The sequence below is a fragment of the Notolepis coatsorum genome, assembly GCF_963971535.1.
Source record: "Notolepis coatsorum genome assembly, chromosome: 12".
NCBI lineage: Eukaryota > Metazoa > Chordata > Actinopteri > Aulopiformes > Paralepididae > Notolepis > Notolepis coatsorum.
Genome location: NC_140176.1, coordinates 47,503,361 through 47,575,449, shown reverse-complemented (window position 1 = coordinate 47,575,449; position 72,089 = coordinate 47,503,361).

Here is a 72,089-nt window from a genome sequence, read left to right as displayed (position 1 = left end):
TCCATTATTATTATTACCTGCCTGTGACTCTCAGAGCCCCTCGCTGCTCTGCACCTGACGTGACGTCAGCATTAAGATGACACACGCACGCTATGAAACATGCAATTAAAATATGCATGTGCGTGGAGCTTGTGGTTTGGTCAACAAAATGTTTGATAAAAACGCTAAAACTAGGTCAATTTCGATAATTTTTTTCCCCTCTTCATGAAAGTCAGCGTTGGCCTACACAGTAAATTTCGCAGAGTAAATTTTACTCAAACTGAGTACAATTTTACTCAGTTTGAGTAAAATTTACTCTGCGAAATTTACTGTGTAGTCACATTGTTTATTGAACAAAAATACAACCTGCAAGTTGGCCTTTAAGTCATTTCTTAGTCTGTTTCTTTGCAGTTTGAGTTCAGTCATGTGGACTTGGAGTTCACTGCTCAAGCTTTTGGTAAGCTTTGACAGACTTTTACGAAACTCAGATAATTTTTGTCTCAGGTTTTCATAGTGGTCAATATTTCGGCAATTTTTTTTACCCTGGTGGTTCTTAGGGGGGCCATGTCGTTTAGTATTGTTGAGAATTTGGTTTTGAAACCAAGCCATGTTTCTTCAACAAGCGTACTGAGCTCTTCTGACCAGTCCAGGCTCTCCAGTTCTAGGTTAAAGGCCTCGCTAGAGTAGGTTTTGAGGTCTCTAGATGTGACTGTTTTGTGACAGCCGGCCTTTTGTTTTAGCTTTTTGCGGGTACAGAATATCATATAATGATCACTTAACCTGCATGCTATAACCTCTTTATTGGAGATCTTGGACTTGTCAGAGGTCAGAATGAGGTCAATGGTAGTCTGTGTTGATTCACATACACGTGTGGGTTGGGTGATTTGCTGGCTGATGCCGTGCAGATCACAAAACCTACTGAAGGAGTTGAAGACGGGTGCATCTTTTCGTTGCATATCCGCGTTCCAGTCTCGAATAAGAATTTTGTCTACATCCTCAACTCCAGCTAAACACCAGTCAAGTGTATCATAAAAGCAACTATGATCTGGCGGTCTGTAGATTGAGCCAACTAGTACGGATTTCGCCCTTTCGAACAGGATTTCAACCCATACAGTTTCAATTGATTCATGATTCAAGTCAGTTCTGTTAATGAATTTGGTATCTTATGTATATACATGCAGACACCACCTCCATGCTTGTTCCTATCATTCCTGATTATTGAGTAGTTCTCAAATTCTATCTCTGGATCCTTTACAGAATCATCTGTAGCACTTTATAATAACACCCTGTTATAATACATTTTTATTTTTAATTTTTTTTATCTTTTCCCCCCTCCATTTTCCTCCGATTTTCTCCCATCCCAATGTCGTATGCCAATTCCCAATCCCTTCCTGGTCGCTGCGCACTCCAACAGTCAGATCATCTGGGAGAGTGGAGGCTATCACGTGCTTCCTCCGACACACGTCCAGCCAATCAACCGCTTCTTTTCACCTGGCAGCGCGGATCCTCCCTGAGAGGGCGTAGCGTGTGGAAGGATCACACTATCCCACTCAGGTCCTATCTGCACTTAGCAGGCGCCCCGACCGAACTGTAGGAGTCGCTGTTTGCAACGACCCGGACCCACCCCGCCAGCTTCTCCCACCCTCTAATACAGCCAATTGTATTAGTGTGAACGGCCAGCCAAGCTGGTGACAACCCCGGAGCTGTGAGCTGGATTCGAACAGGCGAATCCAGCTCACAGCTTCGGGGTTGGTGACGAACGCAATCTCCGCTACGCCACCTAACCGCCCGGTTATAATACATTTATAAGGTATTTGTAGATAATGAACTAATCATGAACAAATCATTTATATACATTCGTAAATTATTATTCAATCATTTATAACTATATTTGTATAACATTTACAAATTAGTTCTACATTATTTATAACTCATTATCAACATTGTTTGTACTTGATTTGTTCATCATTAAATAATGTTGTTTAATGTGTAGTAACACATTTGTAGACGCTTTGAAAAATGGATATGAAAAAACGACTATACTGTACCTCCATTTATTTGTTCATGTTCAACAAATGATTTGTTAAGACATTCATAAAACATCTATAAATCATTTGCAGATGCTATTGTGTGCCCTAATCTGAAGTGAAGTGTGCCTATTCATCATTAACAAATGTCTAATACAGTTAATTATTTGTTTACTTTTTCATCACCTGTTACAAATGTTGTAGACAGCTTTCGGATACACCCTTCTTTGTGACATCAAACAGTGACAGAATTAGGACTATAGATAAATGCAATTTTATTAACATATAAAATACATGTGCATGACATATAGTGTAACATGGGGGGGCACTAGGACCCAGGAGTACCCTGGCCAGGTAGAGTATCTAGAGAAGTATCACGCGAGTGAGACTTGACTTCACGTGTGTTGCCGTCTGTTTGAATGGAAGCACGATACATGCAGAACCAAGTTATCCGTGCTGCTCCTGCCCCATGCTTTTAATAAGGTATGAGCAGGTTAAACAAATTTTTTGTTGGTAAATCTATTCCATCATTTCCGACCTACAAACAACTCTTATATGTTGTGTAGACGTACTTGATGTGGTGGGCGCTAACGTTACATTTGTTCCTAATGTGTGCTCAGTGCTCAGTATATTGCGGTATGTGATGATGACACGACACACAAGAGTAATAATTATTTGTATTTTCAGGCTGTATCGGCGCCTATACAGTCTGAAAATTTAAATAATTATTACCATCGTGTTCATCACATACCGCAATATAAATGGAGATACAGTATAGTCGTTTTTTCATATCCATTTTTCAAAGCATCTACAAATGTGTTACTACACATTAAACAACATTAATGATGAACAAATCAAGTACAAACAATGTTGATAATGAGTTATAAATAATGTAGAACTAATCTGTAAATGTTATACAAATATAGTTATTAAATCATTTATGAATGTATATAAATGGTTTGTTCATCAAATGTATATGTATATATTTTCTTTTAGAATCTCTGTCTCTTAAACAGTACTGTATATTTGTATATCTTGTATGTCATAAATGTCTGGATGTAACAGTACTGTATATCTGTATGTCATAAATGTCATGATGAATTGAAAATGGGGGACCCTGATGTAAACAAGACGAAAGTCTTTCTCTGGTCTGCATCCCCTTAACAATTATGTGTATTGAGCCGTACTGTATTGTAAGCCATTCTGCAATCTGTTAATAAAATGTTCAATCAATCAATCAATCAGTCTCTTGACCTCTCACCTCAGAAATATCTGAAAGAAATTGGGCCCAGCAGTCTCACCTTTAAAAACATATCAGATGTATGTTAGTCCAATGCAGTTACGGTCATAAATGTAACGTTGCAAGCTGATGTGGACAGCACAGAGCTATGATTGGCCGCTGCCCTGGGCTTGATGTACTTGATGTAATATTTACCATTTATCATCTCGGGAGCTTGGTCAGAGCATTCCATTATCGATCGTGATTAACTACATTACAAGCATGGACCAAATCAAAGAAAGACTGGCCGATGAAGTACGAAAATATAGACGACATTGAAGCATATCTCCGCCTTTAACCTCACTATATAAAATGGATCATTGCAGCCTCTTTGGGTCCCCAAGAGTCTCATTGTTACAGATATAGCGAAGTTATGCAACTTAAAGACTCTCCAGGGACAGAAATATGCAGAAATATGCAAAAAAATAAATCGTGAAAATCACTTTGTACACAACTGCCGGGTTTTGACCCTAAACTGCATAACATAAATCACGAGACACATGATTATAAAATAAGACATGTTTATAAAAGTGATACTTCTGATAAGCCCACTGGGTCCTGCCCTTAGAGTCTGGGAAAAACAGCCTCATTGGGTCAAATCCTCTACATCTGGTATTGGGATGAATGGAGCCTGTGCTCCATTCATGGGTGTCACGATCCAGCGTCTCCTGTGTCTCCCCTACCTGTCTGTCCCTGTCTGTGTTAGCTGAGGGGACCAGCTTCCTGCAGACCATATATGGGCAGCTTCCTGGCAATCGGCTCATTCCTCTCATCTGCTCAGCAACCACACCTGTCAGCCATCTTCTCATCAGCCCTGCAGTACATCTACCCCGGTTCTTCAGTCACTCTTTGTCAGATTGTTAACTCAGCTACTTGGTAGTGACGTGTCAGGCCTCGCTTTAGAAATAGTACTCTATAGACTTTTGTCAGTTTTCCTGTGTTTCAGTCATTTTTGTGTTTCTTCTGTCTCAGGATCACCACTACCTGCCTGCCTTCTTGGATACAAACTCACCACCTCCAACCTTCCACTGTTTAATTTTTTTTTTTTTTTAAATACATCTTCTATATTACTACAGTGTCTGCCTGCATCTTGGGTCCCCAGTCTTGACAAAAGGCTCCTAAGGTCTCATAAGCCTACCAATGCTGTGCCTTGTGTAACTCACGTGATGCATTGCAGGAAGGAAGAATGACTTGGTGTCATGACTGTGTCATTCAAGGGTTGTTTATACTGCTAGCATGCGTAACAAATATGAAGATATAGAGCAGGCTATGCTAGTTATTTGTACCTGTGTCACTAACACGGTCGGAAAACCCATGTTGAAAACATCAAGCCACTGATTAAGTGTTTTGACTCTGCGGAACGACCAGACGTGGCTGGAGGATGTAATTTTTGCACACAGAGTGCACCACAACTGTCTGCTCTTCTGCCCGGTGTATTTTGTTGGACATACTACTCTGTGTTGGTTGGGCTTTATACCCCAGGGCAGTAGTAGTCAGCAGTTATATTTATATTTCTTCTTATTTCTTTATATTTCCATTTATACTTATTTTTGTTCATTCCCCCCCTTCCCATTCCCTAGGCTGTCTCCCCACATTCGTCCATTTCCCAGTTCCCCCATCCACTGTATGTTCTTTAGCATAGGTAAGTTTGCGGCAGATAGTATATTTTAGTTCCTCGTGTGTTTTCCCTTGTCTTCCCCCCTCGTCTGCTTGCTCCACACACAGTGGTCCATCAGGGTGGCGGGGACAGCTCTCGTGGTCGTAGCAGCAGTACCGTGCTCCCCACTTATTACCAGTCACTAGGCAGACCTTTGTGTTGCATGCCATAGTGTAATCACAGGCATTTGATGGAGTGCATGTTTAGCCCTGTGACTGAGAGTGTCAAACCTCTGTGGCTCATATTCAAGAGCATGAGTAAGTATAAGTGTAGGATCCACTTTTGCAGATGGTGTTTTAACCCCTGACCATTTATCTGTGACGCCATTTGGGCTCTTGGGTGTGTACATTTTGACCATTGTGGGAATTGACTACTGTTGTGTGTGTGTCGCCATTTTGGCACCTCTATTACACTCAGTGCTGGTTTCATTTCCACCATTGTCCATTGAAATCAATATTGAGGATAACTGTTACACCCTTTGAACAGGGACGATATTAGACAAATTACTACTATCTGCCTCAATTGCGGGAGCTCTGCCAGACTTTGTGTACGGCCTGAGAGGGGAAGGCTGAAAGCAGTGTTGCAATAGGGTTAGTCAACAAAGCTTCCACAAGTTCGCTGAGATGCTGCAGGAAAAGGTGGAACTTTTTATTGTATATGTGGGGTTTTGGTGTGATGATGCAATAGGACCCAGGAGCAGACAAGACCAGGCGGGCAGCGAGGTAATGGACTTTTATTTATAGTTAACTTAAACACAAAAACAAAAACCTCTCAGTCAACGCTGTAATAGGGGGACAAAACTACACTACAAGTTTAAGCACGAAGAACACTAAACAAGGAAACACTTGTTTTTATTAAGGATCCCCATTAGCTGGTGCCATGGCTCCCAGCTAGTCTTCCTGGGGTCCACACAACATAATACATAAAACAGTTAATGCATAGATCAATACAAAAAATAAAAACAAGGATTTAGTATATAGCAAATAAGCTACTTTCACAGATGCTATAGATAGAAATAAAAAAAACAAAGCAATTAACTAAAACATACAATAAATATCCATTTTTAAAGATACAAAATGAGAACTTGTGGGCTAATAGGCAAAAACCCATACACAAATGCAATACACATTAAGGCAACAGCTGTAATTGAGATTTGAGTTTAAAAATCGATTTACTAAAAGTGTAGAGGTAACTATAGGTTGTTCCAGAGTGTTATGCACCTATAAATAAAAGACCGCTTTAAAGCATTGGTTCTAGGACGAGGGAGTACAAACGTAAGGTTATGTATATAACCTAGTTATATGAGTACTGGCTAAGCGTCCCGCTCTTAAGCCTATCGAGATATACCTCATCTCATGTACCTATTGTACTCCATCAACGAAAAAAACAAGTACACCTACACCTGCCGGGTCCCGCCCCTATGGAGGCGTAGCCTATAAGACAGTAGGCATGGTCACCAAACACTCTTCCTCGTCAAAAATCCCGTTTCCAGTAAAAGATCCCTCAAAAGGGAACTCAGGGCCGCTTAAGAGCGGGACGCTTAGCCAGTACTCATATAACTAGGTTATATACATAACCTTACGTTATATTATCGTACTTGGCCATCGCGTCCCGCTCTTAAGTCTATCGAGATATGGGTTAGAGCGGACGCAAGGCCCGACAGATGCACCCCCTGAGGACCCGTAAGCCCACATCAAGGGGTTTGGGGAGCCCCGTCACCCCATCCTTCCTAATGAAGGGGGGGGCGCAGTCAACTCCACCTGAGTGCGAGCAAGAGGGAACTAGAACCCCTTGAACACACAGCACAGGCGGAACCACGTGTGACCTAACACACTGTGGCCCATACCCACACACTCCTGCTACCGTACCAAAGGACGGGAAGCAGGAAAGGCCACAGACCCCAGAACCGCCTGGGAGACAGAACCCCCGGTCATGTCCATGAGGTAAAACCTTACAAAGGGGCCCGGGGAGGATCATGAAGCTGCAGCACAGATGTCCTCCACCGAGGCCCCACCCAGCAGAGCGGCAGAGGCAGCCACCCCACGAGTGGAGTGCGCCCTGACGCCCCCAGGGGGATCCGGCCCGGCCAACGTGTAGCAGAGGGCAATGCCCTCGCACAACCAATGGGACAGGCGTTGTTCGATAGTGCCTTACCGGCATGAGAACCACCGTGACAGACAAAAAGCTGATCGGTGACCCCGAGGTCCTGAGTACGGCTGAGGTAATTCCCAAAGCACGGACCGGACATGACAGGTGAAGGCCCGCATCTAACTCACTAGCATGAGGAGGCGGATGAAACGCCTGAATCACAATATCCCTGGAGCGGAAGAACTCCGGATATTTACAGGCACGAAGGCAGGATTAGGCCGCAGAGTGGCACCGCAATCGGAACGAAAGACAGGCACTCTGGTCGTACCGAGAGAGCACAAAGCACACCCACGCGTTCAGCGGAGGTGACGGCCAGCAAGAACGCAGTCTTGAACGAGAGCTGTTCCAACGGCGCTTGCTCAAGAGGCTCAAACGGGGCCAAGGACAACCGACCGAGGACCAATTGAAGATCCTAACTCGGAGCCAAAGAGCGTTGCACCGGCTTAACGCGTCGAGCGCCAAGCAGGAAACGCTTCACAAGAGGGTGGCTGAACAAGACATCCCCCTCAAATCCCTCATGATAGGAGGATATAGCTGCTGCATATACCCTCACCGTCGAAGCCGACAGTCTATCAAGGAGAGACTGGAGGTAACTAAGGACAGCATCCAGGGGGCAGGAGACTGGGTCCCGGCCCCCCGCCTTACACCACTCTTGGAACATACGCCATCTGCCCGCGTAAGTGCGACAGTGGCGTACCCGCCCCAACAACTGCCTAACAGATGTATGGGGGAAAGAATCCCAGGCGGCACGGCATCGGTCCCAGACCTGCCTGGCTATGTCCGGACGTAATCCCCACCCGTCAGGATGAGGACCGCCCCGCGACAGTACACCTGTACCCACATTCACCCTGCCGGGGATGTGGGGAGCCCTCAGGCCGCGCAGATGGATGACGCCCATAGCCAGCCGCCCGCCGCCTGGTGCAGACGGGGGGAGCATACTCCTCCCTGTCTGTCGATATACGACACTGACGTTGTATTGTCCATCCTGATCAACACCGATTGAGGACCAGAAGGACCGCTTTCAATACCAACACATTGAACACCGGGCAGCATGGTTTGCCAGCTGCCCCCTACTGCGTTGGCCCGACGCATTACCAGCGAGGGAGGCGTCGGTGAAAAACGTGACGTGAGACAGCGCCGTAACCGTCCCAGGACGGAACCTCCCGAGCGTGTCGACAACACGCTCTGAGAGGGATGCCCATAGCCCTCCAACCGTTGACTGGGAAGAGGAGTACTCTACTTCCAGTCTACAGCAAACCCCAGGCTGGTAGGGACCTGCCTGGTGCGAGACCCGATGATCCACCTTGACCGCGAAGGACCAGAACGTCGTCAGGGCAGAATACACTTCGTAACCCCTGACGACGCAGAGGCCCCAGTGCGGCCTCCACGCACTTGGTGAAGATGCGGGGAGCCAGAGAAAAAACCGAACGGCAGCCTCTGGTACTCATACGCTAACCCTGCAAAGGAAGCGTAGGTAAGCCCTAGGATGGAAGATCGGAGATGCGAATACGCATCCTACAGGTCTATGGAGTAGAACCAGACCCCCACCTGACAGTGTTCAACAGGTAGGAGACAATCCAAAAAATGCCAGCATGCGTCTGACACCCCCCCCTCCCGATTTCTCAGGCACCAGAGAACACCGGGAGGAGAACGCCACGACGATGGCTTGCTTCGTCCACAGAGATTGGATCTCGTTGACCAGAGCTGTCACTGCTGGTGACCCTGACAATAGGGTCTGTACCAAACCGGAAAACGGGCGGGGTTGTGTAAACACAAGTCCCCGCCTCAGCGTTCTCTCCATCCACCTCGACATATGGTACTGCCGTAGTCATATGTGATGACACTCCCAACTCACCCGCCGCCATGTGGCGCAGGTCCGCCAGGAACTGTAGATAGTCGGCCCGGTCCCACCCGCTGTGCGTAGCCAACCCCCGGACCTTTGCGAGCAGAGCGTTCCGTGGAGTCGGGTCGGAACCCGACACTACCCACGAGGCAATCGCACCCAAGGGGGGACCCCGACAGAAAGGGCCGGTTTGATACGGGGGACGCTGACATCAATCCAGGTGACAAAAGCCCCCCCACTGAACACCCCTCCAGAACATGCTGAGGAGTTGTTCTGCAGCCGGACATGCAAGGCGTGAGGACCCCATGGGCCTACACACCGTAGCCCTGCAGTGATATTACTACCACCTAAATCACGCGCACCTCTTCATTTCAGACCACTGCCGATCTCGCGGGAGTGGGAGGTACCAACATGATACCTGGCCTGGCGAAGGCGAGGCCGGGGAAGCCCGCACTGTGTGCCTTAAAAGGTTTCGAGCCCCCCTGCTGACAACACTTATAGTTTACAGACGTAACACCAGACTCAACCAACACAGCTTACGGTGTGGGAGCCACTTGACAGCACAACATTCTCACGGACAGACCCAGGCTCAGCCATCAACTGGGTGTCAGCCCCTGTCCCCATGAGAAGCGAAAAGTGGGGCCGCCCGCGCTTCAACGAAGGCACGCGGCCCGCAGCCAAAGGAAACAATCAGAGCCCCCTTTTTCCGCTGGTGTTGGGGGAGGGAGTGATCGGAGAGCGGGCTGCTCGCGGCAGGATGGTGACGGCTTGTTGTTCAAGCTGAGCCCATCCAACATGGCCGATCCCTCGGCCGCCAAGGCTGTCGGCCTTGTGGACACCTGTCGATTCAACGCCCAGGATACCTCTGGCGGGGGGAAAACATGGCCGCCTGTCGAGGGCCTCGTCATTGCCACTGACGAGGCCGTGCTCTCTCTTCTTCTGGCTGCGCGGTGTGAGGCGGTGTGGGGCCTAGGACAATACCGCCCGCGCTCCCGCAGAAGACCAAAATCCCCTGCGGAGAGGGGAACCCTGAGCGGTTATAGCTTGCGGCTAGGTCAAAGCTAATAACGTCAACAACATCGCGCGATGTGTCGACGTCGGCTGGCCCTCAAGGCCCCGCCACCAGACACCATTTTTTCGAACACAGTTCTAATCGCTGCCAATTCCATACCGTGGCGGTACAGGCTTTAGCAGCCCACCAGCCACTCGCCAGGCCGACCCACCCATGGCGTCGGCCGGGCGGGGCACTGTTTCAATATGTCAAAAGCAAAGGACTGATGTTAACACGGAGCACCATTGGTGGTTGCAAACAGCAACCTCCACTGTGTGGTGTGCACCATGAAGGGGTTAAATGAATAAAAGAACTAACACCACAAAATACTGTAGAATGAGCAAGCACATATACACAACGTTAAGGGGAGGCGGACCAGAGAGAACCAGTCCCGCATTCATTCAAAATATTCACAACAGCACACCAGCCCCAGCTTAGCCCTCGATAGCCAACCTTGCACGCTGCTCCTGGATCTGCTGTCACCAGACGAGGAAACATCAGAATAGGCCCGACGTGTCGCTGAAACATGCCCCGAAGATTCCAGGGGTAAGCAAACCTCCGGTAACTTTCAACATTACGCAATTTCTCATAATCTTTTCATAATAACTAGTTTACATAAGGTGCACTGCAACCGTTATGATGGAAACGAAAATAGAGGAAGAGTGTTTGGTGACCATGCCTACTGTCTTATAGGCTACGCCTCCATAGGGGCGGGACCCGGCAGGTGTAGGTGTACTTGTTTTTTTCGTTGATGGAGTACAATAGGTACATGAGATGAGGTATATCTTGATAGGCTTAAGAGCGGGACGCGATGGCCAAGTACGATAATATAACTGACCATTTCTGGCCCCTCTTGTATTATGGTCTTGTATAGAGCTTCTGTAAACAAGTTGCTCAAACACAAAATATGGAGTCTTACTCATGCGTTAACTCATTCAGAGCCAGTCACGAGTAAAATGGGGTTAACTCGCCAACCGTTCAGCGCCAATCACGAGTATAGTCGGGTTTTAATCGTTATTTCTTTTATTAGCTATATCCATTAATTTTTCATCCATCCAGCTTGATGTTATCATTGGGAATGGGTCTGAGCTTGCAAAAGGGCAAATACCGCCGCCTACGCCTTCCAGCCGGTATTGCACTCTATTAGAAACATCTGCGATGCTGCCCCCCACCCCTTCATATGCAATGCCGGGCAATGTGGGACGGACCTCCACAAGCAGTATTTGGAATGGCGATCAGATAATTGGATTATTTCTTTTGCATTACATCAGAGACTGTTGGGGAGTTGCCTGGGAACTTGGCTGCTGGAGAAACCTATTTCCAGTGACTGACGCTGACGAACGATGCGGGTGTTCCCTAAGCCTAATGCATGCACAGAGAAGACAAAGGTATGTATCTTCTTGTCTAACTCCAGGGTAGATGGCAAAGAAGCTAATTTCCCAAAATGTTGGAGTTTTCCTTTAAGCTTAGCATTGTATTGTATTTTATTCTTATAACTTTTTATCATGACTATTTTATTATCTATTCTATTTTATTATCTGTATTTTTGCACAATCAAGGCGGGCATGGCCACCTTCATTTCACTACATGTCTTGTGTATGTATGTGACAAATAAATCTCTTGAATCTTGAATCTTTATGTAGCAGGGTGGATTATCCCTGCTTTATGGGAGTGGTTGTACACGGCCACCTGGTAGCGGGATGCAGTAGATTCTAATCTATCTGAACCCCCGTCTTTGGGCCCGGAACGTCGAACTGGAGGGCGGGCAGCAGGAGCGGATAAGGCCCAGGATTTACTAACCTGGGGGGTGGTACTCTGGTCCTCCTCGCCTTCCAGGGTGGTCAGCAGTAGCTCCCCACACACTCTCACTTCCCCCAGTACCTCCGTTAGCCCTCCCACACCTGGTGACTGTTAGTTGACTAAAGATATTGCGCTCCCCCAAAGCAGTACCCTTCCTTGACAACCTGTAGAGACCTTTAACCATGTGATACGAATAGGGGGGGAAGGGTTAAATAGTAATGCTGATATATATTTACCCGGTCAACAAAGGTTAGAACAAGGCTCAGTAATAGACACACACACCGTGCTCCCATCTACGTCTCCTTTATATAAGGCCGGGTCAAGTAGCAATTACAGATTATAACTTCAGTCGGCCGTGTCGCGGCTGAGCGTGCTATGTGGTTCGCCACTGGGGCGCCCGAGGGGCAGTGTTTTAAGAAGATTTCACTCTGTCCCCAAACGCCGCTTGCCGCTCTACTTATGATGGTGAGTAGCCTGTGGAGGAATTTTGTTTGCTTTTTTATGCACCTTATTTTTGTCAGTTCAGTTCAGTTTGTCAGTGAATTCAGAAGTGTTGAATAAATGGAGACTTTTCAAAGATATAGAATAGAATAGAATAGAAATGTATTATCCTGAGGGAAATTTGTCACTGCAAATCACTCAACATTAAACATTTAGACAGACAGAAGTCACAAATAAGAATAACAAAACAAATGGCCTAAGAATAGAATAAAATTAAATAGAATACAAATTGAATAAAAGATACAGTAAATAAATACAGTAAAAATATACTGAAGTCTACAGTAGGTGTAATAATGCACAGTGCTGTTTAAAAAGTAAGAGTCCAGGAAGATGGTAATTGTCACTCTGTGCTCAGTGATGCAGTGAGGCACAGTGATGCATTGTATAGTCTGATGGCTGTCGGAATGAAGGGCTTCCTGTGCCGTTCAGTGCTGCATTTAGGTAGTGTGAGCCTATAACATGCTCCTCCTGTCAGCCAAGTCTGTGTATAGTGGGTGGGAGGGGTTTTCCCTGATGGCCTGGAGCTTAGCAAGGTTCCTCCTCTCCGCCACCCTCGCTAGAGTCCAGCTCCACCCCAACCACGCTACTGGCCTTCTTGACCATCTTATCCAGCCTGTTTGTGTCCCCTGCTCTCAGTCCGCTGCTAGGGTGACCAGATGCAAAAAGTCCAAAAGTGGGACAACAGTAAGATTTTGGTGGGACAAAGTGGGACAACAGTATGATTTTGGTGGGACAAAGTGGGACAGATAGATAATGTAAAATGTTTTATTAGAATAACTGCCATGGTCTTCACTGAATAGATTTAAATCAAAGGTTAAAGGTTAAATCAAAATAAATACAAATTAAATACCACCTAACATCTGTTTGAAATATTCAAACGTCATCACTTGACAGGAATGTCTTGTGTTTGATATTCCCTGTTAACACAGAACTAGGGAAAACAGTGTAGTATAATACAAAAATAATAATACAAATAAATTGTGTTTCTATATTAGAATAACTGCCATGGTCTTCACAGAATAGATTTAAATCAAAGGTTAAAGGTTACCACAGTCGGCTGACCTGTATGAATGGGAGTGTTGTACTGTGTGATAGACACTTGTTATCTCAGCTGCAGTGACCTTGTCCGTCTGGCTATCATTGTTTGGTTTAAAAAGAAACGTATCCATAGATCTGGATGTTTCTTTTTGGTGAGCCACTTTCAAGTGAGACTCACGTCCACTGTGGCGCTTCAAGTTGTATTCTCCTCCATGCGCAATTGAAAACGAACTATGACACAAAACACAGAAAGCCTGCTGCGGATTGCCTGCCATCTGCCTCACCCAGTCATGTGTCGTTTGCCAGTCTTGGTTGTAACTGCAGGTCCGTTTCTTTTTACTGCTTTCCATCTTGAACTAGTTCGCTTGTAATGTTGTTGTGTTTTTTTTGACCAATCAGATTTGCGATATGAGGTAGCGTCACCACTCAGTCTCAGTCACGTCACAAGCAGGCAAGCAGCACGCTAAAGTACTATAACCAATCAGAGCAATGTGTGTGGACAAGAGGCGGGTTGCTACGTTTACTGTCTGTAGGGAGGGGCTTTTAGACGCATGTTTTTTTTGGCTTCGAAAAGAGGGACATCCTCTCAATATGAGGGACGCGGGACATTTGGTCAAATGGTGGGACAGTACAACCAAAAGGGGGACACCTGGTCACCCTATCCGCTGCCCAAGCAGGTCTGTTATATATATCCGTTCAGTCTGTTTTTGTATAAGTGAAAGTTCTTAAGATAGAGAGAAATTAGATTTTTCAATTGCCTCTCTGCTGTTTAGTTCAGCACCGTGGGCAGCGCCAAGCAAGCCACAGTGCCGCTGTCCCAGCTGAAACGTATAAAAGGGAACCTGTGTTGAAAAACCATTGTGCCCCCCCGAGAACATTTTATGCCCCCCCACTAATTTGTTTCTGCAGCCTGGTCTGGGGCGGGGGTAGGCAGCAGGGGCAGTGGCTGAACTGGAGGAGCGTGCTGTGTTGTGGCGACCTCTGCTGGAAGAAGAGGTGTCCTCGGCTGCGTCGACGAGACGTCCACTGCGGGGCTGCTGACTGAGCTGGCGCGCTCTAAACTGTTTGCTACAGCTAAACTGTGGGTCTTGGTGGACCCTCCTGCTGTCGCCTATACAGCTAACGCAACGTGCTATAGGCACCACCTGTCTTCAGCGACGCTCGCCTTGTGGTGTACTCAGAGTCACTATAGGCGTTAGCAGCAAGCTAATATACCGCTTCAACTTCTAGGATAACACGTTATTTACTGAAGTTGGTTCTTCTTTCCGTTTCGCTTATTCACACACTTCTCTATCGCTTGTACTTCTAGGATAACCCGTTTCACTTCTTCACACACTTCTCTATCGCTTGTACTTCTAGGATAACCCGTGTTATAGCAAAGTACTTGTTATCTCCCATATCATTCACTGTTGTTGCTGCACTACAGTTCATTTGAGCTCAGTGGTGGGGTACTGATATGCCTGATGTTACCCAGATGGGGGAGAGCTGCACTGGCAGACCTTGCCCATTCACGCGTGGGTGTAGGCATCTTTCTAGTTTAATCTTTTTTAGTGACTTACGCTTACCTCTGTAGGCCTGTGCAATGAACGTGTGTGTGTGTAATAAATAGAATTTAATCTAATGTAATCGAATGATGTTATAATGTGTTTTACCGTGGTTACCACATGCTTTGGCATCCAGGGTCAAGTTTCAGAGCCCCTCCTACACAGCGTCGGCACGCCGGCCGAGGGGGCAGTTCCTAATGAGGTTCCGTCCTGGGAGTTGTGTAAATATTTTCTCCCTCTCCCTGTCTCTCAGACTGATCCCACTTTACTCTCCTAATTAATAATGAAGGAGTGGAAAAAGAGAGAGACGAGAGAGATATACTTATCCCTACTCGCACATAAACACACACACACACATGCACACGTGCGCGCACACATGCAGAGAAGCTTAGAATAAGCTTAGAATAAAAGATTAATTATCACTTTGGTTTACACCAGAATTAGCAGTCCTATTTAAAGAAAGGAACAGAGTCTGGTCACTCGCCAGACACTCCTGAGACGGAAACAAATGCACGTCTGCGGTGAAGAATGGCAAACGGATTATTATTTAGACCTGGTCACCGGCTATCATTCAGATGCGTCAACGTTTTTTTTGGATACACTCTAATAAAAGTCATGTTTCTACCTCCTTAGCCACACATGTTCAATTGAATGATTGCTTAATTACTGGAGAGAGGGAGATCCACCAGGCCTTTAACCCTTTCACTACCACACTACAGAATGTTAACAAGCAGGTTGCTAGTGCAGGGCTCTTATTGGAAAACATGCAGGGCCTTCTCCTGGTGAATGTGATGATCCAGGCTCGCTGGCAGCCACATGAAGGTTGTTTCCAGCCCTGATGGTGATTCTAGTCGTGTTGGTATTCACATGTTTGTGTCACTAAAGTGTGCATAGTAGTATAGACATATTAGCATAGTAGGTACTGTATAATATAGGCAAGGTAGATTCCTTAGTAGCAAAGTGCATAATAGTAAAAGACAGTACGAAAGTTAGTCGATTATAATTTTATATTTTTAAAGATCTTCCTTTTTATTTGTATTTAATTGTATTTCTTTACATATGCATAGGTTAATGGGTTTACATAGGTTTACATATGTTTACACCATTTCTCATTGGTTTAGACACCCCTCAACTGTTTTATTTGATTGGTTTTCTCTGAAAGAGATAATGGTGTACTAATGAGAAATTCCATTTCTTATTGCCAGGCAGAAGAGGTGTCAGTTAAAGGTCAACCTCCACGTTGTATTTTTGTTCAATAAACAATGTGGACTAGGCCAACAGTGACTTTCATGAAGAATTGGAAAAAAAAGTATTGAAATTGACCCAGTTTTAGCGTTTTTATCAAAACATTTTGTCTGCCCAACACAATCACCACGCACGTGCATATTTTAATCAATGGTTCATAACGTGCGCGTGTAATGTCGTCACAACAGGTGTTGGTCACCAGGGGGCTCTGTGAGTCACAGGCAGTAGCAAGGAGGCGGAGCATTATTTCCGGCGTTGGGTGCATGATGCGCATGCGCTGTGATCACACCAGGCAGCCAACGCCGGAAATAATGCCGTTTTGAGCAGTTTATAAAAATGATTTAAAATGTTTATTAGCAACGCAGAGCTTTCAAACCATCCCGTATCTCTGTCCGAAACCCTCGTGCAACTGTGAGTACATTTGAAATGTCTCTGTGATACTTGTATAACGAACGGTTCGGCCAGAACCAGTCCTTCATGGTAAATCTAGGTTGGTTTCCTATTAAGGAGCAAGTGACTGTGGATTCACTCTGTGCATCAGTCACGAAAGGGGCTATGATGAGCTTGGCAAGCCAGAGTAAAACACAGTTTTCATTCAATCAATAACAACATTAACCAGACTCTCGTTGTGTCTATTATGCTAACGCTAACTGTTACAAAGGGTCAGATTAAACCGAATATATATATTTATTGCTTGAGATCCCTTGTATAATATTTGTATATCGTTTGATATCCCTTGTATATTATTTGTATATATACACGGAATATCCCTTTACCTGGGTACAAACCAGAGTAATATTCGCTCTCCTATTGGACAGCGACCCCTAGGCGCCAACGACCAAGCCCCCAACGGCAAGTTCAAAGGCAACTCCGGGCATGTCTCAACATGTCCAGAGTCTGCGCAGTAATACGAGACAGAACTGAGGTTGGCACTAGATAATTCACCTTACGTATAAATACGGCGCAGGTGGAAACGGCAGCACTTAGTTCTTAGTTCAGTTCAAACCTTGATGCCTTCACCACGAGTCAACGTGCAGTGAAGTTAGCAACTTTGCCTCTAAATAGAGCATTGAGAACCGTGTGCGAATAGATTGCTAAAGTGTCAGAGTTTAACGCAGTAACGTTGAGTTCGCCTTAATTCTAATGTGAAGTAATAGTCTATCATTTATAGTGTATCGTGCGGCTACAGTTCTTCAGTGACCAGCATTACCACCGGTTCGTCGTGTATATAGCTAGTGCACTTATCCAGGCTGGGCGGCCTAAATCCGTGCCCCCACCCGAGGAGTCCTAGGCGAGAACCGTTGGATATGTACACCGGAGAACCTACACCGGCGACTGCAGAACCATTTCTGGTTGGATTATATTGCTTTGGGACCGTGACCGTTGGAGCAGAGAACCGTCGATCCCACTGTCGTTTGGGATTTACCCCCGTGAGGATCATCACTCGGGCCCGCCTCTAGGAAGAGGCTGGCTAGCTGTCGTCCATGCTGACGAGCATACTTGGATTACAACTGCTGCTTTGTCTGCTGATCAAGGGAGTACATGCACTGGCTCCTGTATCTGGAGCCTCGTTATTCCTCGTTGACCCAGACTTTGTACCCGAACATTCCTCTACCCCTACCGGCCTTACACCCGGAGGGAACCCCCCAGTGTCTCCAGCTGGTACTAGTGTGCCCTATGTAATTGCTATACCACAGGTGGCGTCAGCTTAGACCCATCCTAGTATTCATACTATTCTCATTGACTTACGCTCTTGACTGACTTTACGTGTGTTCTTCGCCATACAAGCGCGAGCCTAATTCTCAATCTGTAACCTGACGTTGCTTAATAATAATAAATACCCTCCAAATAGAACTTTATGTGTCAATGCCGTATTCTTGTGTGGGTGTTCACCATATATATTCATGTCTGTATGGCCAGTAATTAAAGTACATAACTAGTAGTGGTTTAATATATCACAATCTTTAATACAGTCAGGGAATTGTACTCCTCAGTTACACTAACGTTACCTCATTGTGTCTATTCTACAAGCTTTAACGTTACCTAGCCTCTCGTGTCTATCTGCTAACGTTAGCATTAGGCTAACTAACGTTACCACTCGTCCCTAACCCCAACAACAAGCGTAACTAATCAGCGATCTTTTTGTCAGACTAAACTCTCCGCTCGGTGGCAAATTGTGTTGATGTCGGTTTTGTTTCATCAATAAATGAGGCAGAATACACAGTGACTGTATCCTTTTTTATTGCACTTGTTTCGTGCTGCAAACATACATAAGACATCCTACGCGAGACATTAAAGATGGCGGCGTTCTGTTTTCATTCAGACTCTCCAGACAGTGACGCGTCTCTCTTCTGACCAATCAGTGGTCTGCAGTTTTTCACGTGACATTTCTGGAGCTCTCATGCTGATCACCAGCAGCCCCGCCTCCCCACACGGAGACAAACTGAGTACTTTATTTTAGTGGAAAAGCAACATTAGATTCGGCTCATTAATATGCACCTGTGTCCTGTTGTGACGTCGGCGTTTGATAAGCTTTTTTGATTCGCGCGTGCATGTTATTCGTGTGTGGACCTTTTTAACTCTTTCAGAGTGGCATTTCCGGTGTCAAATGGAAAAAAATAAATAATGAAATTATATACCAATGATGTAAACTACCCATAATTGATCAGTAGGGTTTAAGCTGGAGTTTGGCCTTTAAAACCACAACTGCTCATTGTAACTTGGAAGAGTCAGAGAGCTCGATCCAAGACATTGACATGCAGCACGTCTCCGTCGAAAGGTTTCCTGGAAGTGCTGGAGCCATACAGTTATATATAGGGGGGAGATAGTGGCTCAGGAGGAGGTAGAGCGGTTGTCTGGTAATCAGAAGGTTCCTGGATCGATTCTGGCTCCTCCTGGCCGCGTGTCGAAGTGTCCTTGAGCAATTAACCCCTAACTGCTCCTGATGAGCAGGTCAGCACCTTACATAGTTGCCTCTGTTGTCGGTGTGTGAATGTGTGAGTGAATGGGTGAGTGTGAGGCACAAGTTGTAAAGAGCTTTGGATAAAAACGCTATATAAATGCAGTCCATTTACCATTTATACAGGACTTCCAAACTACCTCACCTTTTTAACCCTATGATTTTGTCAGAACAAAGTGGAGCGGCCAACTGAATTATTTATAAATGGTAAAAATCCAAAGCGCTTTACAATTTTGTTCCTCACATTCACCCATTAATTCACACGCCGACGGCAGTGGCAACCATGCAAGGTGCCAACCTGCACATCGGGAGCAGTTAGGGGTTAAGTGTCTTGCTCAAGGACATTTCGACATGCTGCCCGGGAGGAGCGGGAATCGAACCGGGAACATTCTGACTACCAGACGACCACTCTACCTCCTGAGCCACTGTCGCTGTAGATGCCAATATCTTTGACACATTATTGTACAGAAGCAAAAACGACATAGACTGTGTTCATTGCGTTGGCACGGTGGTGTAGTGGTTAACACTGTCGCCTCACAGCTAGAAGGTCCTGGGTTCGATTCCCGCTTGGGAACCAGGTTGCTGTGTTGCCATTTACCCAGCCATTCTGTGTGGAGTTTGCATGTTCTCCCCGTGGTCGCAAGGGTTTCCCCTCCCGATAAGATAAACCCAATGGAAAAACATGCACAACAGATCGCTAATGCGGTTGCGTCCCTGACGAATACGGACAGGAGCACTTGGATGCAGCCCTTGTCTGCTCCCGGCTTGGGGGGAAGGACGACGGGATGGGAAGTGCAGAGAACATTTCATCAGTGACTCTGTGTGTGTGTGTGTGTGTGTGTGTGTGTGTGTGTGTGTGTGTGTGTGTGTGTGTGTGTGTGTGTTAAATCTGCATGACAAATAAAGACTTCTGTGAAAATAAGAATTAAATGCCATTGACTTTTGTAACAGATACCACAGCAGTTAAGTGTACTTTTTTGTGTAGTGAGTGTTTACAATCATCTCAAGCCGGGTATCTGTCAGTATGTTGTCAATCTTCCACTCCTCATGACACATAGAGGATGCTTCTTGTTATCTGGTCTGGTCTCTCTCACCATGAACTACAACATTATTGAGATAGTAGATTTTTTTAATTTTTTTTTATTATTGCAAAACAGAAATTATTAAAAGTCAGTACTCAACACATAATGCATAATGAAACTAACAGTCAAGGTGGTTAAAATTACATGCAAGTACAGAAACAAGACAAAAAAAAAGTCTATAATAATATTTTACCGTATACAGTGTATATCCAGCGAAATTAACAATTATACAAATGCTTATATAGGACATACCCCTAATACCTATTTTCTAAAACCCTACACACATATGCTCCAGCTCGAACCCCCCCCTCCCGGACCCCTCCTTGGATAGTACCTCCATTATCCCTCACTCCTAACCAGACACTACCATTATAAGCTAGCTTTTATTCTCTCCACCACTTCTACCCACATTGACATTTTGGATTCGTTGAGACCCAGAATTCTTGCTGTAGATATTTCTTGATATATCACATCGAGATATGTAAGAGACCAAACTTTCCGGCACATTTTTTCCGGTTGAAACCAGCGTGATGCGATCAGTTTTTTAGCTACTGTGATACCCGATAAAACCAATCTCTTTAGCTGTGGATTTACTGCAAACTCAAAAACATCATTCAAAAGCAATACAGAGGGGTGTACTGGTATATTCCAAGATACGAGTTTTGATAATTGATGGGTCACATCTTTCCAGAATGCCTTAACTGGTGGGCAGTCCCAATACATGTGCATAAATGTCCCTTCGTCTCCATTTGTACATTGGGAGCATTTTGAGTCTTGTTTCAGGCCCATTCTGTTCAGTCTTATAGGAGTCAAGTATGTCCTGTGAATATAGTTAAGATTGATTTGTTGATGGTCCGGGTTCCTTGATGTAAGACGGACATTTGCCCATGCTTCTTGCCAATCAAAGTCACTTTCCAGGTCTGGAATATCCCTCCTCCAGACAGTGTCTAGTTGAAGGGTTTCATACGAGGACGTTAGTAATTGATAATAAAAACCTGATACAAAACCTCCCAATGTTTCTCTTTCATAGAAGAATTTGTGGTATCTGTGGTGTTCAACTGGTATTTCTAATGGAACACCGTGAGACCTCAAACATAGGCGTAACTGTATGTAAAAAAGCCATGTGGACTCGGTGAGGTTAAACTTTGTGCATATTTCTCCATAACTACAGAAGCCCTGGTTATTAAAAATATCCCCTAATGAGTGTATGCCTTGCTCTTCCCATATAGGGAATCTTATAGGACGTTTTTCCATTAAGAGTGCATTGTTATTGAATATGGGAGTGTGATTATGCCATTTTTGAGGGTTAGGATATTTTTTTTGTGTTTCCCGCCATGTTCGGATTGCATGGGTAATTATGGGGCCAAATTTCCGCTCACAGTGCTTGATTGGAAGTTTAGTGTGTGCTATGTCCTTCAGTCTCTGTGGGGCTACTATGTTTTCTTCCAATTCTCTCCAAGATACCAAAGCCTGGGGATCAAACCATATTGTCAATGGTCTTAATGTGTAAGCCTTAAAATATTGCAAAAAATCTGGAACTGCCATGACACCGTCTGCTTTATTTCTCTGTGCGGTGGATCTTTTTATGCGAGGTGGTTTGTTATTCCAAATAAATTTGTATGTGGAGGAGTGTAATCTTTTCCAGTAGCCCTCTGGAGGGGGTAACGGTAGCATTGAGCTGATGAAGTTGATTCTTGGTAATACATCCATCTTAACTATTGATACCCTTGCCTGTACTGAGTTTTTAAGTTTTGCCCACCTGTCCAGGTCGTCTTTGATTTTGTTCTGTATTTTTGTGTAATTGTGCTTCACCGTTTGTCTTATGGTGGGAAATATTTCCACACCCAAGCATCTAAAATGTTTTACCATGGGTATCGCACCTGGGAGGGTTGTGTCTTTTTTTGCATGGATGTTAAGTGGAAGGAAAGCCGACTTCGGCCAATTTATTTTAAATCCCGATAAATCACCAAAGTTCTCTATCAACTTGAGTAGATGAGGCAATGTGGTGTTGGGGCTTTGCATGAACAATATTACGTCGTCCGCATATAAACTAATTTTATGTTGTGTGCCCTTGATTACGATTGGTTCTATGTATTGGGATTGTCTTATATATTGTGCTAAAGGCTCTAATGATAGATCGAATAGTCCGGGACTAAGAGGGCAACCCTGTCTGGCTGAGCGTGATACCGGAAAGATTTCGGAGATGAATGTGCCTGTTGTAATCATGTCCTTGTATAATACTTTAATCATATCAATGAATCCTTTTCCTAACCCCATCCTTTCTAATACTGCCCATAGAAACGACCATTCCAGCCTGTCAAATGCTTTCATAGCATCCAGGGATAGCATCGCCTTAGGTGTGGTGTCCTCTTTGTCTGCATCTAGTACGTGCAGTATTCGTCTTATGTTATCATTGATCAGGCGACCTCTTATGAAGCCAGTTTGGTCCGGATGAACTAAAGACGTCATATGCTTTTGCAATCTGATGGCTAATACCTTAGAGTACAGTTTGACATCGGTTCCGAGGAGGCTTAAAGGTCTGTAACTACCGCACTCGGTGGGGTCTTTGTCTTTTTTGAGAAGGACTGAAATGAGTGCAATATTGTCGTGTTTATGGAAGCTCCCCTCCTTGACTGAGTATAAGATCATATTTAGTAATAAGGGTCCAAATATGTCCCAACAAGAAAGGACAAGGGCTTCCAGGAGCCTTACCATTTTTCATTTCGGATATGGCCTTCTTGAGTTCCTCTAATGTGATCGGTGCTTCTAACTGTTTAGCGTCGTCCTCCGAAAGTTTAGGGAGAATAATTTGATTAAGATATGTGTCCAATTTGTCTTGATCAAAGGTCGTTTCTGAATTATATAAGTCGGAGTAGAATTCTTTGAATGTATCGTTTATTATTTTGGGGTCTGTTACAAGTACTTGTTGTTTTCTAATGGCAGTTATATCTGCAAATTTTGCATTAATTCTTAATCGCATGGCTAATAGGTGACTAGGTTTAGAACCTTGGAAATACTGCTGTTGTCTTGTGCTGCGTATTTGCATTTCCGATTTTTGTCTGTATATTGCATTGATCTCTGTTTTTAGTACGTTAACTTGATTTTCTAGTCTAGTTGAGTTGTTGTATTTTAAAGAATTAAATAACGTTGAGTAAAGCGTTTCCAGTTCAGACAGTTTTGTGCATTGATTTTTGCGCAATATGGAGGAAAATCTATCCGTGAAATCCTTGATCATACCCTTTACCGACATCCATATTATATATAGATAGTAGATTTTCTGAAGGGATTGTGCTCACGTCCATCTCATTATGCTCCTCTTCCACATCAGCGCTCAGTGGTGTCACTATGCTAACATTAGCTTGTCTCATTGGGGTCATCCCTATGTTCCCCGGGTCCTATTTAATTGATTGATTGATTGAAAATTTTATTAAATGTATTATTTTATTAATTATTAATGTCCGCCATGCCCTCTTTCGAAGTTGGTTAAGGTTAGAGTTTGGAATCAGGGCTGGTGGTCTGACTATCTATCGCTACCGGGGAACATAGGACCCGGGGAACATAGACATGCTCCCGTTTCATTTATGTCAAGATTACAGTTCTTGAATTTACAATAGCTACAAACCTATTTTTGGATTTGAACCTGGGACCATAGGATCCACATGCGGCCACACTAACCAGCTGAGCTCCGACCTGTTAGCAGGTGCTGGTTGACTGCGACCGACTCGTTAGTAGTTTACACTAACATTAGCTAGTTCTGTTCATGTCAACGTTACAGTTGTTGAATTTATGATATAGCTACAAACCTTTCATCAGACAGTGGGTAGACAGGCATGACAGACAGGTTTGTTTTATAATTTTGTTTGTATACATATCCCGTTACTGACGAGTCACTAACTTTAGTGCAACTAAGTTAGCTTAACATATAGATACCCAGGCAACATGGCAGTCGTGAGAGAAATGCTGGAAGGCATTTACATTACAGGGGAAAATGCTGTGTTGCGTTGTAGACATCTCATATGATGTCACGCCAGCTTCATGGAACTCTGCCATTGGCACCATTACTGTTTTTAGATTTTGGGAGAGAATTTAACATGTTCACTAATATTTTTGGACTAACACGTGATAATTTTGTCATTATTACCATAACCCATGCTGTAAAAATGGGTCATGTTTGGGGATTTATAGCTTAGCATTCTCAGGGAGTTAGCTACAGTGGCTAATTGTTTACAAGGACCTGCAACCTGGGGCTTCCAACTCCACCAACCTATAAATGTATCCTGAGCAGCTAACAACCAGTTGTCTAGTGCTATGTACTGTAGGTAATAATAATAATAATAATAATAATAATAATAATAATAATAATAATAATAATAATAATAATAATAATAATAATAATAATAATAATGACTTGGATTTATATAGCGCTCTTCATGACACCCAGAGCGCTTCACAGAGTCCATTTATTCGTTCATACACAGTCATACCGGTGGTGGTAAGCTATAATTGCAGCCAGAGCTGCCCTGAGGCAGACTCACGGAAGCGTGGCGAATAATCATCGCCTACGGCCCCTCCGACCACCACCAACATTCATTCACATGCATACACATTCAAGTAGGTTAAGTGTCTTGCCCAAGGACACAGCGGCGATGGGATGGACATGGGCTTGAGCGGGATTCGAACCACCAACCCTTCGATCATTGGACGACCCGCTCTACCCCTGAGCCAAAGCCGCCCCACACAGGTAGGCCTACATACAAATGGTACACAGAGTTGGAAAGTAACTAATTACATTTGCTGTATTTACTGTGATTTTTTACTTTGAGTAGATTTTCTTTTAGTTAAAATAACTTTTAGTTTATTTACAGAGGTGGGCCATCAGGGTCAGGGAAGCCTTATCTGCTGGCATAGATTGTAATTTTTTTTTATAATTTAATATAGCCTATATTTATTCATATATTCATATATAAGTATTGTTATATGTATTTTACAATGTTCGTTCACATCAGTTATCACATCATACTTCCATTACTGTCTCCCTCAGTTGCCCTGCTTCCAGTGCAGCTAGTAAACATTTGAGCTTTTATCCAATCAGATTTTTCACCTGTGCTGTCTCCGGGTAAAAGAGTGAATCCTCTGCTGTTGTCGAAACAAAATTGTATAGGAAGGTGTTGTTGATTGTCACATTCTTTAACCAATCAGATTTCGTGCATTCTTTAGCACGCTCGAGCCTTCCAGCTGACCTAGCCTGCTACATCAGCAGCAGCTTCCTTGACTGGCGCGAAATTCGGCTTGTGAGCTACTGAAGCCAAACTAGCAACAGCAACTAGAAAGCTACATCTGGTTACAGCTACTAGAAAGCTACATCTGGCAGTGGCTACAGAAAGCTACATCTGGTTACAGCTACTAGAAAGCTACATCTGGCAGTGACTACAGCAACTAGAAAGCTACATCTGGTTACAGCTACTAGAAAGCTACATCTGGCAGTGGCTACAGCAACTAGAAAGCTACACCTGGCTACTAGAAAGCTACACCTGACTACAGCATCGGAGGAACATTGCAAACTGCATTGCTGGGAATGCCTGTTATTTGCAACCGACAGTTTGGAGCTGTGTGGAACACTCATATTATGACAGGTGAGTGTTTGTTTCTAACTAAATGAAGCTGAAGCTTCAATATAACGTTAGTATTTTGACCACTATTTGACCACTGGTGATAATTGGGGTTTTGTTTCATTTCAATGTGAAGATAATTAGAAAAATGTTTGAAGCATGTTATGTTTGGTCAATAATTTTCTTCCTTTGCAAAAATCGTCACTGCTTCTGCACGGACGTCGCACCGTCCGTGTGCCTGTGTAACGGAGGTCCGTGAGTAATATCCACAGTCACGATAAACGTGTGTGTTGAGAAGTGACTGTGGCAGTAAGCGGGCTGCGAGTTAAACTCACTTATTCATAACAGGGTTAATAGACACATAGATACGGTACCCAGGAGTGAATTCACCTCTTAGTGCATCGGTCTATGTTGTCGCCCGTGGCGTGGGAGACCCGTGTTCGACTCTCCCTCTGGGCATCGACATTTAATACACAACGCAGAGGAGTCACTTACGATCTGTCACACCTGCCAGATTTTGTGACCACGTGGTCCCGTGGATACCAGGGGCGGATTTAGGATTGTAGGAGAAAGTGCTTCACAGCAGTACAAAAAGACTGGCATAAAATGAGCACAACATTGGCAGATCAAGAGCAATGCATAAAGTGCAGACATAAAGCATAAAATAGATAGCAGTAAAATAGACAAAGTCAAGGTAAGACATAGAACATTAAATCACATCGTTTTTCATATTAGGATCTAAGATCTAGGGTTAACTCGCCGAATGTTGAGCGCCAGGACCCCGAAAACCAGAGTATAGTCGGGGCTTCATCGTTGTTTCTTTTATTCGATATTTCCATTCATAAAGACATGCCGGCAGCCTGTGTTATCACTGGGTCTGAGATCTCAAAACTAAAGCTATGTTTCTAAGGTGGAAGAATTATGTTTTTGTCAACTTGTTGATTGTGATTTAAAGCATATAGGTCTGAGTCTACCATAACACCAAGACTTAACTCACTCAAATACAGTTAGCAGCTGGATAGACTACAGATGGAAATTAGCTTCTGCTAAATCTGGTGCAAACATATTTTCATGTAACAATGATTAATTGTCCAAAAAAAACAAAAAAACAAAAAGATTATTATAATATATATATAGATATTTTTTTTAAATAGATTAGGGGCTTTTCAGAAAACATTCAGGGCTTGAGCCCAAGTAGCCACCCCCTAGCCCCGCCCCTGGCGGATACCCCCATGGATATGCGCGCCGACTGCACATGTGCGCAGCTGTCATAACATAACATTGGTTTCAGCATTGGTGTCAAAATTTACTATAAACAGAGCCCGAAATGAGGCATAGACAGTATTTTTCACCATTAGTATTCCGTTTATTTCGTATTGTATTTCGTTTACTTCGTAATGTATAGAGCTTGCTTAATTTGTATTTTCATGACACATTGCATCCTTTGTTTTTGTCACTATCTTTCGTCATTTATGTGCTGCTTAACACATTCCCTGCCACGCTTATATCCATCAATGTTTGATCACTGCCACCAGTCTAAGCCTATGGAGATGTTTACCTTCTTTGCAGGGCTATAACTTTTTAAATTGTATTGCTAAATTGACATTACTATGGCCCATTCAACATCGATTATCTATCGTTCAGGATGTAGGAACGTTTTACTTTTTTATTCATAGATTCATACGAAAATACTGTCTAGAATATAAATATGTTTTTATCGTTTTCTGCAGTAATTCCTAGAACGTGAGATATAGGCATAAACGCATAAAATATAGATTATCAAATGCCGTTTGTTGACGATACACGCTATATAAAAAATTTCAACTGTACATGATCCTAAACGCTATGACTTATCATGCGTGGATGAACAGGGGGCGGGGGTAGTTTATAATTCCGTGATCGGCAGTAAATGCTTTATGTAGTATGGGTGATATATTGATCAGAGCAGTTTGCATGGATAATAATAAACAAACGCGCTGAAAATGACGTCAGCGTCCTCTTACCGTTCGACGATGAGACTGGAGGAAAAAGATCCCACTTATTTGACGGCGATCTCCTAAATCCATTTCCCGTTTGTATAATCATAATAAACGCCCAAATCGTATCGATTATTGCGTTATGGCAGCGATCGCTACACACAGTGTGGCTACAGTCCCGCAACAATATGCGAGTGCCGGACGCATTTGCCAGATGCACCGGAGATCTCCAGAGATCCACTTCCTGTTGCAACTCGCCGATCATCCACCAGGCGGCAGTATTGAAGCGTTGCAGAGTTGTGCAGGCTCCCACTGCATCAGACCAGGCTCCGTGAGGGAATTATGAATAACATGGCGGAAAAATGAAATATGATCTCAATAACGTTGTACGCCGTGGAATGGCAGAATTCACATGAACTTGAAACACGTTGTAAGCCGTTTCCGGCATGGGATGTGTTAACACTATCAGTGCCGGCCTTGTTTACCTTTTTACCCTGTTGAATACCATCATCCACTTCAATGTTAGCGTTAAAAACGCATAATCTATGTTTTAAATTATGGCTATGTGTCTAATCTGCCCGTCGCTTATCAATGACTTGTTTGCAGTCAACATTGTCGAAACGGATTGTTTTTTAATCGGTTCATATCCTTTTTATAGCATTTCGAAAAGCTATCGTTCTCTAGAAAACTTTCGGAAAATTTAAAGATTCCCCCATAAACGCCATTTATTGGAATATTCTCGAATACACTAGACACGTTGTCATTTGTCTGCCTATTTATGAATCGTTTTCAAATAAACGCTCGATTATCGATAGTATATGTGTACTTATGCACACTATAGCGGCGGGCTGAAAAATCTATTATCCATTTCCTCAAGATCACACACACGGCACATGCTGATATCTCAGTGAATACAGGTCTGATTATCCTAAAACTGGTAACATAGACTCCTTACCTTAGATCAGATGTTCTCCAAAAAGATTATTCCAATTCCTGATCGCCATTCCAAATATCAATCGCGTTTATTGATTGATTATTGGCTGCTGTAAATATATATTCCAGGCTGCTTTCCAACTCGCGATCAGATCCCTCATCATCAGACGGCTCGCCAGCACAGTGGAGCCAGTAGGCCACCCCCACAGGGATCTCCCAGTATAATCCACTGACCTGCAGTTACACAGGGATAGACGATAGGGGGCGTTTTTTTCCCATCTGAGCTCCTAGAGGGTCTGCTGTACCAACGGGAGACTCGGTTGATGAAATATGAATTCAGATCGCTAATAAAAAAATCAAGCGACAATACACGTCGTCGGCACTCAACGGGGGGCATGATAAGATGAGAATACACGTCGTCTGCATTCAAAGTGTTAATATAGCCTACATACAGTAAACAAATTGTCTATTTATCGATACTACCATCAATCAACAATCATGACGTTGCATTACTGCTGATCAGCACGCCTTTCAGGTTAACTGGTAAAAAAAAAAGTTTAAGTGGTAACGTTAGCAAGCTACAATCTCCAGACATGTTTTGGCCATAATAGACGACTGTTAACTCATTCACGGCCAACCACGACTATAGTCGGGTTATCTCGTGTTGAGCGCCAAAACCTGAGTATAGTCGGGTTTTTGATAGTTTTCATCGTTTTTTCTTTTATTAGATTATTTTATTCTATACAGTCTCACGGACCTCTGTGTTACCATTGGAACTCATTCTGAGACCCCAAGAGTGCAATACTGGCCAAATCCTGCTAGGTGGCAGTATCGCCTACCGTTTGAAACCTTATTTCACACTGTGTGTTACATTGTATATGGTCCGGGTGGAGAATTTAGACCAAGCCAAGTGAATCGCTTCATCTGAGCACTTTGAAACGCGTTCAGCACACTTGAGGCATATCTTATGCCACTTCATGTCAGGGACCCGATGGACATCAATACTGGAAATCGCGATCAGACAATTGGAATATTCTTTTTGGGATACCTCCTAGTAAAGGTAAGGACTATATGACATCAATCCTACTTTGTAAAATGATGATGGCGCCGCTCCGACCGGCTGCCTCTCTGTTCGCTCCGTCGAGACTGTGTTTACTTTTGTTAATATTTATAGTTTTTAGAGTTTTGTGCGTACCAACTGTTGGTGCATTTAATGTATATGACCGTCAGTCACTCATAGACATTGGATTACGGGAAACTTACCAACTGGATTACTCGCTGGATCAGCTTTCCGAACCACATCAATGGCCTGAAGAAATTCTCCGGAGATTAGGACCAGACCCTTTGTTCCCAGAGCCCAGGAAAAGACGACGAGGAAAGAGGGCTGGGATCCGAAACAGGCTGAGATCCAGACGCCACCGCACACCACTGCCCAGTATATTGCTAGCCAATGTACAATCAATAGACAATAAACTGGATGACATCCGAGCAAGGATTCAATATCAAAGAGACGTTAGGGACTGCAATGTCCTTTGCTTCACCGAAACATGGCTCACACCGGAGGTTCCAGATCACGCAATTCAACCAGCGGATCACTTCTTTATCCATCGCAAAGATAGGTCATCAGAGTCCGGTAAACAACGTGGAGGAGGTATTGCCTTCATGTTTAACAAAAATTGGAGTGATCCAACGAACGTGAAGGAATTATCCAACCACTGCTCCCCAGAACTGGAATATATAACCATCAAGTGTCGTCCTTTCTTCCTCCCGAGGGAGTTAACGGCGATCGTCCTGATCGGAGTGTATATTCCACCGCAAGCCAGCAACAAGGTTGCGCTCTCCAGACTACACGACGAGGTAAATAGAATACAAGTGGCTAACGTTAACGCCGCCATTTTAGTACTGGGAGATTTCAATAGCGCCAATCTGAGAAAGGTATTGCCCGACTTCTATCAGCATGTGACTTGCAACACCAGAGGCGGTAACATCCTAGATCACTGTTACACGCAATTTAAAGGTGGCTACAAGGCTCATTCTGATAGTGGCTTTGGTAAATCAGATCACGCGTCAATTTTTCTTTCACCAAAGTACAAACAGAGAATTAAAAGTACTCCCGTAGTCTCGCGAGAGGTGCAGAAATGGGATCTGACGTCAGAAGAGACGATCCGGTCAGTGTTTCACCACACAGACTGGATTGTGTTCCGCGACACAGATAACATTAATGCCTACACGGAGACAGTGCTGGACTATGTTTGTACTAGGGTGAAAGAAACAATCCCCACTACCAAAATGAAAGTTTACCCAAATCAAAAACCCTGGGTAGACAAATCCGTCCGTGAAGCTCTGAGAGAGCGCACCAAAGCATACAATGACGGCCTAGTGGCAGGCAACATGAATGACCACAAGGTGGCGCGACACAACGTAAGGAGGACAGTGTCAGAGGCCAAACGGCGCTACAGGGATAAAATTGAACTCCAGTTTGAACAAGCTGACTCTAGAGCTATGTGGCAGGGGCTCAAAACGATGACAGACTACAAAGGCGCCTCCCTCAAACTGAACAGTGACATCTCCTTAGCAAACGACCTCAATACCTTCTATGCGAGGTTTGATGCTGGTAATAACAACACCAGCTCACAAGCCTCGGCAATGGGGGGGGGGGGGTTGGCTGCTGATGGAGGCGCAGTGTTCAGGGTAACAGAGCATGAGGTGAGGCGGACCTTTAAAAAAGTGAATATCAGGAAGGCAGCAGGTCCGGACGGCATCCCCGGCCGCGTCCTAAAAGTCTGTGCCGACCAACTGGCCCCAGTATTCACTGACATATTTAACCTGTCCTTAGAACAGGCTGTCATCCCCACCTGCCTGAAGAAGTCCACTATTATCCCTGTACCCAAAAAATCCAAGCCTGCTTGCCTCAACGACTACCGCCCTGTAGCTCTCACCTCCATAGCCATGAAGTGCTTTGAGAAGCTAGTAAAGGGCTACATCTGCTCCTCCCTCCCCATCAACATGGACCCCCTGCAATTTGCATACCGCCCCAACAGGTCCACGGAGGACGCCATATCCCATGTGCTGCACACAGCAGCATCACACCTGGACAAGAGGCAGGGGAACTATGTGAGAATGCTATTCATCGACTACAGCTCGGCATTCAATACCATAGTCCCCTCCATACTCATAGCCAAGCTCAGGGACCTGGGCTTGGGCTATGACCTCTGCCAGTGGGTCTTGGACTTCCTGACTGGCAGACCCCAGGTGGTGAGAGCAGGCAACTGCACCTCCTCATCCATCACCCTCAACATAGGGGCCCCCCAGGGCTGTGTTCTGAGTCCCCTCCTCTACTCCCTGTACACACACGACTGTGTGGCTCAGCGGAGTAGCAATACAATCGTCAAATTTGCTGACGACACAGTGGTGGTGGGCCTGATCTCTGCCAACGACGAGAGGGCCTACCTGGAAGAGGTCAAGGTCCTGGCGGGATGGTGCCAGGAAAACAGCCTCTCCCTGAACGTCAGCAAAACAAAGGAGATGATTGTGGACTTCAGGAGGTCGGGGGTCAAGGACTACAGCCCCCTCAGCATCGACGGGGCACCGGTTGAGAGAGTCAACAGCTTCAAGTACCTCGGAGCCTACATATCCGAGGACTTGACATGGACCACACACATTAACAGTGTGGTGAAGAAGGCACGACAACGCCTCTACTTCCTCAGGCGCCTAAGGAAGTTCCAAGTCAGCCAGAAGATCCTTAAGAACTTCTACTCATGTACAATAGAGAGCATCTTGACCGGCAACATCACCTCCTGGTTTGGGAATAGCACTGCAAAAGACCGAAGCAGACTACAAAGAGTGACACGTGCAGCCGAACGCACAATTGGAGGGGGGCTCCCCACCCTCCAGAACATTTACTACAAGCGTTGCAAGGGCAAGGCTAAGAGAATCATTAAAGACTCCAGTCACCCGAACAACTGCCTCTTTGAACTGCTGCAGTCAGGCAAGCGATACCGGAGTCTCAAGGCGAGCACAGAAAGACTCAGAAGTAGCTTCTATCCCCAGGCCATCAGGCTGCTAAACGAACAATGAATGAACACTACACAACAACAACCACCAAACGCACATAGCACACACATCCACACGCACACACTCACTTTAAACAAACACACTGTAGCACCCACTCCACACACTTTATAGCACACACCCACTTTAAACAAACACACTGTAGCACCCACTCCCCACACTTTATATTTATGGATGAAGGATTGCACTACAACTCGTACACCTTACTGTAAATTGTACCTAAAATTGTACCTCATCCCATTTCTGCTTTGCACTAGATAGTACTGTACATTAGTACACTGCATAGTATTGTGTATTGTATATTATATGGTAACTCAGAACATTGTACATATGTCTATACCGAACACTGTGACCTCATTTTCTTCTTCTAAATTCATGCTATATTATGTTATTATGTTATTTGATACTATCTTGTCTAGCACAGTCTCTGGAGCGTAACAGTAAGAAGCATTTTGTATGAAAGTATTCTGTACTTCTGTATGACAACTATTAAAGAACTTGAACTTGAGAACTTTGATCCAACAATGATTTCACATCGACCGCAATGATCATATGTAACATACTCCAATACCTATGCCATTGCTGACGATCAGAGCATAAAAAAACTACCCCCCCCCCACCCCTTTGATGCATTCATGATGAAACATAATACCTATTATATACCTTTGATTTGGAAATAGTAACGTGTCCAGGCGAGCAACGCAAACGCCTTTAGCAAAATTCACACAGCGCTCCATAACGCAGCTTCCAGGAATTAGCCAGGATCACTCTGAAACTATACAATATTCACCACGGGATAACACGTGAACGTATACATGAAAAATGTACTATTTTTTACATGTTGGACGAGCGATAGTGACTGTAAAATGAGCCATAGTATTGTCTCCATAGCTATAATATAGAATATAGATATAGCCCTGCAAACATCGTGACGCACAGTGAAAATCCCTATCTTTTAAAGCGTGGCCCATTGACTACAAGGATGGATAAAATGGCTGGCGCTGAAAGTGTATAGCGACGTGCATGGGGGCTGCAGAGAGGCCGTCAGAATGTTAATTTGGGATAAATAAATACTAATGGGTTTCTTTATTTATTATTAATTTTGTTGTATTGTGCTTGTGCTGCATGATGACATACATAATCAAATGTCCAATCTAATTGTTCTATTCATGCAAATATTTGAAGCATTTTAGTAAGGTGACTAACCTCTCAAGCACTCATTGCTTTGTTCACTCATACTCATCATGTGTCATGTTAGGCAGATTTCTGCCCATTTAAGACATATTAGGGCTGGTAGCGCGATTCCCCAAATTTTCCTGAGATCAGATTTGAGCGTGGCTGAGAGCAGATTTAAGAGTGCTGAGGAGCACAATTATGATTGATTGACTAATTGAAAGTTGTATTAACTTGACAGACTGTGTTCTCATAGTGATTCCTTCATGTCAACGCTACAGGCCTCATTGGAATTAATTACTTAATCATAATTAAAATAAATATGACAATATTTGTACAATAAGAAATTACGCATTTGATGTCGGAAAAATAAATAATATGGATTCATCTGATCACAGGGCAGCTGGATTAACCATATCTGAACCAGCTATTTTGGACAAATGTATAATTACTTTAATTACTCAGATATTCAAACACAATTATGCAATTATTGTGAAATGATTAAAAATAATAATTATTTAATGCCTTCTGTGGAATTTGTATTCCACTTGATGATTTACTGTCACTGTGAATATGGGGTGGTTACGTCGAATGACACTAGCCTAATAGCCCTAGTGTCATGGTGAGGTTATTCAAAGTTAAATTGCTTAATTGATAGCACTGAAGGCCTAGGTGTAAAATACACACCCCACCACTGGCTGACCTTCAAAGCTTTTTTTGGCCGTCGAAGCTTCGGGCCCAAAATTCGATTTTAATTAGAAGCTTAGACAATAATAAATTCTTTTTATTTTTTGTATCTTATGTTGTGGGACTTGTACAGCACTTTTGTCAACTTTGTTGTTTTTAAATGTGCTCTATAAATAAAGTGGATTGGATTGGATTAATTAATTAAATTAATAATGCTCTCCGTTACACAGCCAACGACATTACATTACATAATTATGTTGCAACCTTCGTCTATAAAGCAAACAATTATATAAATATTTATATGTAGTTAATAGAGACAAAGGCAGAATTCGACTTAATTAAGCATGTTTTATAGAGAATTGTCAGTGCTGTTGTTATGGTTTGTAACCGACCCCAATCGCACAACACAAGACAGGTATGAGAGTAAGCCAAGAACAGGGCATTTATTGAATACAAACAAAAATCGGCACTGTCCCTTTAAGGGAGAACACAAAATACTGGAAACAAGAATTAGGGAAAATTGGCACTGTGCCTTTAAGAGGCGAGCAGGCTAAGGGGCTAAGGCTAAAGGACAGGGCCAGGGCAAAGGACAGGGCAGGAACAGGGGCACTGGAGAGGGGAACAGGGACAGAGGCCCGGGGAGGCGGGCTGGAGACAGGGACAGAGAAAACAGGGTTAAGGCCTTGGACAGGGCGAGGGCCAGAGCTGCTTACAGGGATGGAGTAGGAGCGCGCAGGCTAGAAGAGCGCGCCGGCTCGGGGTCTGGAGTGGAGCGCGTCTGGAGTAGGAGCGCGCCGGCTAGAAGAGCGCGCCGGCTCGGAGAGACGCATCCTCCCGTAGAGTATTAGGAAGCGATGCGCGTCTGGAGTAGGAGCGCGCCGGCTAGAAGAGCGCGCCGGCTCGGGGTCTGGAGTGGAGCGCGTCTGGAGTAGGAGCGCGCCGGCTAGAAGAGCGCGCCGGCTCGGAGAGACGCATCCTCCCGTAGAGTATTAGGAAACGATGCGCGTCTGGAGTAGGAGCGCGCCGGCTAGAAGAGCGTGCCGGCTCGGGGTCTGGAGTGGGGCGCGTCTGGCTTGAAGAGCGCGCATCCCCCCGTAGGATAGGGAGCGATGTGCGCCGGCTTGGAGAGCGCGCCGGCTCGGGGTCTGGAGTGGGGCGCGTCGGCTTGAAGAGCGCGCCGGCTCGGAGAGCGCGCCGGCTCGGGGAGACGCATCCTCCCGTAGAGGATTAGGAAGCGATGCGCGTCTGGAGTAGTAGCGCGCCGGCTAGACGTCTGGAGTGGGGCGCGTCGGCTTGAAGAGCGCGCATCCCCCCGTAGGATAGGGAGCGATGTGCGTCTGGAGTAGTAGCGCGCCGGCTAGACGTCTGGAGTGGGGCGCGTCGGCTTGGAGAGCGCGCATCCCCCCGTAGGATAGGGAGCGATGTGCGTCTGGAGTAGTAGCGCGCCGGCTAGACGTCTGGAGTGGGGCACGTCGGCTTGAAGAGCGCGCATCCCCCCGTAGGATAGGGAGCGATGTGCGTCTGGAGTAGTAGCGCGCCGGCTAGACGTCTGGAGTGGGGCGCGTCGGCTTGGAGAGCGCGCATCCCCCCGTAGGATAGGGAGCGATGTGCGTCTGGAGTAGTAGCGCGCCGGCTAGACGTCTGGAGTGGGACACTGGAAAACCTCCCGTAGAGAATTAGAGAGCGCACCGGCTGTGTCCCACTCCAGGCAAACGACGACAGGTGGCGATGGCTGGCACCTCGTCTCACGCCGGAGAAGAACCAGCATACAGATACAGATAAGATACGGAACGACCCGACGAGGACTGGAGGGGAGTCCAGGTATTTAAAGCCCTCTGGGGCGCTAATTAGAACACACATCAGGTGCGTGATGGTAATTGATACTTGACTTAGAAGTGTGTGTTAGGCACGGACCAATCAACACAGAATCCTCACAGTACCTTAAAGGAACGGAGCGAGGCAGGGAATGCAATAAATCAACAAAGTACCTTAGAGGAACGGAGCGAGTGGGTGGGAAGAGGGAATTAAAGGTCAAGGGAAACAGGCGAACCTCACAGTACCCCCCCCTCCACGGGAGCCACCGGGCGACCCAAAAAATACAGACAGAGGGGCAGGGGACATGACAAGGCAACAAACAAAAAATTGGGCCATGCTAGCAGGGGAGGCTACACCAAAAGTGGGGCTAGCAGAGGGACAGGGAAGCTGCCAGGGCACTGCTAGCTACAGGGCCTATGCTAGCTGTACTGCTACATTAACATAGAGGCTGCGCTAGCTGCCGGAGCTAGGCTAGCAGACAGGGCTGGACCAGCATGAGAGAACAAGCTAGCTGGAAGGACAGTCCTAGCTGTGGGGAAACTGACCTTGCTAGCTGAAGGGGCAGTCCTAGCAGTGGGGAAAACTGACCTTGCTAGCTGAAGGGGCAGTCCTAGCAGTGGGGAAAACTGACCTTGCTAGCTGAAAGGGCAGTCCTAGCAGCGGGGAAGACTGACCTTGCTAGCTGAAGGGGCAGTCCTAGCAGTGGGAAAACTGACCTTGCTAGCTGAAAGGGCAGTCCTAGCAGTAGGGAAACTGACCTTGCTAGCTGAAGGGGCAGTCCTAGCAGTGGGGAAAACTGACCTTGCTAGCTGAAAGGGCAGTCCTAGCAGTGGGGAAACTGACCTTGCTAGCTGAAGGGGCAGTCCTAGCAGTGGGAAAGCTACACAAAAAGTGGAGGCCATGCAGAGGGACCGGGTTAGCTGCCTGGGCATGGCTAGCTACAGGGCCTATGCTAGCTGCAAGGGCTGCATTAACATAGAGGCTGTGCTAGCAGCCGGGGCTAAGCTAGCAGACTGGGGCCATGCCGGTAGTAGAGGCCTGGCAAGCTGCAGGGGAGCTAATGAGGCTAACAGGGAAGCTAACAGGGGAGACTAACAGGCTAACAGGGGAGCTAACAGGGAAGCTAACAGGGGAGTCAACAGGGGAACTAACAAAGGCTAACAGGGGAGCTAACAGGCTAACAGGGGAGCTAACAGGGAAGCTAACAGGGGAGTCAACAGGGAGGCTAACAGGGGAGCTAACAGGGGAGACTAACAGGCTAACAGGGGAGCTAACAGGGAAGCTAACAGTGGAGCTAACAAAGAAGCCAACAGGGGAGACTAACAGGGAAGCTAACAGGGGAGCTAACAAAGGACAAACTCAACATACACTGTCTGTGCTGGCTGGGGTCGTCGACTGGTCGGGTCGTACTGTTATGGTTTGTAACCGACCCCAATCGCACAACACAAGACAGGTATGAGAGTAAGCCAAGAACAGGGCATTTATTGAATACAAACAAAAAGCGGCACTGTCCCTTTAAGGGAGAACACAAAATACTGGAAACAAGAATTAGGGAAAATTGGCACTGTGCCTTTAAGAGGCGAGCAGGCTAAGGGGCTAAGGCTAAAGGACAGGGCCAGGGCAAAGGACAGGGCAGGAACAGGGGCACTGGAGAGGGGAACAGGGACAGAGGCCCGGGGAGGCGGGCTGGAGACAGGGACAGAGAAAACAGGGTTAAGGCCTTGGACAGGGCGAGGGCCAGAGCTGCTTACAGGGATGGAGTAGGAACGCGCAGGCTAGAAGAGCGCGCCGGCTCAGGGTCTGGAGTGGAGCGCGTCTGGAGTAGGAGCGCGCCGGCTAGAAGAGCGCGCCGGCTCGGAGAGACGCATCCTCCCGTAGAGTATTAGGAAGCGATGCGCGCCTGGAGTAGGAGCGCGCCGGCTAGAAGAGCGCGCCGGCTCGGGGTCTGGAGTGGAGCGCGTGTGGAGTAGGAGCGCGGCGGCTAGAAGAGCGCGCCGGCTCGGAGAGACGCATCCTCCCGTAGAGTATTAGGAAGCGATGCGCGTCTGGAGTAGGAGCGCGCCGGCTAGAAGAGCGCGCCGGCTCGGGGTCTGGAGTGGGGCGCGTCTGGCTTGAAGAGCGCGCATCCCCCCGTAGGATAGGGAGCGATGTGCGCCGGCTTGGAGAGCGCGCCGGCTCGGGGTCTGGAGTGGGGCGCATCGGCTTGAAGAGCGCGCCGGCGCGGAGAGCGCGCCGGCTCGGGGAGACGCATCCTCCCGTAGAGGATTAGGAAGCGATGCGCGTCTGGAGTAGTAGCGCGCCGGCTAGACGTCTGGAGTGGGGCGCGTCGGCTTGAAGAGCGCGCATCCCCCCGTAGGATAGGGAGCGATGTGCGTCTGGAGTAGTAGCGCGCCGGCTAGACGTCTGGAGTGGGGCGCGTCGGCTTGGAGAGCGCGCATCCCCCCGTAGGATAGGGAGAGATGTGCGTCTGGAGTAGTAGCGCGCCGGCTAGACGTCTGGAGTGGGGCGCGTCGGCTTGAAGAGCGCGCATCCCCCCGTAGGATAGGGAGCGATGTGCGTCTGGAGTAGTAGCGCGCCGGCTAGACGTCTGGAGTGGGGCGCGTCGGCTTGGAGAGCGCGCATCCCCCCGTAGGATAGGGAGCGATGTGCGTCTGGAGTAGTAGCGCGCCGGCTAGACGTCTGGAGTGGGACACTGGAAAACCTCCCGTAGAGAATTAGAGAGCGCACCGGCTGTGTCCCACTCCAGGCAAACGGCGACACGTGGCGATGGCTGGCACCTCGTCTCACGCCGGAGAAGAACCAGCATACAGATAAGATACGGAACGACCCGACAAGGACTGGAGGGGAGTCCAGGTATTTAAAGCCCTCTGGGGCGCTAATTAGAAGTGTGGTTATTGATACTTGACTTAGAAGTGTGTGTTCGGCACGGACCAATCAACACAGAATCCTCACAGTACCTTAAAGGAACGGAGCGAGGCAGGGAATGCAATAAATCAACAAAGTACCTTAGAGGAACGGAGCGAGTGGGTGGGAAGAGGGAATTAAAGGTCAAGGGAAACAGGCGAACCTCACAGCTGTAAAGTTTAAACCTTTTTAAATCTTAGACAAACGAAACACTTTGCTTTTATGAAATATTGTAAGCCGTCATTTGAGGCTTTATAAAAGCAGCAAGTTGTATTCAACACAGAGAGGAGTTAATACATTCCCCACCAAAAACGAGTTTACTCGTTATTGGCCGCCAGTCGAATAACGCCAATAACGAGTTTACTCGTTTATGGGATCGTTATATCATTTATTCGCTATATCTATTCATAATTCATAGCTGCAGCCTCTGGTATAGTCTTCAGACCCTGTCTGAGCTGGCAGACGGTCAACACCGCCCTCTACTGCCAGGCGGAGGGGAGCTATTGCATTTAATTGAAAATGGGTTTGTGTCTTTTAGGAGGCGATCTGAGCCGGGCATTTCTCGCCTTTTCCTGGAATTACTAAAAAACACCCAAACCATACTCTATTCAAAACGGTATAAAACGGAAATGTACGAATGGAAAAACAATCTGTCTCGGCAATGTTGACTAGAAGCAGCTCACTGAGACCCGACTGCGTTATTAGACCATAGATATAATATAAGATATATTTTAAGCACTAGCAAAGGTCACAGTCTAAAACTATATCCATTGAATAAAGACTTGGCAATGAATGGCGGTCAATGTGTTAATGAGGAATCTCCATGTGCTTGTTGGAGTTAATGAGGCATACAGTATGACATCTGTTGCATTGGAGGCGCAAGATTTTGGAGGTAAAATTATATATATATTTTTTTATATTCACATTTTATTTTCCCGTTAGAATCCCGTGCACATCGGACGAAGCTTCGAAGTATTTAAGACAGCCCTAGACAGTACTTCACCTTGAGTGATATATTTCAGTAATCTTTCCACCTCTGCAGTTGGCTAAATGTTGGCAGTCACAAGGTAATCACTAAGGTTCTCCTGCATGTGCGAGCGGTGGGTAACCCGGATTATCCACTCAAATGAAGAATGACAGATCAGTGTGGGGCTTGGATATAACATCCTCGCGTAAGTGCCCAATTGGAACTCGTTCAAGTTTCTTTTAGTTTTTAGCTGAGATCAGCCTGACCACTGCCCCCCTGCAATCCTCCCTTGATTCTGGATCACTGGTGATACAAGATAAGATACTGTAAGATATTCCTTTATTGATCCCCTTGGGGAAATTCTGTGAAGATAAACTAAAGGGGGACATAAAGCTACTCAAGTACAAGACATAAAGGACCTAAGAAATAAATTACATGGGGCTAGAAGGAAGCCTTCGAACACTAAAAGCTGGTCCTAGTGGTTTAATTCCCATTCTCTCAGAAAACTGGGGGGACTTCACATCTTAATTAGAATGTAGGATTTAAATTAGTTATGCTCACTCCAATTCGCATTTGATCTCTTTACATCTTATGTTTAGGTAATGTAAAATGCTTCCGAGTAGGCCTCTAAGTCAAATTAAATCACCGCCGCCTGGGGAGATCAAAAGTTCATTTCAGTCTATGTTCATTTTCCCGGGTGTGATATGAAGCTAGCAAAGTGTAGCGCTACGGTACATACTGTCAGACATGTTCATGCCTTCATGGGGTTAAGTCCTCAGCACAGAGTATAAAGTGTTTCTCAATATGCAAACAATACAATGTCCTTTTCTATGGCATAGGTTAAAGTGACCATGTTCACAACATGTTTACCAAGAACTGTGCCTGGAAACTATAAACAACAGGATGTACTCCCTTTTTGGGAGAGAGAAGTGGAATGATTACTGTACTTTTCATCTACTGTTTCATCTCCTTCTGTCTCCATGTGAAACTATTAATACATTTTTCTTTATACCATAGACTACTTGTTGTCTATCAATTACAGAGGCAGCCAACTATAAGCTTCTACAGTGATCACAACCTTACAATATTTGACAACCGGCCAAATGTATGAATTCGAAAACATCTTTCACAGCTCCGATTTGTAACTTATTTCCTTTCCCTTGGACATGCACACACAAAGAAAGAACAAAACTATTAGATTTTATTAGATTAAAATGTATTGTCATTATACAGCACACAAGTACAGTACAACGAAAATAAGTTTGGCATCCAACCAGAGTGCAAATGTAACAGTAAAGTGCAATAGTAATATACAATGCACAGGTGATTAAACTGGACATAGCATATATACTCTACTGGCTGTAGTGCTAATCAGATGTATGCACACTGCACAGAGTTGTAATACCAATATGTACAGTGATAGAGGTATAAAGATAGTATGGTTGTAGACTTGTAGTCATACTGACCAGCAGCATAACTACCCACACCCACCCAGACCCACACCCACATGCGCCTCATCTGTGACTGAACTCAAACTAGAAAGAAACAGACTAAGAAATGACGTAAACTCCATGATAAAAATGGCTAAAAAAATTTCATCAATGACAAAACTGAGGAAAACTAAAATAAACCACGTGAACTTTGGAAATTACTCAATAATCAACTAGGCTGCAGTAAAAAACTTAAAACCAGGTTCTCAAACATAAACATAAAGACGGACAACACGCTCATCACAGACAAGCTGGTTGTAGCCAATTACTTAAACACTTTCTTCACAAACATAGGCACCACACTGGTAAACAAACTACCCTCCCACTCAGGGCAGTATGGGGTAGAACACATAGTAGCATACTACAAGAACCTAGGCGTCCACAAAGACGACTTCAAACTGGTAATGGTAACTACAGATGAGGTACTCAAAAAACTGAGCGCCCTCCAACCGAACAAGGCCACTGGCCATGACAACATCCCCTCCAAATTCCTCAGAGACTCAGCAGCCGCCATCACCCCAGTCATCACACACATAATAAACCTCTCCATAAAACAGGGACACGTCCCCAAGGACTTCAAAATTGCGAGAGTAACACCCCTGCACAAAAAAGGCAGAAAATTAGACCCAGGCAACTACCGCCCTGTTTCTATCCTTACATCCATCTCGAAAGTCATGGAAAAAATGGTATACGAACAGGTCGAAAAGTACCTCGCGGAAAAAAATCTAATCTACGAATTCCAATCTGGCTTCAGAACATCCCACTCCACTGACACATGCCTTCTCTATTTGAACGACCACATCAAGCAAGAGGTGGACGCGGGCAAATACTGCGGCATGGTCATGCTGGACCTACAAAAGGCCTTCGACACTGTCAATCACACCATTCTGATTGACAAGCTAAAAGCAATTGGTTTTGATAGTCTATCAGTGAGCTGGATACAATCCTACCTGGAGGGGAGAGAACAGATGGTGGAGGTAAACGGTACCCTATCCCCCCCCCCCTCACATTGAGCTGTGGTGTTCCACAAGGAAGCATATTAGGACCGCTACTGTTCCTAATTTATGCAAATGACATGTCGTCAGCTTGTGACTGCAACTTGTTCCTGTTTGCGGACGACTCAGCCCTGCTGGTCTCTGACAAGAACAAGTTACAGGTTGAAAAAACCCTCAGCTCGGAGCTAGGCAAAATCTGCATATGGCTCGCCGACAACAAACTATCATTACACATGGGCAAAACAGAGTCCATTCTCTTCGGTTCAAATAACAAACTCAGCAAGACCGACGGCTTCTCAGTTACAGTGGGTGACAATATTGTCACAAGGAAAGATGAAATTACCTACCTGGGTTCCATCCTAGAGGCTAATCTTTCCTGTGACAAAATGGCATCCAATGTAATAAAAAAAGTCAACCAACGAACTCGATTCTTGTACCGGATCTCCTCTCTGGTAAACAAGAATACCCTGAAGACTCTGGCAGGAGCACTCATTCAAGGGTACTACGACTATGCTTGCACCTCATGGTACCAAAGCACCTCAAAGGCACTAAAAACCAAATTACAAACATCTCAAAACAAACTAGTCAGACTACTGCTTGACCTGACTCCTAGAACCCACCTCACCCCTGCCCACTTTGACAACCTAGGATGGCTTAGAGTAGACGACAGAGTACAGCAACTTGCAATAGGCCTGGTCTACAAGATACACTACACGACCAAGGTACCCATGTACATGTCAAAATACTTCCCAAAGGTCAGTGAATACCACGATCACAACACCAGAGGGAGCTCCACAAATCATGTTAAACCCAGATTCGGCTCAAACAAGGGACTAAACACGTTTCGCAATTATGTCACATCAATGTGGAACGCCCTACCCAAAGCTGTAAAGGAATGTGAATCACTACCCACTTTCAAAAACACTCTCAAAGAACACCTACGGGAGACTGCATTTCGAAACTGGCCCCTACAAATGTCCTAACCCAGTTGTACAGTAAATTACCAAGTATGGCTTTGTCAGTATTCCAATGTACAGTGTACAGTGTCGTCGTCCCCTACCCAACCCCCCCCCCCCCCCACCTCCAATGTACAAGCCCCCCCCCCCCCCCCCCCCCCCCCCCCCCCACCCAACCCCACCCCACCTACCCAAACTCCTCCAATGTACAGTTTCTACGTCATATGTATATACACTCTTTTTCTGGACACTTTTTGTATCACAAACAGTACTGTATTTGCAAATCTGGTATGTCATAAATGTATAGATGTAGCAGTACTGACTATCTGTATGTCGTGTGTGTCATATATGTTATGATGAATTGAAAATGGGGGACCCTGATGTAAACAAGACGAAAGTCTTTCTCTGGTCTGCATCCCCTTAACAATTGTATGTATTGAGCTGTACTGTACTGTACCCATTCTGCAATCTGTTAATAAACTTTTCAATCAATCAATCAATCAATCAAGACCAATGAGATGTGCCAGCGCAGCGACACTCGAAATACTCATCTGTCTTTCATCCAAACTATAGTGAAAGCGTAACTACTTAAGTCAGCCTATGGTTATTTGGAAAGCATTGCCTGTTGATTCCGCTAATGCTGATTGATGAAGAAGAGTTTCCACCGGGCTTCTTGTCAGATACATAAAGTCAGCCAAACCACAGATGGGCACCATGTGGAACCTCATATACCTGCATGTAACATGAAACCATTCATTCATCTCCAGATGCTCTCCAGCCTACAGTATCCAGTTGAACCGCTTCAAACAAATGATGTGTATGACTGTACAGGATAGGACCATTCTTTCTGGAATTATGTCTCTGGAGTTATTTTGTCATCTGCCTACCCATGATGATGATGATGATATACTGTATATATTCTTCTTCTTGGGGTTATATACAGTTGGAGGGGTCCGGGTAAAGCCCCAATTGAGGATTTTCTTTTGCCATCAAAATCTTGAATTTGACTTGCACATGGAAAATACACTTTATTTTCCCATCATAACTCAAAGTACAGGTCTGTTTGATTACAATGCACACACACACACACACCTACACACACACACACACCTACACACACACACACACACCTACACACACACACACACACACGTCACACACACACACACACACACACACACACACACACACACACACACACACACACACACACACACACACACACACACACACACGCACACACACTCAGGGGCGTAGCTGGTGGGGTAGATTAGGATGATTCCAAGCGCCCAGCACTGGGGGGAGGGGCCAGAGAACACTATTATTATCTTTTTATTAATATGGTTTTATTATTATCCTAAAGTAAGTTAATGTAGATGACTCAAAACATAATTGCCTGTATTAAAAGAAAAACGTCACAAAAGAAACAAACAGGTGCTTTTTAAAATGTCCATAGATTGCGACTCCCCTGCATTTCTCTAACAATGGTTTGATCTACTGCCTCACGAGTCCCACCCACAACAGTCCTGATCATGAGCCAGGTGCTGTCGGCTGAGTGCGTGTGTGTAAAGACGTGTATGTCATTGATGGTGGCAGACCTTTCATGTAAGTTACAATGCTCAATACAATAAAACACACTTATAATCATCACCTTCTCTTAATTTTCGCTGCTTTGAATTACAGGTCACAGTCTTTATGTTAGCTAGCTGTTAGCTAACGGTGTTGTCAAGATCCACAGTCCTCAGGCCCCCTCCCCTGCTATCTCTCTCTCTCTCTCTCTCTCTCTCTCTCTCTCTCTCTCTCTCTCTCTCTCTCTCTCTCTCTCTCTCTCTCGGTCTCTCGGTCTCTCGGTCTCTCGGTCTCTCGGTCTCTCTAGCTCTCTGTGCTCGCTCTCCCTTGCTACCTCTGATTACAGATGTGCAAACAGCTGCCACTCCTTGTTTCATCAACTCACAACTATCTCACAACATAAAACATTACATTCGACAAGACTTTTACAGAACAGTAAATAAAAAAACTGATGTCCGAAGTCCATTTTCCTTCAAGCATTGACTTTCATATTTTCCATCATATACCACTTTCTGATTTCATTTCAGTGGAAAGAAAATAATGATAATAAAATAAGAATAAAGTACTTATATCTGCGTTTACAGATGCCAGCCTTCAATTATCTTAAGGTACAACTACCCGAAATGAAAATAAAAGAGAAGAATGAATTATAGAATGATAGAGAAGATAATATGATAGAAGCCCATCTCCTACTGTAACTAACCTGCACACTGTGTGTGTGTGTGTGTGTGTGTGTAGCCAGCCAACCAGGTAGAACATGGCAGAAAAAAGAAAAAATCATGTATTCAAACCAGTATTCATAAGTGTATTGCTCTGCTCTCCTGTGTAGAATGATGTTGTGACTGCAGACTCAGGGAGGAGGCAGAGGAAGTGAGAAAGAGACCCAAGAGTTACAGGTAATGGGATATCAGACAGCTTAAAGTGTAGGATAACATCCCTAGTAAAAAAAATGCTATAGGAATCTATACGTTTTTGGAACCCTATAGCAATCCTTTAGGATCCCATAGGATTTTGAGACAGTTCTGTGCTCTATATTGCAGGAAATTGCACGTACAGGTGTTCATTAAATTAAAAACGGCATTAAATAAAAAATCTCCTGAATGCAATATACAAGATGGAACTCCAGAGCATTTTTGGAGACGTTTGTATTGCCCTCAGAATTTTCTTGACGCTCCCAGTTAGCGTAGCTGGTGGTGAAAGATCATTTAGTAAGTTGAAACTTATCAAGAGCTATTTAAGATCTACCATGTTGCAAGAGAGGTTGAACAGCCTTGCAATGTAATCGATTGAAAGCAAGATGGCTCTATCACTTGATTTCAAAGAGCTCATAAAAGATTTTGCCACCAAGAAGGTCCGGCGATTGGCGTTTGGGATTTAGGGATACAAATCCAGTCTATGACAGGATTGTGGGATGTTTCCCTATAGTAAGTTGACAGGCTACAGCCCACATTGTGAACAATTACTATCTGATGCATAGTTCTCTAGCACTACATTTTTCATTGTTTGCTGTAAGTGTGTTCATGTCCTGAGAGTTTATTGTTTTATAATTGTGTTCAAATCTTCAGTTAATTTATACTTTTGTCCTTGTGTTGTTCAAATCTTAATTGAATAAATCAAAGAATGTTGAGATTTTTTGTTTGTTCATTCCTGTATTGGGTGTAATTTTCAATTAAATAGACAGAAGATTGTACATTGGAGGTGGTTGGGTGGGTGCGGGGGAGGTTGGGTAGGAGGGGTGGGTGGGGGACACTGTACAACTGTACAAGCAACACTGTACATTGGAATATTGACAAGACCATACTTGGTCATTTTTACTGTACATTGGAGGGGGTTGTGAGGGACTCGGGAGAGATACAGTAGAGCGAAAGTCAATTAACGTTGATGTCAAGATGGACAGTGGAAGAAAAAGAAAGGGTGGAGGAGAGAGGGATAAAACAAAGAAAAAGAAAGGCCCTTACAGGAGAGAGTGGTTAACTGTATTATAATAGTAAATAGAAAAATATGTTGTGCTCTTGCTTTTTTCTTTTTGAAGGTGGATAGAGTAGCATTGCTAGTGCCACAACAGTTTTATTTGAGGTCCATAACAGTACATTGTACTAAGCAATTGTTGGCTCATTAGTTTGTGATTCACATGCACTAAAATTCACCAGAATGCAGGAAATTAAGTCTTTGTAACAAAAAATGTCCTGGTGGGGGACCCCCAGACCCCCCGCTTAAAAAGTGGCCTGATTGGGGCTATATTTCGCGCTATATCTCCCGGTATGAATTATTTCCCCAGTCCGGCCCTGGTAACAGGTAGGGCTTTAGCACTCTGCTGAGAAAGGCAGCAACCCGGCCGCGTGAATATTAAAGGCAACCAACTTGTGTTCGGCTTTTCTCTGATTGGCCGCGCCCCCACGCGCAGGCAAGCGCAGCCGTCCCACGTCCCAAATTAAATCCAAGGAGCAAGCGCGGCAGCACGGGCAACCAACTTGTGTACCGTTGGGCTGCTGTTCCAACGCACTTGTGTTGGGCTGCGGTAGACGTTAATTAATAATAAACACTGTTAGGACTCTTAATAATAAACACTGTTACGACTATCTGACTCTTAATAATAAACACTGTTAGGACTATCTGACTCTTACTAATAAACACTGTGTTAGGACTATAAACACTGTTAGGACTATCTGACTCTTAATAATAAACACTGTTACAGTGTTAGGACTATCTCGATTCACGTCAGCGGGGCGATGCGGTGGTTTGTCCCCGGTTTCCGTGCACCGCCGCCGGCTCTACTCGGTCCAGCTCCAGCAGCAGCGACCGTGCTCCGTTGTAGAACGAAGCCCTTCAATGACAGAGCTCTCATATTTTGCGAATGCATAAACTATATCTTAAATTATGGCTATGTGTCTAATATGGCTGTCGCTTATCAATGACTTCGCGACAGCCATATTAGACACATCGCCATAATTTAAGATATAGTTTATGCATTCGCAAATATGAGAGCTCTGTCATTGAAGTGGGTGGTGGCAGCGTTACTAACAGCGTTCACCCTGATGTAAAGTAGCGATTTTTATTGTTTTGTCATGACAACCCAATTACATAATCCAACATATGTGTAAAGAAACAACATATTCCAGTTAACGGTATATTTTTTAATGATTCATTACGGTATAAATTAGGTTAACTGGAGCTGTGGAGGCTGCTTGCTGAAGAGCCAGCGGGGCGACGCGGTTGTTTTTTCCCCGGCTTCCGTGCGCCGCCCGCGGCTTGACTCGGTTCAGCTCCAGCAGCAGCAGCGGCCGTTCCTCCGTTGTAGGAAGCCCTTCAATGACAAGCGCTCTCATATTTTGCGAATGCATAAACTATATCTTAAATTATGGCTATGTGTCTAATATGGCTGTCGCTTATCAATGACTTCGCGACAGCCATATTAGACACATCGCCATAATTTAAGATATAGTTTATGCATTCGCAAATATGAGAGCTCTGTCATTGAAGTGGGTGGTGGCAGCTTACTAACAGTAGCGATTTTTATTGTTTTGTCATGACCAAACATAATCCCAACATAGATAGGAGGTGTACTGTATGTCAAATGTCGGTCATGTGGTGGAAGAGTTTAGTACAGTCACACAACAGAACACCGCTGTAGTACAGTCACACAACAGAACACCGCTGGTTCGTGCCGCGTCTCTCTTGCCGCAAGGGCATGTGCTAGTGGATTGATTGATTGGCCGTGTGGCCAATCAGAGAAACGCTGAACGAAAAGCTGAACACAAGTTGGTTGCCTTTAATATTCACGCAACCCGGCCCCTACAGCAAAAAAGCTAGTGCTCCGCCTGTGACAGTTCAAAATCAAAATCTGCTTTGTAAAAGGTACACAGTTTACTCAGTTTGAGTAAAATTTACTCTGCGAAATTTACTGTGTATATCGAAGCAGGGAGTGATTGTATACTACAGAGCACATCAAAATGTAAGTGTCTGTCAACCTAATAGTGTGCTTGAGTAGACTTTGTGTGGGAGATGGGATTACAGAGAGACAGGACAAGTAACAGCTTTTGTATGTTGAGTATCAGAAAACATCAACGTCACAAGAATAGGGAAAATATGCCTAGCCTAGTGCGACTCAAGGTTCTTTGGTAGACTATTGCATTGGTTCATTCATTGAAGATGAACGCAATGCGACATCCTTTACTAGGCTCACCCACCAACAGTTAGGTGCTGAACTGCTGATCCGAATGTATAGGTAAAAACCATATTATGCGTTTTTATCAATAAATAATTTTTACACACACACACACACACACACACACACACACACACACACACACACACACACACACACACACACACACACACACACATTTCAGTGGTGGGCATGTTTACATTTAGATAGAGGATTTGGCCTTTAAATAATCACCCTATAACCCATTCGGGGGACTAAAGCAATGGAGCGAACAACACCAAATCTAGCGCAAATATGATACTCGTGTTGATGACAAGCAAACATGCAAAACCGATGTCACAGGCTAATAGGCTCCCAGAGAACTGTCCATCATATTTATTCAATCACTCCCAATGGGCTTTGGGTGGCGCGGGGAGATATTGGTCTTTGAGCTAGCAGAGTGCAAAATCAGGTTAGCGCTTTACACCGCATGTGGAAGGAGGCCTGCAAATCTGGCCCCCTATTCCATTTCCCCTGGTTGCATTACCCACTCCTAACAGAGTTACTGCACACTTCTCATTTTTCATTGGATTAAAAGGGCCATATAGATTTGGACATGAGACACCATGGTCCATCAAACCCACAAGTGTATTCTGCCTCAGTGTTCGGGTCTGCTCCATCCTCGCTGCAAAAAGTGACGAGCTCAGAAAGGGGATTCTATTTTTTAGGATCTCGTGTGAAGGCTTATCGAGCTGATTTCAATACGTGTGAAGTAAAATGTTATTGTTGCACGCAGATTATTTTGCTTGTGTCAAGAGGTTGCACTTTGTGTAACAAGTGAGGTTATTTTAAAACCCTAAACAAGAGAGATTATTTTAAAACAAGTTTCTAATTTTTTTTAATTTTTTTTAACCCTCCAAAGATGTACAAACTCATGTCAGATATCATTTTGAGAATTGAACATTCAAACAAAGCTTTAACAGTGGTTACAATGATGTTGAATTGTAGAATTCCAATATAGAACTCTGAGAGAACATTCAGATCACTTCACACCTGAAAAGCCTAATGATTACAAACCAGTCATTTATCGTGAAACTAGGAATTTCTTGAAACTGTTTGTTTTGCCAGTGAAGACTGATAAAAGCCCTTGCTGGTTTGTCCTTTTTTTGCAGTCCTCTCTCAACACACATGCATGCACGCATGCACGCACTCTCTCTCCCTCCCTCCCTGCCCTAGGGGTGTGGTTTGTCTATATTATACCTCTTTCACAGCACGTACTGTTCATTAGGCTGGTGTCCCTGTCGCTACCCTTAATTACATCAGATAGACTAGAGGAAAGACAATGACCTTTTGGAAGGACTCAGACCCATTAAAACCCAATAAAAGGCAGGCCAAAGGAAAGCTAAACCTTTGATTCCTCTGTAAATGATCTCTCTCTCTCTTTAAACAGTTTTCCCCCCTCACCCGCTTTGAATCTTACATTTAGGAAAATGCACACAATTAACGATTGTTTACTAGTACTCGTAAAGTTTTTAGTGTAGCTACTATTCTTACTTATTCCCAGGTAAAACATGATAAGTACTCTCACCCCTATATTTCCGCTGAACTAAGGGAGAGCAGGGACAGAAGTAGCAGAGGGACGGAAGTAGTTAATAAGTAAGACTTTGGTAATACTTCTACTCAACTCATAGTCATTAGGTACCCTTTTCTTTGCACTGAAGTAGGTACATTCCTGTCAACCAGTGCTGAAGAGACTGACTGGTTGGCCTGTCTCATAACCTCTTTATCCTAAAAGCCTTTCAATTAAGTTATTTGGTGATGATATCGTTTAATTGATTTTGGCCTTGGAATAAAATCCCTCTAGTAGCTGTTACACCATTATTCGTTATCTGATACTCGATGCTGTTCATCATCAAACGTTTCCTTTATCACGTCTCGGTACGCTCGGAGTGTGCGCAAATCCTCAGGGACACATTAGCTTTTGTGGGGACATATATTATATCGGAGTGACATTGCTCTCTTGCTATTTTCTTGTGGAAAAACCACTGACAGGAATATGTTCTCATGGCGTTTAAATAAGGGGGGGGGGGGTTACAACATTTAATAGGCAATTTCCCATGCCTCTTGTTGCACAGTCAATAGGTGCACTAGAGAACAACATTTCCCCATGTGGGTCACGCAAATTAATGCAGGACTTTTGGAAGGAAATGTGTTTCTCATGCCCCCTATAACTTTCTTTAATGTACTTTTCAGAGAGTTGACCTAATCGGAAACATCTGTGTCCAGGAAGGTCCATACCAGTAGATACGTCTTTTTGGATACCGTGACGAGGACGAGTAGCAGACGGAACGATAGGAGTGCAGGAACAGAAGAAGAGAGCTCGACGTATGTGAGTTGATTGATTAGACACAGCTGAAATGCTGGATACTGGATAGCCATTCATGTTTGGGTCATATACTGGTCTTGTACCTGGTTTTGTTCAACTGAGCCACATTGGTCGTACATATACTGTGATATCATGCCGAAAAAGGACACTAATGAATTCCAACTCACTGCTGAATTCACACTAGTCATATGTCATCATGTCTTCTGTAATATTCCACCTTGGAGTTCAGTATCCCTCCCCACACTCGCACACATGATTATCCCCCGTGGTCTTGACCCTGATCTTCCTATGTTTCACTCAGGCAGCCATGCTTCTCTATTACAGTACATGACTTTGTTATGATTTTGATCCTGGGCGTTTCATGTCACAAGTCATCATCATCAACTGCAAAACAAAAAACTTGGAGTCGACCTCAGTGGTGTTGCAAAATGTAAACGATTGATTCACATGCCATACACACTATGTCCAAGGTTATTTGACATAAGAATAGGAAAGCTCTTTACTGACAGAAAAAGCCAAATAATAGTTTAGGATTGGTGAGGATTTTTGATTTTCTTTAAATCCTGTTTTGGATTTGCAAGGTTGATTTATCAGCTGGTAGATAGGCAGTCTGGTGCCTCTCAGGAGTCTGATAAGGATGTAAGACACATCGAAAGTCTAGTTCATGCACCAGAAATAAAGGCCTGAACTGTCCGTGTGCTCCAGTGAATTTCCTCTGGTTTTGTTTCTCCTTGATTTATCACTGTTTTTAAATTCATTACGCATTCCTCGTTGTGTAACAGTAACAACTTACCTTGCATATTTACTAACCAGAATAAATAATTAGTTTATACTCGTTATGGTTACTTTTGCACTACACCCCTGTGAGTTATTCTCGCTCAGTGTTCTAGGAGGCGGAGGTCTGCTGCAGTCAGATAGAGGAGACACTCTGCAGTCTGCCGCGTCTCCCCTGTCCTCCAGCGCACTTTAAACTCCAGCAATGTGACAGCCAACAGGAACCAGGCAAGGATGGAGCAGGCGAGGGGGGATTTTTCCATAGAACTATTGCCATAATAAAAGAAGCAATAGCCACAATATTTATTTGAATCCATAACAATACAGAGGGAATGATGGCCGAAGTAACGACCTAGATCAGTAACTGTAATGCGATTACTGAAATTGGAACAGTAATGCCTTACATTACTCCATTACAGAAAACAAACTATGGTAAACGTGATTACAGTGAGGTATTATGAAGTAATTTGTAACATGTTACCCCCCAACGCTGCTCACGTGACACGACTGCGGTAGTAATTTTCCATTACGAGTAGTACATTTTTAGAATTAGTGTCAAAACCCGTACCACCCCGTAGGGGATGACGGCTTCCATGTACAGGATCCCCTTTTACCATATACTATGTATAATGACATATCGGCGCACCTGGAAGAAGGGAGGCCATCTGCATGGACAAACACGGCCATTAATCGTCCATACGCACAATAATAAAGGAGACCTTGCTGACGTCATGGCCCCCGTGGTAAAAAGGCACTTTAGGCCAGGCACATGAAAGAGCCGTAACGTAACCTCCTTTTGAAGCCTCGGATCCATTAGCCTCCTCATGTGGAGACCGTTGTCAAACAATGAAACCGAATCGTCACCTGGCAGGTTGTTGAGACGCTGTGTACGTGACGTGACGTGACCGCTGCTTCCCTGAAGTCACCGTATGAGGAGGTGCACGGTGCAGCCTACTGTACACCAGATCATAACACTGAAGCTCTGGTGTCAGAACACTGGGTAATGATTTACGTTAAGCCTCGCGTGGTGTTCGTAATGTTGTTACTCACCCAATGTCCGCGGGTCTGGTGGACCCACAACATTATTGGGATTTTAAAACAATGACGCTATAACAATTCATCTAAAATTACTCAACAGATCTTAACTACTTCAATTACAAGCAATCTTGATGAATATATGGTTAATATTTGCCATTTACTTCTGCTAGATCACATTTATCAATACAAGTGCTATTGCTAGTGTGATGCCTGTAAAAGAAATTATAATGGAATAAATATCTTGAAAAATATTAATGAAACACGGTGGAGGCAGACAGTGAAGGTACACAGTGAACCTTTTTGTTTAATTTCTTACATATTTACATGTCAACACATTGGACGCCAGATCCGACATATTTCGGGTTAACTCGCCGAACGTTGGGCGCCAAACCCGAGAAAAGTCGGGTTTTCATCGTTATTTCTTTTATTCGATATTTCCCTTCATAATTCATCCATCCAGCCTGATCATTATCCCCATATTATTATCATTGGGAATGGGTCTGAGATCGCAAACGTCCAATACCGCCACCTAACACCTTGCGGCCGCTATTGCACTCCATTTGAAACAATGTGGCTTGTTGTCTGGGCCGAGCTGTGGCGTGGGGGCACGGTCTAAATACTCCGGCAAGACAAGCGCTTATAACACATGCATCGACGAGGGTCGGGCCCCCCCGGTTCGTGTTCTTTGGTGGATTACGTTGGAAACACAATCGTGATCAGTATTTGGAATGGCGATCAGATAATTGGATTATTCTTTTTGCAGTACATCATAGACAAGGTAAGGACTATATGTTATCAATCTTGCGTTGATCCGCGATCGGAGCGTGTGTCTGTAATGTACTGTGTAGTTTATTCCGTTGGTGGCGATCGAAGCATAGAAAAACAACCTCCCTCCACCCTTTCATGCATGCAAGATGACACATAATACAGATAATCTAGCATTGATTTCAGATTGATTATTGATCCAGGCGATGAATGGCACAATTTATAATGAAATGCAGTAAAACGCAGAATCACAGAATCACTCTAAAACTATACTCATATTCACCACGGTATAAAACGGAAATGTATGGATGAAAAAATTATCTGTTTTTTGCATCTTGACCAGAAGAAACTCAATGACAATCGACTATGTTATTAGATCCATAGCTATAATATTTAATATAGTTTTAGCACTGCAAACACCAGCATTTATCCCCATTGAACAAAGCGCTGGCACACACGTCCATACGCCCACAGCGACCTCTGGCGCTGAACCTGTTAATATTTACTATAATGTTTACATATTTACACCATGTATGTAATATAAATGTGTAGGGAGATGCACAGTGTGTGCACTCAATGGAAATGTGTTCTTTTATATGTTCTTCACATAAAATGAGCCACGGCTCTCTTTTAGTAAACATTGAAAACGGGTCCCACAGACCCGAACACCACACAAGGGTTAAAGCTAGAGTCTGTAATGGTGTCAAACGGCGACCTCTAGACAAAAGAGCCCTGCTTGGTATTGCACTTTGATTACATGTTTTGGCTGGAGTTTAATAACTTGTTTTATAATGAAACACAAGATACTTGTGCCCTGATGATAACAACGCTCAATGAAGAAACCCAATCCCCTTGCCACACATATATTATGCTACTCAGTTTATTTAAAGGACTGAGAAGAGGGAACAGAGGAGGGTGGTGAGTGGTGACCCAATACCCAGGAGGACCACCCTCAAGAGCCAGACCAAGCTTCACTCCAGCCCAAAACCTAATCCCCCCTATTTATAATAAAACACAAGATACTTGTGTCCTAATGATGAGGATTATACTGTGAATTTCTCCAGACCTCTCTAGGCAGAGCCTGAGGCTCAGATACAGTATCCTCCCCTTTTTTTCTTTTAGATTTTCTGTATTATATGTTTAAGAGGGGATGTCGCTTATAAGCCCTTGGGCTTTTTGACCTTTCCTGCACATTTGAACTGTTCTTCTTTTACTTCTTTTATTCCAGCATGTATGTTTGTAAGTGCAAATAACAATAAACAAATAAAACAAATAGCAACCTCTCCCCTATACCCGTTCAAATGCAACCCACACTACACATCAGTCCAAAACAAAACATGTAGTAAGTGTACCAAGCGGGGCTCTTCTGCCTAGAGGTTGCTGTTTGACTGTATTGCAGAGTCTAACTTTAACTGCATGTTCACAATGTATGCATTGCTCATCTATTCATTTATTATGCTTGCAATGTGAACAAACGGTGTCATGACACACTCCTAACGCACACAGACATCAGTGTAGTCTAGGCTCTAGGGCATTGGTTCTCAAACCTTTCCATGTCGGATCATGGACCCCCGTTTGATATGACTTTTATGGACATAAACTTTTATGACCTGAACAAAATTCCACATTAGAAGGGTCACATTAAACCCACCTCCCTCAGTAGCACACCATTCAATTATATATCGTTGATGTGTGTATATGTAATGAATGTGTTAGAACATTTTGAAAAAAGAGGCAGATGTTGCCCTCCCAATAAGGTTCTGGCAGGCTAAGGTACACCTTTCTTTATTTTGTTTGTTTATTTACACATATAAAAACAATTACATATAATACAATATAATCCACAACGAGATGTGAAGGAGAATTGCCTACAAACTCTCTAGGGCTTGTATATGGCAGTCTGTTTTTACCATTTCCTCTATAGGGCTATTCCAGTCATGTGTGTTGTTCGCTCTACTTTTTTACCTGCTTGTGTTGTGTTTGTGTAGAAAATATGTATCAACCAACTTATTGTGAAAACTTATATGAGCATATCTACTGTATTTTGTGACCTGTCTAGTCTTCTACCCAACATCTAATGGTTAGATAGTAGATACTATAAAATAAGTCAGCCTCTATCTCCTCTTCACGCTCCACTCAGTTCCCTCTTGTGGAGCCCTGTTGCCGTGCCTCAACTCTGCCCCACTGTGGACACATGTTGGAACAGCCCAATGAGAACGCCTCTCCATGTCTCCCCTCAAAGGCAAGTCAGTCGGTTAAAAAACCTTTTAATTGGTCAGAAAGGTGAAAGTAGACATCTGATGCTTCTCCTAGTCTCTATTAGATGTTGCTTTTAAAATTACGCCATAAAGAGTTTGTCATACAGTACACTAAATAAATGCAGTCACTTAGAGATTCTTTGCCCATACTTGTATGACATTTTTTGGTGCTTTATAGAGCCCTTATAGAGTGTTTCAGCAAACAAATGTAAACCTGCTCCATCCATCCATTTTCACGGTAATTCAAGGTATTATAGAAACAGACTGTCTTATTCAGTATGCCTTACAGAGGGCACTGGTCTTACTGAACTGGTCTGTGAACTGAAGTGATGCCACCTTGTGGAGTCAAATCTCAACTACACTAAACAAGACAGTCTTTTCCTCAACAATATCCTCCATTGTATTGGTCATGCAACATACAAATGTATTGATCAGATGGCAATGATCATCATTGCCAGTATTGAAGTGAACACTATTAATTCACTCGAAACACTGCTGTGTTGTAAACCAAGACGAGCGGTGAAACCAAGCTGAGAGGTTTGTGGGGATTGAAGGTAATTACTGGTGAGGTGAAACACCGGATGGTATTTTCTGACACACTAGACAAGTTTAATCCAAGCATCTGTGTTTATAAAAGTAAAAAAAAATATTAAGTGTAAGTGCTATTATTTTGTTAAAATAAGTGTTAAGTAGCTCTACATTCCAACAGCCATCACTGATACGGTCTCTCAGTCCCTCCGCTCTGTAGTAAATGCAAAATAAATGTTCTGGTATCCCGTTCCCACTTTATCCAATCAGGAGAGAGAAACCTAGATATTTTTATTTTAAGAAATCTTGCCAAGCCAAATTGATTATTTCACTTGTTTCAAGGATACATCTTATTTTTGTCAGACCATTTTTGCAGTGTGGAGTTCTCTCTCCTGGAACGTTACTGCAGAGCGGAGGGACTAGGAGCCCCGTGTTACTGACCAGACACTCTATATCAGTGATGGCTGTGTAGAGCTATTATTTTATGTAGACCACTTATTTGAATAAACAAATAAATATCACTTGCAGCACCTAATCGGAGGTTGTTTATTGAAGAAATTATCTTCACACAATCACACCTCTCTAAATGTATAATACATTAAACAGGGTATCTGCAGGTTTCACCAAGTTCGACTTTAGAGCAAAAATGTATACCAATTTCATGACACTACTAGCAAAAAAAAAACATAGTGTCACTGAACTTGCGGCTGCACTTGCACACCAATTTAAAGCTTTCCATACAAGCTCTCGCCAGATGCACCAAGCTTCCGGTAGCCCTGCAAAAAACTCCTTCATTATTAATTAAAATGTTCTACCTATGCAAATTTAATGTAAGACTTTTGAATCGATACTCGGTAGTACCAACGTAATTCGGTCGGTACCCTTAAAAGTACAGCAGAGTTCGGTACCCCTACACCTACGTGAGACTGCAATTCGAAACTGGCCCCTACAAATGTCCTAACCTAGTTGTACAGTAAATGACCAAGTAAGGCTTTGTCAATATTCCAATGCACAGTGTAAAATGTGTGTGTGTCCCCTACCCAACCCCCCCCCCCCCCCCCCCCCCCCCCCACCTCCAATGTACAGCCCTCACCCAACCCACCCAACCCCACCCCACCCAACCAACCTCCTCCAATGTACAGTTTCTACGCCAAATGTATATACACTCCTTTTCTGGACACTTTTGTATCACAAACAGTACTGTATTTGCAAATCTGATATGTCATAAATGTATAGATGTAGCAGTACTGTCTATCTGTATGTCATGTATGTCATATATGTTATGATGAATTGAAAATGGGGGACCCTGATGTAAACAAGACGAAAGTCTTTCTCTGGTCTGCATCCCCTTAACAATTGTATGTATTGAGCTGTACTGTACTGTACCCATTCTGCAATCTGTTAATAAACTTTTCAATCAATCAATCAATCAATCAAACCCAAACCTAGTGAGCGTACACGCATGTGTGAAAATACAAGTTTGGAATGAATTGCATTCCCGATGTTTTCCTTTCGGTGTGAGAGGTCTACTTCCCCCGTCACCTTGTAGATGCTCGAACCTCACCAGAGGTAACGTTATGAGTGACTGAGTTGAAGAGCTGGGATGTGTGATGTCATTATGATGTCATATATTCCAGGAGGCATTACATATAATGAAAAAATATGAAGACTTTAGTGAGGGATAAGTAATTGACAGCTTCTGGAGAGTCATATGCAAAGGCCTTTTCCTTTCATTTTGGTAATTTCACTGAGCTGTATTTAATACATTCTGAAATATGTGACATCATAATGACATCACACATCCCAAATATGTAACTCAGTAACTCTCAAACCAAAGGAATTTGTACAAAACAGTTTATAGTTTTGAGATATGTGTGAGACTATGAGCATAATAAATCTGCGCCTCCCCATGGAATCGTAGTGGGGTTGAATGAGACAAAGTTGTCTGTTGCTGGTGTTGAGTTGACAAGTTAACAGGTAGGAAGGGGGGGGGGGGGGGGCTGGGAAGTAGATGGGAGGGGTGAGGTGGGCTCACTAGGAGGAGAGGAACGTGAGAAGAGGGAGAGGAGTTTTAGTTTCCTCATTAATCTTGAGAACTGGATCCCCCTCCCCGCCAGCTATTGCTGGATCCTCCCCGTGGTCCAGGACGTACCCTGGCACTACACCCCCCATCCCGGCGGTCTGCCGTGCCCAGGCGGGGGAGGCGGGGAGGATCCACTGGCCGGCGGGTGATGTTATGGTTCCAGATTGGTTTGGGTAAAATACATTGTGAAGTCATGCGAGGACGGGTATAGGCTCAGGAAGTCCATTATTCGATTGGACAGCTTCCATCGTTGATTTCAAGGATGGAAGCAGTCCAATCTAGGATGACAAGAGAACATAATTAGAGGAGTGACGTGTGGATGGCGAAGCTAGGATACTTTTAATCATTGCGATGAGAATACACTTACCTGTACTTACCATGATCTCTAAACATTACAATATGAATATACTTACACATTCAGGATACAACCTGTGCAATTCGATTAAAGCATGTCATACATGACGATGAATGATCGGTATGTAAAGAATTTTTATCTTAATTTCCTTAGAGAGATGAGACGAAGGGGAAGGAAAAGAGGGGATTTTGAAGGGGATAGCGTGGGAGACTTGGGTGAACCAGAACTATAGAGTGACGAAGCAGAATGGTGGATTTTATGGATTGGTTCAGTTCGGCTGGCACTACTAACCTTCGTACTGTCTTCTACTATTATGCACTTTGCTACTAAGAACTCTTGCCTATATTACTACGCTAATATTTCTATACTACTATGCACTCAAGACTGTAGCACTCAAGTTCAACACTGTTTGACAGTGGTACACAGTTCCTTTACTTAAAGGAACATGCCAACTTTTTGGGAAATTAGCTTATTTGCCTTCTTATTTTGCCATCTACCATCAGTTATACAAGCAGATACATACCCTTTTATTCTCTGTGCATGCATTAGGCTTAGGGAACAGCTGCACTGTTAGCCTAGCTTAGCGTCATTCACTGGAAGTAGGTGTGCCAGTGTAGCCTAGTCACGAAATACACTCCAAATACACTCCAAAACTTTCCTGTAAACATGTTGTGACCTGTGTATTTACCACGTGGAGAAATAAAAATAAAAAATGTGACATTTTCGTATTTTCTTTATTCTTTATTATTATCTTCTCCCCCCCCTTTTCCCCGTTTTTCTCCCCTCCCAATGTTAGTCGTTATGCCAATTCCCAATCCCCTTCCTGGTCGTTGCGCACTCTACCCCCTACCGTCGGTCTGGGAGGGCGGAGACTATAACATGCTTCCTCCGACACATGTGTACCCAGCCCACCATTTCTTTTCACCTGGCAGCGCGGACTCTCACTGACAGAGTGTAACGTGTGGAAGGTCACACTACCTCTCTTAGATCCTTCCCTCACTGTGCAGGCGCCCTGACCGAACTGTAGGAGTCGCTGTTCACAACGACCCAGACCCACCCACCGGCTTCCCTCCCGCTGACTCTGCCAATCGAGCCAGTATGAAAGCAACTGGAAGCAACCGGAAGCAACGCTGACAGCTGGATTCGATACCAGTGTCTCTTGCGTTGGTGACAAGCGCCTTGTCCGCTGCGCCACGGACATTTTCGTTTTCTAAGCAGATATATACTCGGAACAATTTTTTGCCGAACCACTGCTAGAAGTCCATAGCTTGTGTATTCCCTGCTGTGAAGGACTTCCTGGGTGCAGTGATATCATCACCTTAAAATACCTGTTTTTCAAAAAACAACAGGGCTTTTGAGGTGATGAAATCACTGTGCCCAGGAAGTCCTTCACAGCAGGGAAGACACAAGCTATGGACTTCTAGAAATAAAGTGCCATGAGTAAGACGGCATCAATACTGTACCTCTGTTAACACAGTAGTGGCACCTACAATCTCAAAAGTAATCATGAGTACTACTACCAAATTATTGGGACAGATGGGGTTCAATTTGTGGGATTTATCATACCCGTCAGGGTATATTCTCAGTGAAAGAAATGTGACCCGCTCAGTCCACATATTCTCCATTGCTATACAGACCAGGGATAACACACAAGTGATGTTTGATGCATAAAAAACAAGATAAAATGCTCAACTCACGCCTATATCTTTTGACAGCTGGGTGCTGAATCCTAAAAGTAGTAGTTGATCATTCGAAGGAAAGAATAGGAAAGCACTATAAAATTTACTATTTTAATTGCCACGTGACAATGACATAATGGCAATAACTAATACATTAATTTACATTTTACAGTGATTAGACGCATCAGATGCGATTAAATAGAATGGCACTGGTAGTTGGCCTATTCATAACTAACAGCTTGCGCAAGATATGCGATCTTGCGGGTTAGACTAGCCTATGTAACGTACAGTACATTACTATTACATTACTGCAATGGTTGGGGATTAATGACTGGCTAATATCTTGGTCCTCTGCGGTATCAGACAGGCGTGGCATCTCTCTCTCTCTCTCTCTCTCTCTCTCTCTCTCTCTCTCTCTCGTGACAATATTGACATCGTATGTATCGCTGTTATCGCCCAAATGACATTTAAGAAAATTAAGCATTACAGTATATGTCTATGTATTTAGCCAAAAGATGTTGCTATAACTCCGCCATTTCATTTTTATAAATCAATTATATAAAATACAAAAACAGGAATCAAACCCCGGTCACCCGGTTGAGAGACATTACTACAGACCACTACACCACGCCTGACACATAAAATCCAATGAGATTCTGTCATCTTATATTTGACTAATAACTGTTACAATAGTTGGTAAACAAACATGATGCTTAAAATATACACGTTGACTGCTGATTTGACAGGTTTTAACTGTTTAATTCTTTAATTCAGCAACATTAATTCATACAGTCTGTAGACATAGTGATATGGCATGATGTCAAAATTGTGCGGCCTCGTTGTGAGCCTCCTTGATGAATGAAGTTAACGGCCGCCTGTCGGGCCGTTGTTGACTTTGCGCCTCCTGGCGGGCATATAACAGAACAGCAACCTCGTTTCCAAATTAATTCCCATGTCGTGAGACCACCGCAGCCAGGCCCGGACTGGCCTGCACAGATAAAAAAAAAAAAAAGTATAATTTTTTTTTTTTATAATTCTTTTTTTTTTGCCAGGCCATTGTTTCTAGTTGTGGCGGCGGCGCGGCGCAATAGTTAGATAACCTAGGTGGGTGGGGAACAACCAGGATTTCACTGTCTGCGACAGAGTTGGAGAACTATCTGACTCTCTCCCTCGGATCACACACACACAATGGAGCCGTGCTGCCGCTTGTGATTGGTGGAGGCGGGACCAGGCGATACAACTGATTGACAGTGGAGGCGGCGAATGGAATGGCAGATGGCACTCTGCAGAATACTGTAACAGCCAGGCAGTGAGCCAGGTAGTTTTGTAATAATGAAAGGTCTGTTATTTAATGTTTGTGTAAGGGCTATTTTAACTGTTGATGGGTAGTGCATCAGTAAAGTGAATATGGTATTGTGCTCTTGCTCTGTTTGAATAGGTGGAGAGAGTGGTTAACTGTATTATAATAGTAAATAGACAAATATGTTGTGCTCTTGCTTTTTTATTTTTGAAGGTGGAGAGAGTAGCATTGCTAGTGCCACAACAGTTTTATTTGAGGTTCATAACAGTACATTGTACTAAGCAATTGTTGGCTCATTAGTTTGTGATTCACATGCACTAAAATTCACCAGAATGCAGGAAATTAAGTCTTTGTAACAAAAAAAATCCTGGTGGGGGACCCCCAGACCCCCCGCTTAAAAGGTGGCCTGACTGGGGCTATATTTCGCGCTATATCTCCCGGTATGAATTATTTCCCCAGTCCGGCCCTGACCGCAGCAAAATTGTTAGGAACACTAATGGCTGCATCTGTACCTGTTTCAGTGACAGTAGTGCCCTCCTCTGTAGTGGTATCCTCCTGTGATTTTGTACTGTGTGTGAAGACCACACCTTGTTGATCACACCTGACTGTAAATGTGACATGTGGTCTGTCATCATATTCAATTATTTGCTCAGTGTTGTGTTCCGTGTTAAGCCCATTTATGTAGTATCTGTAAAGTCATTCTATAGTTGCAATTTGTATTTTGGTCAGCATCTGGCCGCATTTTGTCTACCACCAATAACATGTTACACACACAAACCTTTGTGTACCCCCGCTGTAAGTGTGTGGACCAGCCGTAAGAGGATGAATTCAGGGTTCCTGCAGGTTAAATTTAAGACTTGTTTAAGACCACTTTGAATATAATTTAATACCTATTTCACGGCCATGCTGGCAAAAAAGTATGACAGAAAGTTACTAGGAAAGAAGTAATTCCGTACGAATTGTTGGGGGGGGGAACTGATTACTGTACTTGGCAGCCCGGACATTTATCCCCAAACAAGATAATTATATACAAATAGAAGTAACTTTCTAATCCAATACATTTTTAAGACCTATCAAAATCATATTTAAGACCTTTTTAAGATTTCTTAAGGCCTACAATTTCATTTAGATTATTAAATGTAAGACCCCACAGGAACCCTTAGGCTAAGTATGCACTTAGGCTAAGTATTTCATGGAGGCAGTTCGATTCTCAACTCCCCAGCGCATGTTCACGGTATCCTCTCCAGTAGAGAACCGACTGAATCGTTGGACTATAATGAACGAATTGAAATGTTCAACAAACAGTTCAACGCTAAGCCTCGAAGCATCGTCATCTCCGCCTGTGAGCGTTCAAATTAAGCGAATTTATCATTTCTGACTGTAGTATTGCCTATTTCAATACGGTTGTCTATTGAGTAACGTATCGTTTTTGTACAATTGGATTTTGTGCTGCTGTTGCTGCGTCTGTCAGCTGTGTATGTGTGTGTGTGGTTTATGTGGCTGCCATGACAGGCTGTGTTTCAGGTGTCATGGATCTTTACTGAGCATGTTGGTGCCGGTGTACCTCTATCCATACGCTGGTGTGATTTTAAGCGCGCGTCTTAAAAAGGTGTTGCCGAATTTCTATCAGCATGTGACCTGTCCCACCAGAGGCGAGAACATATTAGACCATGTATACTCGCAATTTAAGAATGGGTACAAGTCACAGGCTCTTAGTCCATTCGGTAAGTCCGATCACGCCGCCATCTTTCTTTTGCCAAAGTATAGACAAAGTCTCAAGCGAACGCCGGTAGTATCGCGAGAGGTTAAGCGTTGGACCGTGACGTCAGAGGAGACACTCCAAGCTGCGCTTGAATGCACAGACTGGAGTGTATTCCGTGATAACACAGCCAATATTAACGAATACACTGAAACGGTGCTTGACTTTGTCTGTCAAGTCAAGTCAAGTCAAGTCAAGAGTTTTAATTGTCACGGCATACAGGTATACAATGAAATGCGGGTGGTCTCGCCCACAACGATGTGCAATACAGTGGTACAACATATAATAGAATGTCTGTACTCTGGTAGAAGAAACAATCCCCTCTACCACAATTAGAATATACCCAAATCAAAAGCCCTGGGTAGATAAATCCGTCCGTGAGGCTCTGAAAGTGCGCACATCAGCCTACAACACCGGGCTGGTGACAGGCAACATGGAAGAACACAAGACGGCAAGATACAACGTCAGGAGAGCAGTAATAGATGCAAAACGGCGTTACAGGGATAAAGTTGACAGGCTGACTCTAGAGGTATGTGGCAGGGCCTCAGAACAATGACAGACTACAAAGGCACCTCCCTCAAACTGAACAGTGACATCTCTTTAGCAAATGATCTCAATTCCTTCTATGCAAGGTTTGAGGCTGTGAATAACAACACCAGCCTACAAACCACGGCAATGGGGGGGGGTCTGCTGATGGAGACTCAGTGTTCAGGGTAACAGAGCATGAGGTGAGGCGGACCTTTAAAAAAGTGAATATCAGGAAGGCAGCAGGACCGGACGGCATCCCCGGCCGCGTCCTAAAAGTCTGTGCCGACCAACTGGCCCCGGTATTCACTGACATCTTCAACCTGTCCTTGGAACAGGCTGTCATCCCCACCTGTCTGAAGAAGTCCACCATCATCCCTGTACCCAAAAAATCTACGCCCGCTTGCCTCAACGACTACCGCCCTGTAGCCCTCACCTCCATAGCCATGAAGTGCTTTGAGAAGCTAGTGAAGGGCTACATCTGTTCCTCCCTCCCCATCAACCTGGACCCCCTGCAATTTGCATATCGCCCCAACAGGTCCACGGAGGACGCCATAGCCCATGTGCTGCACACAGCAGCATCACACCTGGACAAGAGGCAGGGGAACTATGTGAGAATTCTGTTCATCGACTACAGCTCAGTATTCAATACCATAGTCCCCTCCAAACTCATAGCCAAGCTCAGGGACCTGGGCTTGAACTATGACCTCTGCCAGTGGGTCTTGGACTTCCTGACGGGCAGACCCCAGGTGGTAAGAGCAGGCAACTGCACCTCCTCATCCATCACGCTCAACATAGGGGCCCCCCAGGGCTGTGTTCTGAGCCCCCTCCTCTACTCCCTGTACACACATGACTGCGTGGCACAGCGGAACAACAACACAATCATCAAATTTGCTGATGACACAGTAGTGGTGGGCCTGATCTCTGCCAATGACGAGAGGGCCTACCTGGAAGAGGTAGAGAATCTGTCAGGAGAACTGCCTCTCCCTGAACGTCAGCAAAACAAAAGAGATGATTGTGGACTTCAGGAGGTCGGGGGTCAAGGACTACAGCCCCCTCAGCATCGACGGGGCACCGGTTGAGAGAGTGAACAGTTTCAAGTACCTCGGAGCCCACATATCCGAGGACTTGACATGGACCACACACATTGACAGTGTTGTGAAGAAGGCACGACAACGCCTCTACTTTCTCAGGCGCCTAAGGAAGTTCCAAGTCAGTCAGAAGATCCTTAGGAACTTCTACTCATGTACAATAGAGAGCATCCTGACCGGCAACATCACCTCCTGGTTTGGGAATAGCACTGCACAAGACCGTAGCAGACTACAAAGAGTGACACGTTCAGCCGAACGCACAATTGGAGGGGGGCTTCCCACCCTCCAGAACATTTACAACAAGCGGTGCAGGGGGAAGGCTAAGAGAATCATCAAGGACTCCAGCCACCCGAACAACTGCCTCTTTGAACTGCTGCGGTCAGGCAAGCGATACCGGAGTCTTAAGGCGAGCACAGAAAGACTCAGAAGAAGCTTCTATCCCCAGGCCATCAGGCTGCTAAACGAACAATAAACACTATGCAACAACCATCAAATGCACACAGCACACACACCCACACGCACACACTCACTTAAACAAACAACACACTGCAGCACCCACTCTCCACACTTTAGATCACACAAACACACTTTATATTTATTGATAAAGGATTTGCACTACAACTCGTACACCTACTGTAAATTGTACCTAAATTGCACCTCATCCCATTTCTGCCTTGCACTATATAGTATTGTATATTAGTACACTGCATAGTATTGTATATTATATGGTAACTCAGTTACGTCTATTCTGCATCGAACATTGTACATATGTCTATACTGAACACTGTGACCTCATTTTTTTTACTTCTAATTTACATGCTATACTATGTTATTTTATTTCATACTTATCTTGTCTTGCACAGTCTCTGGAGCGTAACAGTAAGAAGCATTTTGTATAAAAGTATTCTGTACTTCTGTATGACAACTATTAAAGAAACTTGAAACTTGATTAATGGTGCTGCTGCGTCCGACAGATGATGATGATGATGTGTGCGTGTGGATATGTGGCTGTGCCAGGCAATGCTGTTGTGTCCGCCTACTGTGCCTTTAACGTTACCCCTGGTGATGTATAAGGCTTGTATGATTACATTATGGTGCATTCAGGTAAATATAGGTATAATGGTCTATTCTGGCTAATGTATGGATTTCAGAACCTACGGTATGTATTAAGCATGATTGGTCTTGGACGGTCTAGGCCCACCTGATTTTCTCAGTGTACAGTATAGATGTTATTTATAATTTATGGACCAGCAATACCCTAGTACACAAACACATGCAATACCTGGTCTTTGTTTATTTAAATATAATTTTGGTGGACCATCGGCGGAGCAAGAGGAAGTCCCCAACTCCCATCATCATCCAGGGGGTGGAGGTGGAAATGGTGGAGAATTACAAATTCTTGGGTGTTCTCATGAACAATAAACTGGACTGGACGGACAACACAGAGGCCCTCTACAGGAAGGGACAGAGCAGACTGTTCTTCCTAAGAGGGCTCAGGTCTTTCAATGTCTGCAGCAAACTGCTGCAGATGTTCTACCAGTCTGTGGTGGCTAGTCCCCTCTTTTTTGCTGTGGTATGCTGGGAGGGCAACACCAACACAGACAAAATAAACAAAATGGTTAGGAAAGCAAGCTCTGTGGTGGGAGCGGACCTGGACAGTCTGGAGGTGGTGGCAGAGGGGAGGACGAGGAGGAAGCTGTACGCTATCCTTGAGAACCCCTGCCACCCCCTCCATGATGAGCTGAGCGCAATGATAATAATAATAATAATAATAGATTCAATTTGTACCGCACTTTATATTGTGAGAATCTCAAAGTGCTACAGGAGATAAAGATAAAAAGTTTAATGAATAAAACAATTAAAATGAATAAACCAACCAATGAAATGGAAGAACATAAAAGTAAAATAAAATAAAATAATAATAAAATTAATAGAAGTAAAAATAAAAGTAAAAGAAAAAATTCAGGCAAAAGCCTTGTTAAAAATAAATGTTTTTAGGCCCCTTTTAAAAGCCTCGACGGATTGTGGTGCTCTCAGGTGGATGGGGAGAGCATTCCATAGTCTGGGAGGCCTATTGCTTATTAACAGCGGAGGAGTGCGCCGAATGCTTCCGCGTTTTCCCTGATTGGCTGCGACACGCCCCGCGGCAGGCGCGGCAACCGCAGAGCGGAGCGGCAGAGCTTGCGGCATTATTTAGCCGTAAACCGCCATGATTCTCATTTGAAGCTTAGCTCACCTGGCAGCGCGGCGGTCCTGCGGTTCTGCGGTCCGTTGGTTTCAAGTTCGAATCCCATCAATTTTTTTTCTTTTTTTTTTACGTGTATTCTTTCGCCGGTTAAGGTTAGGCATGGTTAAGGTTAAGGTTAGGCATTGTTTCGGAGTTGGTTAAGGTTAGAAAGGTTAAGTTTAGGCGCTGTTAAGGAGCTGGTTAAGGTTAGAGTTTGTCTTAGAGAATGGCAATATTCTTTCTATGGTTAAGGTTAAGGTTAGGCATGGTTAAGGTTAAGGTTAAGGTTAGGCATTGTTTCGGAGTTGGTTAAGGTTAGAAAGGTTAAGTTTAGGCGCTGTTAAGGAGCTGGTTAAGGTTAGCGTTTGTCTTAGAGAATGGCAATAGACAGCCTATTTCCGCACTGCCGCTCTCTCGCGCTGCCGCGGTCACATGGTCACATTGTCACATTCTTGCACTCCTCCGCTGTTAAAAAGCAACACGCGTCTGGGAGCAGCAGAGCAGAAGGCTTGATCGCCCATGGTGTGCAGCTTAGTCCTGGGGGCTTTGAGGAGGTAGGCTGTGCCGGAGCGGAGGGAGCGTGAGGAGGACTGGGAGGTGAGGAGTTCCTTGAGGTAGGCAGGGGCACCACCGTGTACGCACTGGTGAGTGAGGAGGGAGACCTTGTACTCAAACCTGTGTTCCACGGGGAGCCAGTGAAGTGATCTGAGGGATCATCAGGATCCTAGCAGCGACATTCTGGATCGTTTGCAGTTTTTTAATGCTTTTACTAGGGATCCCGATGAGGAGTGTATTGCAATAGTCCAGCCTGGAGGAAACAAAAGCGTGGACGAGTTTCTCGGAATCTGCCAGGGTGAGTGAGGAACGGAGTTTAGTGATGTTTCTGAGGTGAAAGAAAGAGGTCTTGCAGAGGTGTTTGATGTGTGTTTCGTATGTGAGGTGGGGGTCCATTTTCACGCCCAAGTTGGTGACAAGGGTGGAGAGGGGAATGTCCCCGCAATGCGGTCCACATTTAGCCACAGACTCCCCCCCCCCCCCGACATACCACAAAGCGCTTCGGGCACTCCTTTGTGCCGGTGGCAATCAGGCAGGGTCAGGATGGGCTAACTGCTGTCGACTGGAGGAGCTGATTTGTGGACTGTAATTAATTAACAACATGATTAGATTTACTTTTAGCTCTATTTTAGACAGATTTTAGCTCTTTTATTTGCTCTTTCATAGCCCTACGTATTATGTCCGTCTTTGTTTTTTAACACGTACTTGTTATGTCTCGGGGTATTGAACCCAATATGCAGTACAGAGCAAAGATAGACAGGTCTTGTTCAAACCCAGTCTTGGGTATATTTAATAAATATAGAATGGCAGAGTATTCAGTCAGGGGTCGATACATAGAGGGAGCACCCACTACAGGGGTGTGCGCGGGACAGGAGAGTATAGGCAGGGGCCGATACATGGGAACGGAGTAGTCAGCCAGGCAGGGGTCAGTGCGGGTACAGGGGAGTTAGCCAGGCAGGGATCAAGACGGGTGCAGGTCCTCATACGTTCCGGGAAAAGCAAGGATCAGGGTTAGAAATTAACGGGGGCTTGGGGCAAAATGCGAAATGATTACAAACTCTGTAGTGCTTTTTTCGCTCCGCTGCTAATCGTTTAAAAACTACAAGTCCCACAAGTCGCATAAACTTTCCAATCACAGTAGAGTTTCCTGTGGTGATGCGGCTGGTTTCATGCGAGAGAAAGGACACGATAGATAACAGGGTACGCGCTGGAAAAGAAAGTCACGGCAAGTTATACATTCAGAATCGGACAACGCTAAACATTCAGCCAGCCATGAAGCCCATTAATTTTAATTTTGAGCGTAAGAGAGACGAGGATAAAGAGGAATCCGGCGAGGCAGGTTACTGAGGTGGATAACGTTATAACTGACGGATGATAACGCTAGCGAAGTTAGCACACGCACATACACACACACACACGCACACTGTGGGCCAGCCAGTGACTTTGGTGGTGTGTGCTATTGCACAGATGTGTGTCCCGTTCCCGTTTGCACACACACATACACACACATGCAGATACAGTAGTAAGCCATCACTGGGAACGCTCAGAGGAAAGGGGGGGGGGGGCTGAGAATATCTGTGTCTATCTGTATGTGTGTGTGTCTCGCTCTCTCTCCCTCTCCCTCTGTACATCTCTCTCTCCTGAACCTATTTCATTCAAAAGGAAGATATTGATGGACAGTAGCTATAGTATAAATTATAGCTCAGTTGTAGCTGTAACAGAATAATTGTATTAACTATTATTCAATAGCGTTTAAATGATAATGAATTAAATAATTGTATAAAGAATTTTCCATGTTCTGTCATCTAATAATATATTCCATTACCTTTCCTATCTGTATCAAAGTCAAAATGTTGGTATCGTGACAACACTACAACATAAAAGCAGCTATGTGGTGCAGTGGGCAAGGCGCTCACCACCAATACAGGAGACGCTGGGTTCGAGACCAGCTCTCCGCATTGCTATCAGCTTGGCTGGTCGTTCATACTAATACAATTGGCAGTATTAGGGGGTGGGAAGCTGATGGGTGGGGATCGGACGTTGTGGACAGCGACTCCTACAGGTCGGTTGGTGCGCCTGCGCAGCAGAATCAGGAAGCGACGAGGGCGGCGTGTCCCTCTCACGCAGACCCCCAACGCTGAGAGATCGTGCTGTGCAGGTGAAAAGATGCGACGGCTGCTTCCTCGAGTACCGGAGGGGACACGTGATGTAAGGCTTCGTCCACATTGCAGCTGGCTTGTGGGAGGCATGGCCTAACAGCGTTCGAGACAGGGGAGGGTAGAATTGGACGATACGAAATTGGGATTGGAGAAAAATAGAAAAATGGGAGAAAAAGTAGACAAAAAAAAACCATAAAAGCAGCTTGACAACCGATATCCTTTGCATCTAGTAGGCATGGGCCAATGTGTGATTTTGGTGGTATGTGCACAGATGTTTGGCCCTTAGTATGCACACGCACAGTATAATATGCATGTAATAAATAGTTTGTTAATAAATATAAATAAATAGTTTGTTAATATGTTCCTAAATTTCTTTGTGTGCTCCTAAATTTTAGTTTAGATTTTATTTATTTAAATTTTATTTAGGAGCACATAGCTCCTTGGGAAAAAGGTTAGCGTAGAGCCCTATATATGGAGACATTAACATATGGACGAAGACTGTAAAAAAAATACAGCGTTTTGCGCCACCAAGACAGCCGCAGCCACAAAATGGCATATGGTAAGTTTCGACAATGTTTTATAATTGTTATGTTAATTTTCATCATAAAGATTATGTGCCCCTGAAAGAAAAAAAAGCCCCCGAAAATCAATTAAGAGAGGCAAAAAAGCCCTGGATTTTTTTTCTTTATTTCTAACCCTGGCAAGGAGAGTTTGTCAGGCAGGCAGGCAGGCAGGTGTAACGCTTGGGTTCTCTGGCCCCGCCTGAGAACCACCCACCATTCTGACACCTGTCACTTGGCTTCCCTGTCACTTGTCTCCCTGTCACTTGTCACTTATTGTTTGGGTCTCCTGATTGGTTGTCACGTTGGTGCGCTTGGTATGTCTGGAATGTGGTCTTACTTAACCCCTGTCTTCTACTTCCAGTTGTCGGATCTTCTCATTCTCCTGCAGAGTACACGGCGGTACCGCAGACACTGGACGTTGCTGTCATTATTGTTATCATTATTATCTTCTCTCCTAGACACCCTGCGTCAGTGTGACTACCTGTTGGAATTACTCTAGGTGTACCGTTCTACAAATAAAGAGAACCACCGTTAACGAGTAAACACCCTCTCTGCTTCTACTTATTACTCCACAACTGGAACCTACCTGTCTCCGTCGTAAC